Source organism: Dama dama, chromosome 5 (genome assembly GCF_033118175.1).
Source record: "Dama dama isolate Ldn47 chromosome 5, ASM3311817v1, whole genome shotgun sequence".
Classification (NCBI taxonomy): domain Eukaryota; kingdom Metazoa; phylum Chordata; class Mammalia; order Artiodactyla; family Cervidae; genus Dama; species Dama dama.
The window spans coordinates 123,788,327-123,860,415 of NC_083685.1; the positions used below are offsets into that span (position 1 = coordinate 123,788,327).

At 47.3% G+C, this 72,089-nt stretch overlaps 1 protein-coding gene across 1 annotated transcript; it reads right to left on the reverse strand.

Annotated features, from left to right (window-relative positions):
• Positions 1-422: 422 nt before the first annotated feature.
• Positions 423-47,369, reverse strand: SEC14L1 (SEC14 like lipid binding 1). Its single transcript, XM_061144722.1, has 16 exons — positions 47,238-47,369; positions 45,000-45,092; positions 17,051-17,200; positions 16,793-16,924; positions 15,428-15,556; positions 14,466-14,700; positions 13,461-13,570; positions 11,636-11,825; positions 10,726-10,814; positions 9,625-9,695; positions 8,530-8,701; positions 8,080-8,214; positions 6,083-6,217; positions 3,876-4,127; positions 2,607-2,785; positions 423-2,457 (listed from the first exon to the last, which is right to left on the reverse strand). The coding sequence occupies exons 2-16, from the start codon at positions 45,060-45,062 to the stop codon at positions 2,352-2,354; spliced, it is 2,148 nt and encodes a 715-aa protein (XP_061000705.1). The 5' UTR covers positions 45,063-45,092; positions 47,238-47,369; the 3' UTR covers positions 423-2,351.
• Positions 47,370-72,089: the final 24,720 nt, after the last annotated feature.

Consider the following 72,089-nt stretch of genomic DNA (forward strand, 5'->3'; position numbering starts at 1 on the left):
GGGGCGGGGGGCACAGGCCGCTGAGCTGTATGTACTGAGCCTCGATCCGCGCCAGCCTCTGGCTCCAGCATCTCCCCTTCCTCTAATCTCTAGTGTCCTAAGAACTTCATACTCTTCGAAGGAGGTTGCCATTCACAATAAAAAAAAGACTTTTTTTTTAAACAGTTCACATTTATTATTGATAATAATAAAAAAATCTTTTAAAGACTATCAGTATTGTATTACCAAGAGTGAGGTAATATGTTTACAAAACATTTACAGAATTGGATACGTAAATAATGAAATTAGCAAAGAAGGTGAATTAAGACACTAGTAACAGAGGGGAAACCAGAAGGACCGTCAGTGCTGGAAAAAGGTGGAATGACAGCAGCATCTGAAAGCAGGGAGCAGGGCCCTGAAGTCGGGATGGGATCAGCCCCGTGACCTCGGCTCCCGCTCCCGCCCCCGGCCCCTCCCAGGACCCTGGAAGGTGTGTGCAGGGATGTGCTTTGACTCTTAAAGATGCAGTCAACTCTGGGGGTAAAATAGTGCCACTTCTGAGTCAACTTAGAAAGAACTGGTCTTCACTCTGGGGGAGGGGGTGGCTGCAATTCAAACAGTCCTACAAACATCCCTGGGCTGAGGTGGACTGTTGAGTGAAGCGTTTTCTTGGCAGCTGTCAGCAAAATCGCCATCTGAGACACACAGAGAAAGAGAGAGAGAGAGAGAGAGAGGGGACCATCTTCAGGTCCTCAGAATCCGGAAACAGGAAGCACTGACAGGAAGCAGCGTGGATCCACTAACTAGCCCTCCTGTGCTTTCTGGAAAGAAGCCTCTAGGTGCCAAGGGGCGGCTGCACTCCACACAGGCCCGCGGCCTTGGGAGAGGCGGGAGAGTCTCAGCAGGAAGCACCCATAGAGCCCAGGACGGCGGAGCCCGGCTCCGCCCCTCCCAGCCCTCCTGACCCCGCCCCTCGGGCACACCCTGGTCCACACGCTCCACCTACAGGCACCCACCTAATGCCTCCAGGGCAGATTCACACAATGCAACTCGGGATTTCTGAGGCCATCTCATGCTGAAGATGGTGCCTGGCTCCTGGCCCAGATTCTTAAAGAGCACAGCCTCTGCCACACACACTATCACGTGACACGCCTTCATTCATCGTGGAGACTGACCCAAAGCAACAACTGGAGAGACTCACAGAAAACCTGCTTTTCCCATAAAAAGCTGAGAAAATGATGGGCCAATAAAAAGGTAGACCAGGCTTGGTGATCGGAATCAAAGAGAAAAAATTAAATGCAAACCAATTTCATACTCTGATCTGCTTCAAGGACATCGAATCCTTTGCTACTTGAACTAAGTTTCTACTCACCCCATTCCCCACTGCCACACACCCACCCCCAGACACACATGCTTGCGTGCACACACAACTTCCTTTCACAAAGAAGCTGGGCTCCCCAGGCGGTCCTGACAAAGCCACGTGGGGAGAACGCTGGTCAGCTACAGTGAACGTGGGACAGTTTCAAAGTGGTGAGTGGGCCTCACTGTCCCTGAAACACCAGGCTGTGAGCGGCCCAGGGAGGTGAGTGGAGAAGGAGCTCAGAAGTAACCCATGCAGGGAGGAGAACGGCACCCCAGGAGAAGAGGGAGGGGACGCCCTTGGCCCATGTTCACGGACAGAGGGTCTGCTCTCAAAGTACCAAAAGGTTTGAAGGGAGGAGAGAGAAAATAATGTTTAATGATGGCGGTGTTCTTCCTGGCGTCATGGGGGGTCCCCGAGAGCTCCCAGCACCCACTTTACAACAGCGGGTCTGTTTGGTCCCAGAGCTGGGTCGGGACACCCACAGGCTCCCTCTGAGTCCTTCCGGTCAGGCAGCGACTACTCAGAGGAACAGGAACCTGGGGGGCGGTCACCGTCCTCAGAGCTCGTCGACTACCGGCAGGAGGTGGCGGGGGCCAGCTGCGGGCGGGGGACCGGTTGGCAGCTTCTGCTCCATGGAGGAAGGTGGGTCACCGCAGACGGGTGGTGGAGGGACTTCATCCTCTGAGGGACAGTGAGAAGGTGGCGGGGATCGTTTTTTTGTGTCCGCATTTGAGACAGAGCCAGCCCCTTAACCGGCACATAAACCGCTTTCCTCTGGAGAGAGCCCTTGTGCTCTGCCGGGGCTCTGTGAGCACTGTGTACAGAATCTATGGCTATTCAGTGAGAGTTACAGCTACCTGTCCAGAGAGCTTCGGGGTCAGTGACTACGTTTACCACCTGCAGAGCTATCTGCTACCTAGAGGGCCAGAGCAGTTCACACAACGTGGCCGCTCGGCGGCGGGCGGGCGGCGGTCCGAGGTGGTGGGCCGTCCCCTCCGCGCAGTGGGCACTACCTGGAGATCATGGAGCTGGAGTGGGACTGGCTGGACGAGGTGGTGGCGGCGCTGAGCTGCGAGAACCCGCTGTGGCTGGACTCCAGGCTGGTCATGGAGCCTCTGCGGGCAGCACAGGGAGGGGAGGCGTGAGGACCCACGGTGGCCGCCCACTGCCTCCTGGCTGGACCCTGCCCCCTCGCTCCCCTAGGTCCCCCACCCCCTCGAGTGACGTCACGAGCTGCCCCGGCCCGGAACCCGGCCTCCCGTACCTGAAGTCCTCAGAGCCGATCACCTCGGTGTAGTACATCACTTTGCACTTGTGGGAGGAGACCTGCAGGGAGGCCAGCACATCGTCCACGCGGGGCAGGCTGGTGGCGGCGCAGGCCGGCGTGCTATGGAATTTCCACTGCAGGATGTAGAAGCCCGGCCACCGAGTCACGTGGGAGCCCTGGAGCGAGTCAGGGGGCACAGCTGAGGACCACCTGCTTCCCGGGAGCCCCACAACGGCGACAGATGCCGAGGGGACCACATCTCTGTCCACTCAGATCCAACATCGATTACCAGCCCTCTCGATGGGGTAGGGGCCTGCTACCCTGGTTCATGATCGGGGCCAGTCCAACGCTGCCTCCAGGGGTGGGCCCTGCAGCCAGGCCCCTGCCAGGATTTGGGGAGGCCCTGGGAGGGACCCCAAGAGGCTGTTGGTCCCCAGGTCTTCACCTGCGAAGGAAGCAGGCACCCCCAGGGTGGGAGCCCCCAGGGGGGTCCTCTGCTTACCCTTGAGGGGGTAGGGTCTAAAAAACTTTCCTAGACCAGCCAACACTCTGATGTGCTTCCAGTGACCTTACCAGCATATCCTGGGTTAAAAGGATGTCAGTCTAAAGTAGAATGACCATCTGTGAAAACTGCTTTCTCCCCTAATTCTGGAACTAAAGACTGTGTGATTCAGCTTCAAATGTTCATTATTTTTAAAACTGAATACTGTCTCTCAGTGCTTCTAAGACCACGAGAACACTGACAGGCTTATCCCTGAAAAGTGTGAAGGCAGCAAAATCATGCGTCTAATATGAAGGCCAGAAGCTCCTGAGAACTACCATTCTGAGCTCAGGCACTCGGAATAACTAGCCAACATTTTAAATGAACTGATGGAACACTGCAAAGAAATGAGAATGCTCGGTAATGACAGTTAACACTTCCCTCTGTCCTTGTTCATCTCACTTCTATTCGGAGAGATTTTCTTGAAGGAGACGAAGGCCGCTGGGTCAAAGGTCATCTTAGCAGCCACCTGAATCCCAGCTCTGCAAGTGCACTGCCTGCCCTGTCCTTCCTTCGTTTGCTTCCGTGAAAATACCTCCAGAAATAGTTCATGGCTTCAGACACAAGTCGTGGATTCTGCTGAGCTCTGCATTCTGAGAGTCACTCGGCTTCCTGAATCACCCTGACTGTAACTGAGAGGACGCACTGAGCCACCCGGCCACCGCCCTGAGACTTCCTTCTCCAGACAGAAAAGCCAGACTGTGGGCAGGCGCAGGGCACCCTACCTGCACGCTCTCCCCTTCTTTGCAGATCAGCGGCGACTCCACCATGCTGTAGTCCCGGCCCAGCTGCCAGACTCTGTCTATCAGCTGCACGTTGTTCCCTCCTGGGGAAGTGATGCTGTGCGCCCCCAGGGAATCCTTCTTGGGGGGCTGCGGCGACCGCTTGGAGTGATATATGTTAAAGACGATGTCCCCTTTGCACACGTCAAAATCCCACGTGATCACCGAAGAGGCGTCCACGATCTGAATGAGAATCTGGAAGGAGAGGTTGGCTGCATCAGCCCGCCATGGTGAACATGAGCCTCTGAGCTGACGTCATGGCAGCACGTCCCTGCTGCCCCCCAGCTCTCTTCTCAGCTGGGGGAGGGGGGTCACAGCCGCGGGCCATCTCAGCCAGACTCCGCACTCGACCAAGCTCCGTGCTCTCTCAGCTCCACCTGCAGCCTAAGCGTCCCCACATACGAGTTTTAGACGCCATTCTAAGCTACCGGGTCCTGGCTGTAAGAAAGGCCTTAATACAAAACAGAAATAACACTCGACACCACAGAAGTGGTTCCGAGGGTTGCTCTGGCTGAAGGGCACAGAGAACGTCCCAGAGTAAAGAGGTCGGGAGGGACGGAAAGGAAGCACCCTCTCGGGGAGGAGGGAGGCGAGCACAGGCTGAGGGGCCTTTGCCCGCGGCCGCAGAGCTTGGTGCGAAGAGGGAGCCACGTGGCCTGGGTGGGGAAGGCCCTGGGTGTCGAGTGCCAATCTAAAAGCTGAATTTCATGCAGCGTCCATACAGCTTCTCAGCAGGGAATGATCAAAGTTATAGTTTCCAAAGATTACTGTGAGAATTAAAACCAGCTGTAGAAAGTTATGTATTCACTAAAAAATCTCAGCAGAAGCCAGGCCCCGCACCCCACCCACCCTGGAAGCTGCTCGCTGAGCGCTGCGGGCGATGTGTCAGCTTCTCGGCCAGCAGTCCCTGGCCCTGCCGCCGCCACTTCTCACTGCCTTGGCCCTGTAGCTACACAGACTCTCCCTGAGGGGCAGACTCCACACGCACACGAGCCCTGTCCCACAGCGGGTTCCGTCCTTGGGACGCCAGCCCCTCTGCGGACCAGCCCCTCACGCCTGCATTCACTGCAGGGACGAGGCACTCGGTCCTCGTTTCACAAGACCCCCATCCTCGATGTGTGCCCTACTGAACCCCCAAAGCAGAGCCGAAGTTTTCAGTGTTCTGACGTAGAAACCCTCTCACAGATAACCCTGTGACCCACAGGAACACATTGCACACGGAGCTCCCTATCTGGGACGACGCGACCATGACCTAAGGGAAGACGAGAACTCGGCCTCCTTCAGCCTACTGGCTTCCAAGTAAGAAATTAATACAAGTAATCCTTGAGACGCAGCTGTCTCCCCCCAAAGAGGCTGTGAGTAAGGCACCTCAAGCCTATCTCTGCTCATTCAAACCACAGCATCATGTCCGCTCACCCCAGGAGGCGCGGGCAGCGGTGAGGGAGACACTCCCGCCAGGAGGATGGAGGAGCAGTGCAGGGTCAGCCTGGCCAGCATCAGCCCGGCTGGCAGCTCCATTCCAGGGCTCAATCCCATGACCCTGAGCCACAAACCTCGGCCCGGAGCCCAGGACGGGCTAAGCCCACTCAGGGCACTCAGCCCACTTAGTGCAGAGACGCTCATGACACCAGAGCGCACACGTGTGTGAAAACAGGCACACTCTTGCTCACGCAGCACCACGGGACAGCAGGGAGAGAAAACATATGCGCGCGTTTCTCCTCACTCCACCAGACTACAAAGACGGGCAAACTCCTTAAAAAATAATAAATAACCAAACCCAGCCAAGAAAAAACAGAAAATGCAATTGGTCCTGCTGACTGGAAACATTAAATTGAGGAGTTACAAACCTCCCCCCAGGGGGAGACCTGCGAGGCGCGCCCGTATCAAGGGTCTCGAGTGAAGCGGACGTGGAGACGCCTGCCTACTCTCTTCCTGGGGCCCTGATCAAGGGCAGCCAAGATCTGCTCTGCGAGAGCCTGCTCGCCAACATCGACAGCTACCTTAACTGCAGACCAAGTGTCAACATGAACCTAAAGACCAAGTCGGGAAAAAGCATCTGATTCTCCTAAACGACCCCCTACTAGGAGACCCACAGAAGAACCCTGTTGGGAGGGGAGACCCGGGCCCCGTGGCTTCGGCCTGGCGCCTACCTCGTGCGGGGCCCCTTTGAAAACGCTGGCGGACTGGTAGATGGTCTCGGTCCAGAGCTTGAGGTCTTCGTTCTCCAGCTCCTCCGCGGTCCTGTAGAGGGCCTTGGGCACCAGGCCCCCCTCCGGCACCTCACACTGGAAACGTAAACACGGCCATTGAGAGCAGTGCCCACGGAGGCCAATCCCGAGAGCCACAGGCCGACCCGACATGCATGACTCCGTGGAGCCGCTTAGGAAATGGTCAACACCGGCCGGTTCATAAAATACCCTGCACTACTTAGGCAAAATAATTGAGAAAAACCACTTAAACACATGTGTCTCGCTTTAAGTAAATGAGAACAAGCTGAAGCTGATTTGCCACAACATTCACAGTAGTACGTGTGTGGGACAGCATCCAGTTACTGAAGCTGGTTTGTTTAAGAATCGCCGGGCATTTATATTGTGCTGCAAAGGAAAAACGTTATGTGAAGAGTTTTATTCTCTACAGCTACAGGCATTATTTCTATCATATGCAAGTATGGGCAAGATATATAATTAAGGGAGAAAGTTTAGTGTCTACCCCAGGTCAAACAACACCCAGGTCAAACAACAGGTCCACAACACCAGCCAAAAAACCAATAAAGAGTGGCAACTTTTGAATTTGCTTCAAACAGGCTGAATTAAAATTTGCACATTCATGAATGTCCTAATTGACCCGGATATAATGAGTTAACCCTCGAGTTCTTAAAATCCAAGTGCTTCCTGTATTATCTGCCCTGGGGGTGACCACACAGGGAAGAAGCGTGGCCGGCTCCAGCGGGCAGGGCAGTAGGACGGGGAGGCCGCTGCAGCGACAGCAAGCCGGGCAGAGCAGACTGGGGCGAGCGCGGCCTCTCGACGCCACTGCGACGGTGGCACAGGAGAGCCGAGCCGAAGCCTTGGCCGAAACCTCTCAGCCTGAGCGGGGAGATCTCTGCTCTTATGGGGGGAGACCTCTGCTCTTAACGGGGGGGAGACCTCTGCTCTTAAATGGCACAGGGGAGTGGAGTCTCCGCCCACCCCAGCCCCGCTGCTTTCATCGCAAGTGGAAGGAGCAACCTCATGGAGTCGTGCTCTGATACACTGTGTCTGTGTGTCTCCATAGATTTGACCCCAAGCTTTAACGTCAGGGGTGCTGGGTGGGTGGGTGGGGGTCCCCTGGCTCACTAGCTCCCAGAACTGCACTGTGGGTCCATCTGCGATTCCTCGGAGAGGGACTGAAGGCCTGAGAACTGAGTTCAGCTCTAAACTCCTCTAAGAATCCCCCAAGATCGCCCCAAGTTCCCATTAGCAGCTGAACATGTGAGCCTGCCAGGGTGGCCGCACCTCCACTTCTCACAGGCTCATTTACTGTGAAGGGGAGTGGACTCCCTGCTGGCGTCACCTGCCACGTCAACAAGGCAATTGGACTGCTCCAGGCTTCTGTTTCTGGGGCCACATGGTCTTCAAGGAGCTAAACTTTTCTGACTCATCACATGCCCCACTCATCACAGTACAGGGGCAGAAGTGGAGCCATCTGCCTGCTAACCCAGCCATGCAGTGTACTTCAAATCCTGCATTACATAAAAGAGGACGAGCTCCCTTAATTACCTCTTTTAAGATGTGTTCCTAACATTGTCAACGGGGCAACCTCTTTGGAGAATCAATCTGATTTTTTAACGTTTTAAAGGCATGCACAGCTGCTCTGAAACAGTTACAGAATCTAATTCACGCAAAGCTGAGCGCATAAAGGAAGCTGCAATCACACTGACCCTAGAACAAGCTCTCATTAGTATTTAACAATGAAGAATGTGTATGTATCAAAGATTACCTAAATGGCTCTGTTTACTTTAACCCAGGATCAGACAGATGCCAGCCAAAACCAGCAAAGTGAAAGACAAATAATCCACACAAAAAGTTCTGAAAATCATTTGTGTCAACCACACCCAACTTCCCTGCCCTCATGAGTAGTCAGACATGTTACCTGCCTACGTACATACCATGCACTCTCCACTCAGGAAATCCGGAATGATCTCTTTGTCGATGTAATCCAGCAGGCCTCCAGGCCCCTGGTAGTCATTTCCTGCATAAATGAGGAACTTCCTTCTGGTGTTGTCGTCAATGAATGGACTAACCTATAAATAATTAGAAAAGACCACACAGTTATACTTGCTCTGCTGGCTGCACTTCAAGGGTGAAAATTACACGCCGATATTGGGGGAGTGGGGGGGGATTCAAGTTTGATACGCTCCTTCTGTAAAGTCTGAAGTATATGACATGAGGACACGCGAGAAAACTTTCTTCCCTTAAATAATCTGAGACACTGTGATCTCTCCACACTCGTCTTGTTTCTTGTTAACTAGTTACGAGACTTGGAGTCACAAACACACACAGGGACATGAACACGAGTGTGCATGCCTTCCGGGCAATGACCTGCCACGGAGACCCACCAGCGTCCAGAGCACAGGGAACACCCGGGGGGCGCGCAGGATCAGCAGGCGGCCCAGCGTCTCGGGGTAGTTGGCCTCCACCACCTCGATGATGCGAAGCAGCGCCTTCACGCCCGGCCTCCACAGGTGCCGCATGTTCAGCCCCTCCAGGTCCACCAGGCAGGTCCAGGAGCTGCAGGCGAGACGAGCTCCGTTCAGCGCGTGCACACTCGGCAGACCACGGCCCAGAGTGACTGGCTTTCCTTTTCTATGTTCTATACGGTTACTAGTGTCCATTTCCAAAAATACACTGGGTTTTAAAAATTACAGGGTAATGAACTCTACTACTATCTGCCTGTATTAACACATGGGCTGCGTGCAGTAGGGCCAATCCCCAAAATACCAAAGCCACCAAGGGCTAAGGGACCCAGATCAAAGGTGCGGCCGTCCATCAAGGGAGGCCACCTGCTGCCCTGGGCCTGCTGAGCCCCCTCTACTGACCCAGCGGGGCGTGTGTACGGCGTTTAAATACACGTGTGACTGGATGGCAGCACCGTGGTCTTTGACAAACGTTACCGAGTCAAGCACTGCGGCAGGGGCCAGGAACACAGGAGTGAACAAAAGCCCTCAGAGTCCCTGCCCTCCTGGGACTTCTGTGCTGGTCAACCATCCAGACCCTTCCCAGGGCCCACCTCTGAACCACTGCACATCTTCAAAACAGTCCACCATAACTGCAAGTTTGGTTTAAGAGCAGAGAATCATTTTTTTCTGTCCCACCTCCTCAGCATCCACCCCCCCCCAAAAAAGAGCAAAAATCAAGCACTTGCGACCCCAGACTCCCAAGGACGATGAAACCACCACAGGTCGACCCAGGCAGACGGGGAGGACAGCAAGGCCTGCGGTAGGAACACCAAAGCCCAGCAGCTGCCCTCACAGTTGACTACAGCACCCGTCCCATATGTTTATCTGTCCCACCTCCTAGGGCATCATGGAAAACAGTAACTACTTAGACTTGGTCCTAAAAACCAAAGCCGATTTTGGCTTTTTAAAAATCAACTAGAAATACGCGACTCCTATTCCCAACAAGCTGGAGGGAGAACGGGCTCACACAGCTACCTGATAGGCCGGCCAAAGACCTTTGTGTTCTCTTCACACCGTCGCAGCCCTTCTTCGTTGATGGAAAGAACCTGTGTACAAGAGCCAGAGACGTTCCCCATCAGTCTAAGGTGCTGACACGGCTGCATCCGGCTGCGTGGGTGATGGCAGCACCATGTGCCTCAGGGAGGCGTGTAAGCCAAACGTCAACTACAGCCTAACACAGTCGTATGCACAAAACGTATCACGGAAGCAGCAGCTTGCTCTAAGGCGTGAGTGCTGTCCTCTGTGGTCCAGGGGACAGCTCCCCGAGATGACAGGGGTGACCGGGCAGGCGGGGAGGGCGCAACCTGCTGACCCACATCCAGAGCGAGCACGTCTGGAAGAGTCAGAGGTGAGTGCTGGCTAAGTGGCTACACTGTGGGGCCTCACGCACCAGCTAAGAGAAAGGGCAGTGTGACAACCGACCTCAAGTCTAGCTCAAGGGACCCCTTTGAGCTGGAGTAACAACAGACGCAGTCCACCCAGAGACCTGTGTGCACACGTGTGGAAGCGCCCACGGAAGCACACGCACAGTTGGTGGGCACCACGGAAGAGGCAACAAGATGCCCACAGTGGGTAATTCAGGATGGTGCTTCTCCATGTGCCTTTTAAGGCTTCTGCTCGCTTGTTTCTACTTTAAGGTCAATGTTCTCTTCATGACTGCCCACGCTGTGCAGACTGCCTGGGAGGGGTGGGGAGGCAGGAAGGAGGCACTTACAGCCCTGACAAAGGACGCTCGGAGCCAGGACCACGCTGTGCCGGTGCAGAGAGCACCGCCGAGAGGTCTGACCTGAGGGGGCCCCAGAGCAGAGCGAGGGTAGGGTGGCGGGACCCGAATCGGCCTGGGGTGGGGGACGGCGCCCAGTCCACGCCCCCGCGGCACCTTGCGCGGCTGTGCCCATGCTTCCCCACCACGGAAAACATTTTCTTAACTTTGGGGCCCTCTTCTGAAGTTTGTAAAATTTATGAATAGATCCTCCTTGCTAATTATGAAAGCGATACATGCTGCAGCGACAGGAACGCAGTCCTCTCCCACCCCTGCCGACACAGAAGGAAGTGAAGCCAGCGGGCAGAACTCACATATCTCAGTAGTGCCTCCTCGCCGAGGGCTCTCACCAGACCTTTGGTGTCCATCTGCCCCAGCCGGAGCACGTAGAGGGGCCGGCCGTCTGCAGGGGAAGGACAGGCGCCGTCAGCCCTGCTCCTGACCCAAACTGGGGGACGGGCGCCCTGCATGCCAATGGGGCACCAGGCACTCTCCTGCTCTGTGAAGCAGCAGCTGGCTTTGGCGGTGCCTAGAGGAGGCCCACCTGGTCTTCTCCCACCAGAAATGTAAAAGGAGAAAACAAAAGCCAATGGATGGAGCAGGTCACTAGCAGGGCCCCGGAGACGCCCCACCCAGGGTGAGGGGAGCCCTGCAGAGCTCGGCCTCTGGCTCTGCCCCCGTGCACTGACCACCTCCACTGCAGGGCTCGGGGCAGTAACCACCCCGCCTGCCACCAAAGCTGAGCCAGGAAGCCTGTGCTGCCAGGTGTCGTGTGCAGAGCGGTCTGATCGATGGCCCCACACTGGATCATTCATTCAGGGATGCTGCTATTGGTTTATGTTTTGTTCACTCCCCAGGGAGAGCTGAAAATTCTGTTGTGATGCACAAAACCTGGCTACACGTTGTTACAGATACTGGGTTACGTCACTGCAAAGTACCTTTACCAACACTCTGCTCCTCAAAAAACTCTGCCTTCAAAGTTTTTTAAAATAAGTCAAACCAACTCCACCTGATTAAGGAATGAAGGGGAGCAAGCTGCCGGGCGGAGGGAGCAAGTGGCCAGGAAGCAGCGGCCTCGGGCCCTCCCTCTCTACTCGGCGGGGCACCCCCAAGGCAGCGGCGATAAAAGAGGCGCCCGCTCGTCCAGGCGGGGAGGGGGAGGGACGGCACACCCAAGGGCCCTGCCTGTCTCGGCGCAGGCCCCAACGCCAGGCCGCTGGCTACCTTTGTCGTGATGGTGCCAGCCGCCCGCGTAGTAGTCCCGCAGCACCTGCGGGGGCTGCCAGGAGTCGAGGATGTAGTCCACCTGGTGCTGCTTGCGCCAAGTCAGAGACTGACACATGGTCTCTCTGGCCTTGTCAATGTTGAAGTCCCGGGCGCGTAAGAACCGGAGAATGTGCTCATCTTTTGGGATCTATTGAAAGAAGGAGATGTTTCTAAGCAATGTGAAAAGTTGCTAAGGGGAAAAAGCAAGTTACCAAGGGAATAAGACTCCAGAAAGTCTCACTTCTTACTGACAGCGAGTTGCATTATTACACTATTTAAAATCAGTCACTACCAGAAATACCTTCCTTAATGCTTATCTGCATTATTAGTCTGAATAATCTTTACACTATTCCCGTTTTAGTTTCAGCAAAGGGGAGTGAAGGCCTAAGTAATTTCTTAAACACCAGCTGCTTTGATTCACTGAGCTAACCTACCAGCTTCTATGATCTGTGCACTTTCCGATACATGTATTACACGCAAACAGAAATGCAGAATACAGAGCAGAACTGTTGGTTCTCATAGTGGTGCTGGTGTCCTGACATACCGGAACCTTCTCCAGGTTCCACTCCTGGCAGCTGACAAGTCTGACAGGATTCCCTGAGTCAAACAGAAGGCCAAGGCCGTGTCTGGGTCTCCCGTGCACCGGCTGTCCTCGTCCCCAGCCACGTGCCCATGCTGCTGGTGCACAGATGAGGGGGGCGTGCAGTTGGCACCCCTGACTGCCCCCCTCCTGGGAAAATAAAGCACTGAGATGGCACAGTCTCCTCTCAGAAAGGACTACCATTACATGGGAGTGGCTGGGAAAGTCAAAGCCTGACCCCGGCAGTCACTAGACGTTAAGGTACCCAGCAAGTTACTGATCTTCTGTGTGTGCACAACAGGGGTGATAAAAGTAGCACCAGCTCATAGGGCTGTTGGGAAGATTTAATAAAGATCTCAAACCAGAGTCTAATGCATGGTCAGTGCTCAACAGTGGCAGCTCTGACCACAGGGGGCGTGTTCTTGTGAACAGATACAACGGTCCTTGGATATTGGACGCTGGTGACCAAGACCGACAGAATTAGAGAGCAGACCAGCGCAGGAAGCCAGGAACTACCCAGACACACGGATATGCCTCTGTCCCACAGTGGTCCCCCGTGAGATCACAAAAAATTTAATTCCTTATGAGGCTACTTACACCAAAAACTTCGAAATCAAAACCCAGGTAATTTTTTAAAGATTTGTTTTTTGATGTGGACCTTTTTTTTTAAGTATTGAATTTGTAACAATACTGTTTCTGTTTTATATTTTGGTTTTTTGGCCACAAGGCACCTGAGATCTTAGCTCCCTGACCAGTGATGAACCTGCACCAGAAGGTGAAGTCTTAACCTTAAACTGGACTACCAGGGAAGTCCCAAACCCCAAACAGTTCTAATCTCTGAATAACACTGTGAACTACTTCCAAACCTCCTGAAAAGTAAAATGAATGAATATTTGGAATATAACATTGCTTTGTAACTTGATACGTAATTGTTTTTCAGACCATTCTCTGTAACATCTACAAATACACAGCTAATTATACACAGCAGGGCATCCTAACTTGCTACAAAGGACTCAGATGCCGCACACGGAGTCACAGATCCAGTGACTTTTTGACTGGAGGGACATTCCCACCTACAGCCATCGGGCACATTGACTGTGAGTCACTCGGAACAGGACCAGGCATCCGAGGTTGAACAGCGGCGCCCCTGCACATGTGTGTGGATGCACGCATGCACGGATGCACACTCGGGCAGATGCTCACTTTGCCCTTGTGGGTCTCCTGAAGCCACTGGCGAAGCCGGATCAGGCAGCTCTCCTGCAGTGGGGTCAGGTCGCCCAGGTATCTCTTGATGTAGTCTGCGTCTAATTTGTCTGCAATATAAATCATGGGATATTCTTAACAGTAAGAACACTGGGGCTTGAAGGCTTCCACACTGCCCCACTCGGTGACGCTCCCATGTGCTCCTGGAGTCTGAGAGAGAAATGAGCCACGGGGGACAGTGGACTCTAACCAGCCACCCAAGGGACCCCCAACGACTGTCTTTAAACCCAGTCACTACAGAGTCACACGGAAACGTGCGCATTCCACGACACACCCAACTGCCACCAGGTCACCTCTATTTGCCAAGTATCAACTCTATTCATGGTATCACGGCTGTTATCTATATTTAATAATATTTAATTCAGAGGGCAAAGCTGAGCCACAGAGAAGGCAGGGAAAAATAAATGCCAATGATTCAACAGAACTTCTGAGGGAAGAATTTTCTTTTACTATCTTACTTTAAAATGGGCATGACACTGAGCAGTTAAAAAGGGTGTGTGTGTGTGTGCGTGTGTGTAAGACACACAAGAATGGCGTGGAGCCTGTCACCTACAGCTGTGTCTCTCTGTGAAAGTCACTTGGTTCCTCTGAGCCTTAGTTATTAACTCAGTTATAAAACAAAGACAAAAGCATTTCTTACCTAAAAGGGACTATTATTAAATGAGCAAACATTCACAAAATGCTCAGAACAGTGCCTGGCATCTACGAAGCCAAAAATGGGTATGCTGATGATATAACTGTGTTAACCCCTTCCTGCCCATTTTAAAAAAACTCTGTTTCTTCATTCTAAGAAAAAAATAAAATGAATGTGTTATGGAAGCCAGAGGCAAGGGGACAATAACAAGATCCATTTTCTGTTCGTGTCACAGCTACGTGTCCCAAGAGGCAAGGGTTCCAGGTCAGCCTGGAGTCTTGCCCTCAGAACGAGGCCCCTTGCAGACTCACCGTCTGGGGTCCCTGCAGTGGGCTCGGGTGCCCCGCTCGGGGTGCTGAGGGGCTCGCTGCTCAGCCCTTCCTTGAGCGCAGGGTCGGGCACGACGACGGTCAGTGACGCTGCTGGTTTCTTGCAGGACAAGGACGTCTCCAAAGAGGGGGCGGCAGCAGGTGGAGTCCAGCGGGGCACAAATGTGATGCCTTCTTCCTCTAACTGACGAAGGTAGTACTCAATGATTTCCTTGCCCTTGGGAGCAGAGCCAGTTTTAAGGTTAGTACTATTACACTGAGCTTTGAAGTCACTCACTCCTCATGGGTTTTGAAAACCATGATGAAAACTGAGTGACTACAGAACAAACAGGAAAAAGAAAAGCCAAATGCTCTTGTGGGTTTTTCCCCATAATTTTACTTCCTCTTCTCTAGAGATCTAGGAGATTGTGTCTCAGATGGCATTTTTTATGCGACCAGTTACACGCACTGCCTGACCCCCTTGTACACAGGAAGTGCCCTGTGTCTCAGTCCAGATGCCTCCAGCAGCACTGAGAACAAGTCTTGGGAAGCTCCCCCTAAGCCCATATGATACATCTGACACCAAAATGCCAAGCTGATGAGCAGCAGCAGGAAAACAAGAAGGAAGCTTCTTCCAGGGAAGACGCACCTCACCTCCCAAGGCCTGGGACCCAAGAGGCCTCCCCCAAAGTGCCTCTTCAGGACAGCAGGGCCTCCCTCAGCGGGCCCGGACCCTGGTCCCCACCCCTCCCCGAAGTTCCCAGCAGGGAGCGCCACAGCCGGCGGCTGCACACTCGCCCCTGACCTCCACCAGCAGCCAGCGTGGTCTGTGGCCCCGACCCTCCCCTTTCACTCGCCGGGACCCCTGACCAACCCACCCCCAGGCTCCTGAAGGGACCTCCAGCTTGGACCATCTCAAGAGACTCCTGCCCACCCCTCTCCATAAAACCCCAAGGAACACTCACTTTTTTAATGTTGCTGGTATATTGTTTCATTGCAATTTTTTCTACTGTACTTTCAAAACCAAAGAAAGATTTAATATCTAAACTTGCTGACTGTTCAAAACAGGTCCAGTCTTCATTTTCAGGGTGAACCTGTAGGTAAAAGAGAAAGTATTTCATTAATTATACTGACAACTGAGAATATTATTTGCTTCTCAGTTCACTAGTACCAAGGGAAAAAAAAAAAACACCTATTTTACTAACAATGTTATTATCACGAAAATAGCAGACGGAAAAATTAGAGAGGTTCAGAATTATGAAAAGACTCAAATAATATTTCTAAAATATTCTAAAAATGACTATTAAAAGGAAAGCTTTCTTTTCATGCTTGGTAGTGTCATTCATTTATTCATTCATTCACCATATTTATCGAGTAGTGTTCTCTATTACAAACAAAACCAATACCCCTGCCCTGCGAAGGTTACAGTCTAGCAGAAGACCGACATTTGACCATAAACATAATAGGTAAGAAGTTATGTCAATGCTGGAGGATAAGCGCCATGGAGAAAAGCAAAGTTGGTAGCAGGGTTAAAAGGACTGGAGGGCAGTTTACAGAATTAAATAGGATGCTCAGGGCTGGCTTCATCGAGAAGGAGAGATCTGAGCGAAGCCCATAGGTAAGGATGGGCGTCGAGCAGAGGTCTGGGGGCAGAGGAAGCAGAGACCAGAGGCCCTTAGCGAAGCACGCTGACGTGATCAGAGACCGTGAGGCGGCGGGCAGGCCCGTGCACGAGGCAGGCAGGACACAGAGGAGAAGAGTCAGAGAAAACGCAGGGCCTCATGAGCCACCGTGAGGCTCGTGGGCTTTTCCTCTGCATGAACTGCAGACACGGCAGAGCTCTGAGCCCTGAGAAGGCGTGACGTGATCTGACACACTTTAAACGGATCACTCTGGATTCCGTGTCAAGGATACATTATAGGAAGGTGAGGGGGAAGCGAGAGACCTACTGGGTTATTCCAACACTCTGCTCAGAGAAGTTCCTGCCCTGGGTGGTGAGCAGGGAAGACGGGAGGGAGATAAACGCACTCAGATCCAATCTCAGAGGGACACACATTTCAAAAGTGTTAGCGTGGGCCAGAAACGACATGGTGTACTCATATTAAAGAACAAACCAGGGCATCGCTTGGCCACCTTAACTGCCACAACAATGCAGTCCATTCCGTAGGACACACCAGCTGCCACCCTGCTGATCCCACGCATCAGAAACCAGTGGCTTTGTGTGACGGAGAACTGCCCTCACAGAGACACGCACTGCCTAAGGCGAGGGCCGATGGCTCTCAGAAGACCGCGCCCCCACCTCCCTCCTCCTCCCGGGCGCAGCTACTCACGCTGTAGCAGCAGTGCTCGTTAATGATGACCCGATTAGAAAATGTTTCGTTATGGGCCTCAATGTGCAAAGTACGTTCCCGAGAGTTCAGTGAGTTTTTCTGGATAAAATAAACGTAATCAACTCCTGCAATCTTCAAAACAGAAACAGAAAGAAAAAAGGGTTAATGAATAATAACACCCAAGTGCAACAGAAGCAATAAGCACAAATTCATTTTGGTTTTGGGGGGATTGCCTTTTAAGGTGTTCTTTCCAGGTACCTTTTTCAGCAGTCGAGGAGCGTCTATATCCAGTTTGCAGCGCCTTTCTATAACGTGAATAGCCCCATCTTCACTCCTGAATTCATTCACAGTGTCACTGTCCACAAACATTGGAATCAAAGGACAGGTAGGGAACCTCCTTTCATAGGCCTGTGAACACAAGTTTGAAAAAAAAGAAACTGAACAAAGATACAGCCTGGCAGTCTGGCATGATGGTCTCCCTGGAATAAAGGCACCTCTTCACACACACCAACAGTTATATCACAGCTACTTTCATCTTTACACCTTAAACTTTCATTATTTGAAAAAAGAAAAAGACATTCTGTGTGCACGGATTGGAAGACTCAACACAGTAAAGATGTCAGTTCTCCCCATATGGATATAGAGGTTCAACATAATTCCTTTAAAATCTCAGCAAGATTTTCTTTCACAGCTTATGGACAAGAGTACTTTAAAACTTACTCGGAATGGCGAAAAAACGAAAATAGCTAAAGCATTTTTGAAAAAGAAGACGATGTTGGGCAGCACCCCTTCCCATCTCCGTATGAACACTCACGTTGCGGCTACAGGAATCCAGACTGTACGCAGGGGTGGCAGGAAAGACACAGAGCTTGGTGGGCAGAGCGGGGAGCCACAAACCGACCCCCACAGAGGTGCCCCCACTGGTGTTCCCCCGACAGAGCTGCTAAAGCAATTCAACGGAAGAAGGATGGCCTTTTCACAAATACTACTGGAGAAATTACACATCCATAGGGGGAAAAAGGGAACTTGATGAACCCCATACTTTTAAAAACTATCTCAAAATTGATTATGAACTTAAATATGTTTGTAAGGTATTTTTAAAAATTTATTTTTTGACTGCACCATGCAGCTTGTAGGATCTGAGTTCCAGGACTGGGGATCAAACGTGAAACGTGGGCCCTCGGTAGGGAAAGCACAGAGTCCTAACCACTAGACCACCAAGGAAGTCCCTGTAACATTCTTGAAATGGCAAAATTATAGAAATGGAGAACAGATTAGTGGTTGCCAGCGGGCGAGAGGGGAGTGGGTGTGACTATAATAGGGTAACAGGAGGGGAACCCTTGGAAGATGCTCTGTCTCTTGACTGTGTTGTGTTGATATCCTGGATGTGATGCTGAGCCATCATATTTGTTGTGATGCTGACATATTTGATGTGACAGTCTCTTTGGATGTAACTACTGGCGGGGGGGGGGGGTGGAATGGGTAAAGAGCATGTGGAATTGCTCCATAATATTTCTTGAGAATAATATGCTATTAATATCCTGTAAGTCTATCATTATTTCAAAATACAAAAACTTAAAAGAAAGAAGATCTGCTATATAATTTGTCCAAACTTTTAGAAAATGCACATAGGCACCAGATTTAGTTTGCTCCATAGCCCTCTGTGAAGACTACTGATCTAAAGATACTGGTGAATTCACACTAGAACTGAAGCTGTCCAATGGCTCACAGGCGTGGATGGGCAGGAAACCACAGGACGGGGGATGACAAGTTTCTGTCAGTGAGAAGAAACCTGAAAAATGAAGCCCAGGGCTCGCCTCTCAGTTCTGCTCCCCATAAGTTAGGAAAGGCACTGTCAGGTGACTGACAGATGCCACTCCCCTCTCAGGCTGCAGGAGAAACAGGACAAGGGGAACTGAGACATCCCATCTTAAAACTAATGACAACCAGGCAAAGATCTGAGGAAGAAATTTATGGTGCTGAAAAGATTAATCTAAGTGTGGAAGTGGCACATGCTGCTCTGACTCTACCTCTAAAATGGTGGGAGCAGTTTCAGAGCATTATCATGCTAAAAAGTCAGTCTTCCTGGAGAAGTTCCACAAGCAGTCACAAGAGACCCCATGAAACACCAGAGCGACGGAGCAGCCCCTTCACTCAGGATGCGCATGACCATCTCATTCAAGTGACTCGGTTTTCTGCATATATCTCATCTTCTCTCCATCACATTATAAAGTTTCCCCAGTCTGAAACACGTATGCCGCACTCCTGCTGTCCGTGTTATTTACAAGGCACCAAGCCAGGCAACATGCGAGGGAGGGGAAGAGGAAGCAGACAGTTCAGGAAATGGAGTCAGGGAAACACACAAGTGTCCTATGAATAGGCAAGTGCTCTAAGGGCTCAAGGAGAAAAGAATAAACAGCTTGGAGGGATGGAGGCCTCGGAAGGCTCCAAGGGAGAAGAGGCATGAACGCTGGGCCTCAGCGTGGAAAGGTCTGTGCACAGTCAGCGATAAGCGGAGAGCATTTTCAGGAAAGAGAACCCCGGAGTGCAACTCTGAGGAAACATCGGGGTGAGCAGGGACCCACGGCCAGCAGGGGAGGGAACTGGTGACCTGCGACACTGTGACTGTCACGCTCCTGCTCGGCACCGACCACGTGGCCAGGACCCCAGGGTGGGTGCACGTGTGTGTGTGTGTGTGTGTGCGGTGGGGGACCAGGACCAACAGAAGGGCCTGCCTTCCTGGAGCTGCCCTCCTCGCGGGAAATGAGGGGATGCCACCATGTGACCGGATGGTCTGGAAGGGAGGCAGGACTCATGTGGTGACCAACTGTATTTGCTTTTTAAATGTTTTTACTTTGGGACTTGAAAATACATTCTTCATACTTAGCTACTCCTCTTCATTCAAATATATTCTGAAACCCGTAACTGCTAGCATGCAATATAAATCACAGGAAAATTCTCTTCATGCCTTTTATAATAAACAACATTTAAGAAGTTTATTCAACTGCTGAGATCATACCTCAGATGATTCAGGCCTCAATGAGGCCCTAAAATTTGTTAGTATTAGGTACTGCACACACAAACAATTCAAGAAAAAAAAATTTCTGAGTATCCTTTGTTCTACACACTGACACTGTCTAAATTTTCCTACATTCAAAACAAAATGGCTTTGTACATTCCAGCACTATGACATGTCAAGAAACTGAGACTACAAGGGCTTCAAAAAAACACAATTCTTAAGTTACATAAGGGGTAGAGTAAGTCCTTAGCAAGAAACAACCTATACTCGGCTCTCTACCACTTAAGTACCTATTATATCATTTGCAAAATACCCACAACATCCTTTAAATTCCTGAAATAGAGTGGTCAGCATAATGCATTACCCACACAGGCTAGCCCTGAATTTAAAACAGAAAAAACTTTCCATTCCCTGTAAATCTATCCTTCCACATAGACTTGTATTTGCGGAGACATTCATTTTCACCTCAGTATGCCCCAACCAGATGGTATCTGAGGTACCCAGGCTAAAGAGCCACTAACACAGGAGTCGACATGTTCCCCTCCAAAGCTCTGTCCGTGTGGAAAGTGCTTAGTAAGCATCTAGCCTCCTCCCTCCACACGGCTACAGGGCAGAGACCAAGTCCTACTTCTCTTTGATTATCAAGAAGAAGGACCTTACTCAACGTCTGACACAGAGTCACTGTTCAATAAACATTTTTTGAAATACGGAAGAAGAGCTTCCTAAATAAATCAATGAGCCCAGCTTTTTGTTTCTGTGCTTACTCACCCTGGCTTATCTTTAGGAGATATGTGAAGCTATTGAATTTTGTGTACTGTTAGCACAGAAAACTCTAACTTTCTAGAGGATTAAGGGAAAGGAAGACTGAAAGAAGTTGACAAAACTTTATAATCTCTGAGATTGCTTAGGATATCAGCAGTATTCTTGCCTGGGAAACCCCATGGTCAGAGCAGCCGAGGGGACCATGGTCCATGGGGTCGCAAAGAGTAGGACACGACTTAGTGACTAAACCACCGCCACCACCACCCTACTTTTCAGCACAAACTATAACCTATAAAGTTTCTGAAGCCTCTGAAAATTAGAAGCATTCTAATTCTATTAAAATATTTTATTAAAAGCATTTACATTCTAGCTCTATCTGGAAGGGCCTAGAAGATATGACACCTCAGCTGCAATAAGCAAACTTAGCATCCAGTTCCTATTTTCCAAATACTACTCCCCACTAAAAAGGAAGCTGTGCTCCTTGGAGAAAAGGCTGATTACCAGTCTGGAGCAAATAAAGGTCAAGGTGAGTCTGAAGCATTTCTTACCAGAAATCAAGAAAGTGCTCAATGACTGATGGGAAACCAGCCTGAATGGGTTCCCCTCGTCAATCCCTGGAAAACTGGAGCGCCAGAAAGAAAAAAGGTGATAAAGCATTATAAACCATATAGATACTCAAGAAAAATGGGCTGGGAAGGAAATTTAACAGAAAAAGATCATCTAATTATCACAGAAGGAATGACAGAATTAGAAAAACCACATTCTGCAACCATCAGTTTATAACAACTGATTCAAGCAAGGATCATCAAGGGATGCTACAGAAAGGGGGTTGCTGGAAGACACCACAGCCTCAAATTATGGTCCTGCTGGTTATCAGTGACAAAGGCACAATAGAACCGCTATCATGGAAAGATCCAGTAGACATCACCTTCACCAAATGACTGTCTGGGAACAACTTGACAATCTGATGGATGCAATGGAAGCACACACAAGCATGAGTCCTCATGATGCAAACGGCGAACTACAGCTAATCAAGAGGAACAACTAGACAAACCCAACTTACAGAATATTCTGCAAAACCACCAGCCCAGACCTTTAAAAAAGAAAATCTGTCAGATTTCCCTGGTGGGTCAGAGGTTAAGATTCCACCTTCCAATGCAGGGGGCGTGGATTCAATCTCTAGTCAGGGAACCAACATCCCATATGCCATGGGAGTGGCCAAAAATTAAAAAAAGAGAAACTGTCAATGTCTTGAACAAAGAAAGCAGGGAAGTGTCTAGAATTAAGACAACTGAAGAGATAGGGTTATCGAAAGCAATGCTGTCCTGGCTCCTGGACTGGAATAAACATAGCTCTAGAGAATAGTTAAGGAAATGTGACCATGTATTACACGTTAAGTAGTATTCTATCAGTGTCAGATTTCTCAGTTGTGATAATTACAGTTACATAGGAGAACATCTATTCTCCTATTAGGGTATTTAGGGCAAAAGTGTTAAGATATACACAGCTTACTTTCAAGTGGTTCTACGGAAAAGAAAATGGTGTATGTGTGGGAAAGAACAAAATAAAACCAACATGTTAGGTGAAATGTGTACAGATGCTCACTACACTTTATCAACTTTTTTAATAGAAATTTTTCAAAATAGAAAGTTGGGAAAAATATTAACAGGGAAAATTCACATGAAAACCAACAGTGCCTCTGCACATAACACTGTCACAGTTCCCACGTGAAACTGTATACGAGGTCAGGTGTGCCCGCAGCCCCAGCCCAAGGCAGAGGTCAGGTATGCAGTCCAGGGGGCCCTCCTCATGGGGCCTCCTCCCCCGGCGGCTTGCTATCGCTCAGAGGTGGGACACAGGCCCAGGGAACTCAAGCTTCTGGTTTCTAAATCCCGATTTTACGAAGTGACCCTATTTTTAAAACCCTGTTTGGGCCAAAGAGCCCACACTTGCAGGCCTTCAAATTTATTTCTGCAGGAGGAAATCTCCAGAAGTGAGGAAGAACCCCACGTTTCAACCATCACCAGGTTCCAATCACTGTATCAGAAAGAAAAGCCAAGGGAACGTTCAAATGCCTTTTTTTTGCCTACTATCTGCAGTATTATCAAGTCATTTCCTACTCACACTCAATATTTATCTAATACAAAAACCAAGAAAGGCTGAAGGAAAGTAACTCTTCCAGAAGTAATTGCTTCAGAGGGAGAGGCATGTTCTTTGATGTTTCCTCTTAAAAGGAAAAATTACTTTTGGAAGAAAAATAACCACTGTCGTCATTTGCTGGCTCTCTCTAACACAGCGGTCATTTCGACGGTAAAAGCAGCCTTACAGCCTTTTCCACTCGCCTCTGAGAGGAGGGCCGCTTCTCAGTGACAGCTCCCTCCTACCTTCCAACACTCACCCCTCCTCTTTCAAAAGGGATTTCTGAGCCTGCAATTTGGGAGCTTGGCAACAGTACTTTCAGTTTTTAACCAAACTTTGAATGCAATTATGACATACTAAAAGCTATTACTGTGCTAAAGAAAACCATATTTCAGTGAAGACATTTCAACCTGTGAATTAATAAGCTTAACATTGTGTTCTGCCAGGAAAACTCATCTGAAAGAAATTCCATTTAAAGAACCCACCTTTAAATTGAACTCTGTTCATACCCAATTTAGCCAAAAAAACTAAGCCAGCTGCTTTCCATGGAGAAACCTGGCTATCCTATGGCACCAGACATGACCTTCATAAAGAGGTCGGGTTTACACTGGAAGAATCAGTGAGTGAAAAAGCTAACTGTCGCTTTAGACTCTCTTAGAAATTGAAGTCATGAAGTGACCCATTAGTTGCTCAGCTGTGTCCGACTCGAGGCAGCCCTGTGGACTGCAGCACTCCAGGCTCCTCTGTCCGTGGGATTTTCTGAGCGAGAATACCAGAAGTGGGCTGCCATTTCCTTCTCCAGGGGACATTCTCTACCCAGGGATCGAACCCGGGTTGCTGGTGCTCAAAAAAATATACAACCCATCAAGAAAATGGACCCAAGTCCCTCCGAGTTGTATTTCTATTAATTCTGCCTCTCAAATTACACATATGTCAAGAGGGCCTGTATATGCAGCCCTACGCCAAGGTTCTAGAGAACACACAAGTGGAAGACATAGGAACATGCAACTGTCACAAGGCAGCAGGAGGTCCCCCAGGAGAGGTGAGCAACAGGGAGTGGGTTGAAAGACAACGCCCTGCCTGGCTGGCTCCAGAGGCTTCTCGGAGGCAGTATGTCTGCAGGGGGTCTTGAAGGGCGGGCAGCTTTAGAGAAGTAACCAGCAGAGAAAGGAACATTCCGGGTTGGGGGGAACAGGAGTAGAACCAAAAGTCAGCCAAGCTGGATGAGTCAGTGGCTGCAACTCAAACGCAAGATGACCATCTAAGCCAACTGCAGATATGAAAAGTGACGACGGCCCAGGGAACCCAGGGGCCCTGTGCTGTCACAGTTCAGCCCTGGTGGGCCCTCGCGCGGTCCACCTCGGAACGGAGGCTCCAAATCAGATGCTATTTGTGAATAACTGCTCATACATAACAAGATAGTAACAAAACCAAAATCTATGGATATCTGTGCCCTTTGAAGGAAAAGTTATAAATCAGTTAGTCATAACATATACTTCATTCATCCAATTACTTACTGACAGCCCAATCAGATTAGCTATCTTCAAAGCAGTACAAGATTAGCAAATGAACCATGGTAAAATGGCACACACAACTATATTAGGTAAGTTCTGTATTCATCCCAAAGTCACTTCCCTCAATTCCCAGTCTTCAGATGGCCCAATATATCAAGTCATAACAAGAGGATTGAAACCTGCTAGTAAGATCAAACGAGAAAATATAATGAATATACTAAAACTAAAAAGATACATATAAAAATTTAATGTGCCCCGAGCCATTTCCCTCTAAGGTAAAACATATCTGAAGCTTAAATTATGAATATTTCATCTTATACAACCTCAGATTCCACGATCCCAATAACACACTTTTTACAGAGGTAGTATTTAGTCTGAAAGACTTCAGGTCAACCTGTGGTGCCACAGATCTAAGGAAAGGGCATTTAAGAGACTTATGCAACCCAACAAAGGAGGCTGATTTCTTTGCTAGAGCCTTCTCACTGAAATGCAATTGTGTGACGACTGCGGAAGGCACAATTATGGCTGAAAGAACAGATGGTGAGAGCACAGCTCACACACAGAATGCACCAAAACGCTCGCAACTACAAATATTTTAGACAATTTTTTTTTAAACCAGGAACACATCCTTTTCTCCCAACACCTACCCTCACAGTTAGCACACAATGATTTAACCAGCTCTGTTTACTTTTGATAAAGTAGCCATTTCATCGTGTATTACTCTACACAACAGAGGGGGACGGGCAAGCCCTGGAAGAAATGCTGAGGGATTTTGCATCAACACATCACAGTTGCTTTTACTCACATCTACTCCTTTGCTCCAAGAGTTCTAAACATGAAATGTTTTTGTTAAAGGATAAGAACTTTCGTTAACAGACTGACAGAGCTACTGGATTTTCAAATAAAACTCAAAGGATAATCAGGATGCTTGACTAACTGCATCTTGTGCATGTTAATTCATATTAGAAAACTATGGCCCATTCTTGTCCAAACTGCTTCCTGTTTCTGAAAGATCTCAAGACTGACCTTTCAGACAAGAGCCTGGGGCCTCCATACTTCCAGTGGGTTTATTATCTCGAAGACAATCATGCGTGACGTTTCTGACTGGTCATCTGGAGTCATCTGTCCTTAAAGCACTGTTACTTGGTGCAGAATGCCAGAGGTTCCCAAATTTTGGTTCACGGCACCCTTGGAATCTCAACAACTTTTTGACCGTGCCCCAAGGCCAAAGGAAATACCACTTACTAGATTATGGGGTCCTAACAATTTAAAAAGCATTTGGGTCTTAATAACTTAGTAACCATTTGAAAAATAATCACTTATTAAGTAGGAGAAAATGTTTTTGCTTCAGTCCTAAATAGCGAGAATGATCTGAGGACGTGTGCGTGCTCCTCTTAGACTCACGCTGCCGCTGCTCTGAGTTCGGGCGGCACACTGACTTCGAGCACAGAAACCACCACGAAACCCCAGCCACATAAAGATGCAACACCATCGAGGAAATGCAGTGTGGTCCCGAAACTGCGAACTACCGTGAACTAAGAGTTTGCAGTGTTTATGAAATGTGGACTATCACAGTGCTTCCTCAAACACTGAAACTGTCCTATAGCCCACGGGTGCTCTGGGGTGCCTCTGAACACACTTTGGGAACTGTGGCTCCAAGGGCTCTAAACTTTATTCATTTATTCACAAATTCCTCTGCCTATAAATACATTATTCAAAATACAAACAGGGACTTCCCTGGTGGTCCAGTGGTTAAAAAATCACCTTGCAATGCAAGGGGACAAGGGTTCACTCCCTGATGAGGGAACTAAGATCCCATATGTGGCAGAGCAACTAAGCCCACGCGCCACGACTACCGCGCCTGTGCGTCACAATGAGCGCCTGTGCGCCACGACTACCGTGCCTGTGCGCCACTACCGCGCCTGTGTGCCATGACTACCGCGCCTGTGCGCCACAATGAGCGCCTGAACGCCAGGACTACTGCGCCTGTGCGTCACAATGAGCGCCTGTGCGCCACGACTACCGCGCCTGTGCGTCACAATGAGCGCCTGTGCGCCACGACTACCGTGCCTGTGCGCCACTACCGCGCCTGTGTGCCATGACTACCGCGCCTGTGCGCCACAATGAGCGCCTGAACGCCAGGACTACTGCGCCTGTGCGCCACGACTACCGCGCCTGTGCGTCACAATGAGCGCCTGTGCGCCACAACTACCAAGCCTGTGCGCCACTACTGCGCCTGTGTGCCATGACTACCGCGCCTGTGCGCCACAATGAGCGCCTGAACGCCACGACTACTGCGCCTGTGTGCCACAAGGAGCGCCCAGGTGCACAGCTAAGACCCAAGGTAGCAAATCAATCAGTAATTGTATTTTTTAAAATGAAAACAAATGAGCTTCAATCCAACTGATTATCCTCTACTATCAAACTTTCTATCAAATATAAAAGGTCCAGTGTTCAAGTTAAGTTTCCAACTTCTGCATAAAGGCCTTGAAAAATCTAAGAGGGGTGAGCAAACTTTTCACATAAGTGAAGGGCCAAACAGTAAATATTTTCAGCTTTCTGGGCCAGACAGGTCTCTGTGACAAATATTCAACTCTGCCTTTTGAGGACAGAAGCAGCCACAGACAACATGTGAACAAACTGAATAGAGCTAGGTTCCAATAAAACTGTATTTATAGAGACGGAAATTTCATACACTTTTCACATGCCATGAGATAATCTTGAATTTTTCCCAACTGCTAAAAAACATAAAGACCTATTTTAGCTGGTGTACAAAAAGAGACACTGGGAAAACTGATTCTGGGAAAGACTGAAGGTGGGAGAAGAAGGGGACGACAGAGGATGAGATGGTTGGATGGCATCACCGACTTGATGGACATGACTTTGAGTCAGCTCCGGGAGGTGGTGATGGACAGGGAAGCCTGGCGTGCTGCAGTCCATGGAGTCCCAAAGAATTGGACACGACTGAGTGACTGAACTGAACAAAAACAGACAGCAGGCTGTCGTGTGCCTACTCCTGATCTAAGTGATTAACTGTAACGGGTTCCATTTAATTATTTTCCCCCAAAACTCAGGAGTTATTTTAAATGCCAACCAGTCAAAACCATGAAGGATAAAAATTTGGAATAAAATGAAGGATCATAAGGCCAATGGACTATCACTTGTACTTAACTGCTCTCTGTTACACAATGGGGTCTCAACTTCTAAGTTATGCACTTCTAACTTATGCACACAAATCTGACTACATACATTTAACTCAAGAAAGAAGTGGGAAGGAGAGAAGAACATGAATGTGAATACGGAGGGTAATTCTCACCATTCCACTCAATGAACAGATGCGCTCTAGAGCCACCTCTTCACCTCTTCTATAATCTACAGCCACCAACTACATGTGGCTATTTAAATTTAATTAATTAAACAACATTAAAATTCAGCCCCTCAGTCTCACTAGCCACATTTGAAGTTCAAGAAATTGCTCTGATCTTGGCTGACTCACAATGCTAACTTAACTATGGTGATGGTCTCACAGGTTTCACACATGTCAAAACTCATCCAATTATATATCTTTAAAAGATAAAGTTTATTATTTGTCATTTACATCTCAATAAAGTGGGGAAAAACAATAAAAACATAAATACATATAGTTTTAATTGGCAGGCCAACTCTGGGAAGCATTTCTAATAGTGACCAGTATTTCCTGATAAAGAAGCTTGATTTACCGTCATCAGCACAGCAGGAAAACTCCAGGTTTAAGTGAAAAGGAAAGCAGCACCAAGGCATTATTAATAACTGCCAAAAACAGGAAGCAACCAAGATGTCCTACGAAAGGTGAATGGATAAACAGTCTGTGCGTGGTACATCCACACAATGGAGCCTTATTCAGCAATAAAGAGAAATGAACTATCGAGCCACAAAAAGAGGTGGGAGAAATTTAAATGATTATAGCTTTGAAAGAAGCTTATGTGAAAAGGCTGCAGACCGAATGATCCCAACTATCTGATAACTGGAAAAAGCAACACTACCGAGAGAATAAAAAGACCAGGGGCTGCCAAGTGTTGGGGAGAGAAGGTAGGGATGAAGGGTGGGGCACAGAGGAGTTTTAGGGCAGAGAAACCACTCGGAGGACACTGTCCTGATGGACACAGGACAATAGACATTTGTCAAAACCCAAAGGCCTGTACAACACACAGTGAATCCTAGCAGAGACGATGGATTTTAGTTAATAACAACATATAAACACTGGCTCACCAAGGAAAGAAACACACCACACAAGACGTGAGGACGGGGGAAGCCGCAGAGGAGTATATAGAAATTCCATACTACCTGCTCAATTTTCCGTAATGTAAACCTAAAACTGCTCTAAAAAGTATAACCTATTAAATATGAAAGAAAGGGAGTCATGTAACACCTTGGCCAAAGGTAAAAGCCTATTAACTACCTCAACTATTGGAAAATTTTTTAAAAGTTCTTCTAAGAAGAACCTAGAGAAGTTCATAACATCCTTTATTCGACATTCTCTCCAGTGACAGGCACTGCAGAGCAGGCAGCCGGGATGCAGGAGGGAAAGACCAGGGCTGTCCCAGCCGAGGGCTCTCATGAAGGGGGCAGCAAGGCAGGAGCAGGCCCCAGCACCACTACCTAGGGGGAGCCTTCACAGCCGCACGGCAAGTGGGTTCACAAAGGTTAATGCACGTACTAGGCAGACTCTTCCTACGAAATGAGCTTCTCCCCACTTTAAAATGAGGAAACAGAGGTTGAGAGAAGTCAAGTTCCAGAATCTGAACCCAGAGCAGAGTCACGTCTCAGGAGACAGGCCCTGGGAGAGAAGACCCAGCTCAAGACCCAGAGAGCGCCTTGGGAAGCTTACTCGGCACTGTTGAGTAATTCATCTTCTTCATCTTCAATTTCATCTTAGTTTCTTCATTTTTGATGTGCAGAATTGTAGAAGATTAAGAAAAAGAAAATGGAAGAGTGTTTGGCAGCCCTGACACAGAATAAGTACAATACTCAAAAAAAGAGGAAAAAGGTGTCTGATCACTAAGCAAAGACACTGCCACCCACAGTCCAGGAACTGATTTAACTTGGCACAGAAAGAGGAAGAGAATCTAATGTGAATGGCTTAAAAAAAAAAAAAATCACTCTCAAAATCCTTGCTCACCAGGCTAAAATGACAATTTTACCTTCCATGGCCCTAGAAACACAAGATGTAAATAACATGAGACTTGGCTGGAAACCATTTTAAGTTTATAATTAGCCCACTTAAAAAAAAAAAAAAAAGGAACCAGGTGTGAATAATATCATAGAGGTCTCTTTCCTTCTATAAGGAAAAAGAAAAAGTCAATAGAAATAAAGATAGAAATGACACCATTTCAACTTAGGGATTGAGAGTAAAATAGTCCCTCTGTAGTATGAAGAAAATACAAGAAATATATTGATTTAGTTATATAACTCATTAATTCTACACTTAACTCAATTGCTAGAAGCAGATATGGCCCTGACGATTTAACATGACCAAAGCTGGAAAGAGAACTTTCATAAGATAAGTGGGGGGAGAGGGACTGCTGAGGAAACAAGATGTTCCCTGAAAGGTTTTGGTTACAGGGAACCCTGAATCAGGCTTAATGGTAATGGTAGTAACATGTTCCACAGAATGAAGAAACACAATATACTTGGACAGGAAAGAACCTGCGTCAGGAAACCAATGGCTCAGCTCCCATCTCGGCCTGAATGAATGTAAACATTAGACTGTTCCCACAGCCCTGGAGAGTCACCTACTGTGTCAAGGACAAAGCCTTCTCCGGGTAACCTTGTACAACCGTCTACCCAAGTGCACCAGCATGCATGGCCTCAAACTGTTTTAAACTCACAGCTCCTAGCAACTTTCAAGCCACTCCCTCCCCCACCCCCGCCACCCAACTGTCAGGTACTGGACTCAGCTAGCCCGCAGCATCCTTTCCCTCCTCGCCTCCAGCACTGTCACTTCAGGACGCAGACACCAACCAGGGAGCCAGAAGGCAGTCGACGGAGAGCCTGGGCTCATGTATCAGCAGGCCCTGATTTGAATCTCAGTGGTACCACCTACAAGCACCAGCCTTCTGTTACAGAAAAGAGGGAGAATGGCTGCAAGTCACGGAAGATGGAGCAGGAGGGGGAAGCTTACTGCCTGGCTGGGAACCGGGTCAGCACAGATCAGGCAGGAGGGAGGAGGAGGCTGGGGGAGAAGGACTGGGGAGGGACCTCAAAGCGAAGAATGCAAACTGGCTTTGTCCAAAATCAGAAAAGCCCAGGGTCCGTGGCTGTCCTGCTGACAAGCGAGATCCGGGTTTGTGTGGAGGCGAGCCAAGCTGCAGGTAGTCTGGGCGTGTGTGCGGCCACGCAGAACCATGGCACCTGCACCACTGACAGTGCGCGAGGCAGTCAGGGCAAACTGCTTGCCAGCTCACTTGGCAAGCAGTTTAAATCTCAGTTTCCTCATTTGTACAGTGGGATAAGAGAAGCGCCTACCTCTAAAGTTGTAAGTCCCAGTTGTAAGTCCTGGGGATGTAATATCCAGCAGGGTGACTATACTTAACGACACTGTATTGCACATCTGAAAGTTGCTAAGAGATCTTAAAAGTTATCATCACAAGGGGAAAAAAGGTGTAACTGTGAGGTGATGGATGCCAACTTTTATGGTAATCATTTCACAACGTACATAAAGTATTACACTTCACGCCTTAAACAAACACTAAGGGTTTCCCATGTGGCGCTGGTGGTAAAGAACCCACCTGTCAATGCAAAAGACATAGAGACACGAGTTCGATCCTTGGGTCGGGAAGATATCCTGGAGAAGGAAATGGCAACCCACTCCAGTATTCATGCTTGGGAAATCCTACGGACAGAGAAGCCTGGCGGGCTACAGTCCATAGGATCGCAAAGAGTCGGACATGACCAAAGTGACTTAACACACACACAAACACACGCAATGTTATATGTCAATGACAGCTCAACAAAGGGGGCAGAGTGGGGAGAAGAGCCTACGGCACAAAGTAAGGGTGAGCCATGAGTGAGACAGTAGCACACTGCACCCCATACAAGCTCATCTTTAATCCTGGATCTCTTAGATGTTCTTTAAGTGTTTCTTAAATGGTGGTTCAGCTCTGGGACCCCCAGGGGGCCTAGAAACCAGATCTCCCCAAAGGGCTGTACCCTGGGTTCAGCTGCCCACAGGGTGCCAAAAGCTCCATGCAGAGGCCTGCTCTACCACTCCCCTCCAGAGATAAGAAGACCCCTGAAGGCAGAACTTGTTTGGAAATTGCTTACTGTCCCTCTGTGGCTCCAGCCCTACTTTGCCTCTGGTTATACAACTAACAATCTCCAATGAAACAGACTTAAAAGTTTTAAGCTTTAAGTTCAAAACATAATACAGTTGTATTTGAGGACTTCACAATAGAAAATTTCCATCATGAAAAAGAACCATGACCATGAGAATCACACACTTTACAGAAGGACATTCCCCCCCACCATTCTCCTGCAGGGTGACGAAGCAGTGTCAACTTCCACGGCTCTAAGTCAAACCCGGAAGTTGAAGACACTGCCATCCCAAGTTTCCACTCTTAGCCTCACCAGTCAATACTCAGTTAAAACAACTGTCAAAGAGCTATCACTCATGACCTACCGTGTGGAAGGGCTGCTCACTACCACTGATAATGGCTGAGCCAACAAGCCACTCAACTGAATGTTTATCCCCCTCTCCAACCTCTGGTTGGTTTCAACCTTGGTTGCGTGTCAAACAAAACCCAATTTAAGGAGCTGATGGATCTGGAATTCATGAAAATATAGCCAAACCTCTAACTCAAGAGAAATGGCTTGAGTAATCCCTTTTAAAAGATAGATGTTTCATTGGACCTTTACTGTTGACCAGTTATTTTTCATTATAATGTTACTTAAATATGTACGAACTAGGCAAAAACTCATACCATTATAAAACTCAAACTAACACAATATACATTTAACGAGAAGGATGACAATTTGTTGAAGACGGAGTCCTCCTCCAACATGAATATGGGACTGAGCAGAAGGGCACAGCTGCTTTCAAGCCCGGCAGGCCCTCACCCATCGGTGCTGTTTGGGGATTCACCACTCCTACCACTTCTCTCTATTTAAGTCTTTATTTGTACAGCCCCTGTCTGCAAAGGAACTTGGCTGATACTTGGCTCAAACACATCATTTACATATTAATTCCACCTCTATTCTTTTTGTATTTGCTTTCAACCATTAAAACAGTACTGTTAGGCAAACAACAGTTAAAAAAAAAAAAATGGGCACAAGACCTCAAGAGACCTAATTTTCTTCAAAGACATAGATAGCCGACAGGCACATAAAAAGATGTTCAACATAGCTAATTATTAGAGAAATGCAAATCAGAACCACAACATCACCTCACACCAGTCAGAATTGGCCTTCATTAAAAAGTCTACAAATAACAAATGCTGGACAGGGTATGGAGAAAAGGGAACCTTCCTGCACTGTTGGTAGGAATGTAAGCCGGTGCAAAAACAATGGAAAACAGGATGCAAGTTCCTTAAGAAACGAGAGTTGCCGTATGATCCAGCAAGCCCACTCCTGGGCATGTATCTGGAGAAAACTATAATTTGAAAAGATATGCGCACTTCTAATGTTCATGGCAGCACTATTTACAATAACCAAGACATGGAAGCAACCTAAATGTCCATTAACAGGTGAATCGATGAAGAAGATAATGGTATATCGAAATAAAAAGCACATTAACCAATCCCAGTTAGAAAATTAAAGGACACTAGTCAAAAAAACACAGAGATACACACATCTTTAAGTAGATCTTTATACTTAAGATATCTGTCACTGTCAATAAATCTTGAAGGACAAATGTTTCACAGGCCACAATTACTCGAGCCCTAGGCAAACAAGAATGTCTGGAGTGTTACAAAGGGCTTCTCTTAAGTTTTTTTAATTTAAAAGTCAAGTGACTGATCCATGATCCAACAGAATCCAAAACATGCCAGGACTTTCCAAAACTATTCCTAATCCATAAAACTTTCTAATAGACAGCAAACTGAGTGAGTATATGTGACAATAAAAATAGCAGTTTTGCATATTCTTCTTCAAATGAAGTTGGATTTGGCAGAGCGCTGTTTCACTTTTCCAGAGTGTAAAAAATGAGTCCGTGGACTTCAGAAGAGCATTTGGTGTTCCAGGGACTTGCAGCTGTCAGCTTTTATAGATGCCATGTGTTTGCCCACATAAAAGAATGTAATGAGCTATGGAAATATTATCCGGCCTCATGAACCAGAATAAAAGCTCCATCGTCAGTAGGCTGATAGCAAGAGTCGGTTTAATCCATCAGGAAAATATCTATCAAGCACCGTTTATTAAACGCCTGTTATACAAGTTGAGCCTCATGGACCTTGAAGTGCTCGTTTCTGTTTTCTCTACCACATCCCTTCCTTTATGGTGGGAGCCCCCCCACAGCGCATCCCCCCAGCGCATCATTCTACACCTGCTCTCAGATGCTGTTCTTTCTTTGTTATGAACTAACGGCAAAGGCAACCGTGAGATGTAAACTAAAGCTGTATTTTGAACAGGTGAAATAAAATACAATGGTTGAATTCAAAGACAAAAAAAAAATCTAGAGAGATGTGCACTTATTTTTGGCTGATATAATAGTCAACTAGACTTTAAAGAGTAAACACAACAGCCAAGAAGTAGAAACAGCTTAACTGTCCACCGATGAAAGAATGGATAAACAAACTGTAGTGTGTATACACACAAACATAAGACTATTCAACTTTAAAAAGGAAAAAAAACTGACATGTTACAACATGAACGAGCTGTGAGGACAATATGCTAAGTGAAATAAGCAAGTCACAGAAGGATAAATATTGTGTAATTTCTCTTATAAGAGGTACCTAGAATAGTCAAATCTATAGAGACAGAAAGTAGAAAGGGGTGGGGATGGGAAGTCAGTGTCTAATGGGGACAGAGTCTCCATTTGGGAAGATGAGAATGTTCTGCAGATGAATGGTGGAGATGGTCACACAACCTGTGAATGTCCGTGAAAGTCACTCAGTTGTGTCCGACTCTTTGTGACCCCATAAACTATACAGTCCATGGAATTCTCCAGGCCAGAATACTAGAGTGGGTTGCCTTTCCCTTCTCCAGGGGATGTTCCCAACCCAGGGATCAAAACCAGGTCTCCTGCACTGCAGGCGGATTCTTTACCAGCTGAGTCACAAAGGGAAGCCCAAGAATACTGGAGTGGGTAGCCTATCCCTTCTCCAGTGGATCTTCCTGACCCAGGAATCGAAGTGGGGTCTCCCACATTGCAAGCAGATTCTTTACCAACTGAGCTATCAGGGAAGTCAGATTGTACACTTTGAAATAATAGTTAAAATGGTAAATCTTATGTATATTTTACCATGTGAAAAAGAGAGTATAAATCTTTTTTTATACTCCACCTGAAAATTAGCAAATAAAGCCACACAAATAGTTCAGTTAAGACAAGCACATGCTTGTTAACATAGTTTTGGTATCACTAAATAAACGCACAAAGAACATTCTGGAGAAGCACATGAAGCAAACAGCGTCCTTTTAGTACACACTAAATCCTTCTAAAGAAAGTATAATTTACGAGAGCCTCTATTATACAACCTGTTAAAAGAATCTATCCTTTTGAAGATTTTCAAGTAAGAAAAAGTTATAACTGAAAGCAATTTTCTTTCTTCCTACTCCATTTGGTACAAATCAAATTAAGGACATCTGAACCAGTGGTCCTCCAACCTACGCAGGCACCAGAACCAGGGCTTGTGAAACCCGACTGCTGGGCCTGCCCCGGAAATTCTGACGCAGCCAAGAATGAGAATTTCGAACCGTCACAATTTGCATCCCAAACCAACTCTGTGTTAAATGAAATAAAGATAGGATGTGTTTGGGGACGAGCTTTCTAAATATTAATAGCATAAATACTGCAATACAACTGTCTCTTAAATTAATTTACTTCTTAAAATATATACCTTGCAGCTTTTAGTTCTGAACTTGGTTTTTAAGACATATATAGGAGCTAAGCTAGGAAAAGAAACACATTTTATGATTAGAATTACCTAATGTTACAGAGTAACTTATTCATTAAGAAAAAGGGTCATGTAATCATCAACTGCTCAGGTTTAAACCTGTAGAGATGGCAAAAAGAAAATTAGAATACCATTCTATCAGAGTCAAGAATTTTTTAATGAATTTTACGTTCTGTAGGAGAACCACAGAAAGGAAGTTTTTTGATCGTGAAGAGTCAGACATGACTTAGTGGCTGAACAAATTCATCACTATGGGAAAAAAGCCACTCAAACACTAAGTAATACATAAACCAGGACACGTTTTTCAGATAACTATAGTAATTATAAGCTTCAGTTCACTGAACATAAAGTCTCTTTTACTCAAAAACCAATTTGCATCAGATTCCTTCAAAACACAGTATAAGCAGTAAATTCAACCAAAAGAATATGTTCCAATGTGACCTTCTGTTAAAATTTTCACTGCCAGAGGCAGAAGTAATGGCAGAAGAGAGAGTGTGCATCTCAGGACTCGCTTATTCTTCAGACAAATCCATTTCTGAGGCTTCTCTGTAGGCTCGGGAGAAAAAGCACAATGTTCTGGTTCCCACCCTGAAGGTGCTTGTGTGAAAGGAGAGGTGACAAGCTGCAGGGACCAGCCAGGTGACAGGCGGACAACAGGGCACAGGGCGGGAACTCCTCCGAGAACTGATATGACCGGTGAGGGAAGGATGGAGAAAGGCCCTCAAGCACGAAGCCAGCAACAGACACACACTTGGGGAACGGCCAGTGACCCCAGAGACGCGACCGGGGAGCACGTGGGGGCCTCACCTGTGGAGACAAGGCTAAGAGGCGGCTTAGAAGCCAGGACGGAGCTAAGGATCTGAATTCATCTTGAAGGTGGGGTGCAGCCACTTAAGAATTTTAAACTAGCAAGCAATGCAGTCAGACATCCAACTGGGAGACTCCGTGGCGGCAACCCTGGAAAAAAGCGAGTGGGGCAGACAGGGCTGGGATGCAGGGCCCAGAGGACGTGAACGAAGCAGTGACAGAGGCAGGGCCCACACCGTCAGAGGCGCCGATACAGACCCAAGTCAACAGACATCCTCAACAGGCAAGGGTCCGGCCACCACGGGGGCTGGAGGGGTGGGCACTTTCAGGGGTGCCCGGGCTCTGGGTCTGAGGGTCGGCACATGCGGTGGTACTCCGCAGCAGCAGCAGTGCAGAGGAAAGGCAGAGCTTTTCAGAGGAATTTTCTTGTTTTTAACGTGTTTGCCTGTGTTCTGTTGGGTGTGCTCTTTGTGTGGGCATGAGGAAGGGTGGGTACTGTTCAGACCTACTAAGTCTGCCTTGGAATGGCCAGGTGGGGCTCTCCAAGCACGGAGCTGGCTAGACGCCTGGAAGCGCCTGTGTGTAGGCTGCAGGTGAGCCCAGAGAGCTTTGGTTTATAAACTGACAGTGGAAGCCACGGGTTTAGATGAGGCTGGCCAGGAAGGGATGTTGGGTGAGAGAATTGCATTTTCATAATACAGCATTAACCACAAGTTAAAACTGTGATGTTCAGAAAACACAAAACTAGCTGAACAACTAGGAGGCCTTGAAATAGCGAAACAAGTTATCATTAGAGGGAGAGCCCATCTGTACCCAAGGCGGCAAGGAGGTGAGCGGAGTAAGAAAAAAAGCAAGGGTGACCAGAGGGAGGGCCAGAGACCCAGGAGGAAGAGAACCACCGCCAGTCATCGAGTCAAACACGCAAGACATTTAGGAACCAGATGCTTATCAAGCCCTCAGACTCGCACTATGCGTGAACAGTGCACTAGGAATATTCTAGTGCAAATTGTGTAGGAGTGAGCTATGAAATACACATGGCAGACTTCTGAATGGCAAAAGGATTCAGTACACATCATGATATATACAGCAATTATCTTACAGGGTGATAATTACATAAATCTACATACAAAGACTTTTCTTTCAAACAACAAAACAAGGCCAGTACTCTCAAGATCAACTGTACCTTTCAAGGGAATTGTTAATGCAATACATGCCTTCTGTTGCAACATGTTAAATTATCCCACTAGAAGTATATAAAACTGTTTTCACTCATACAGATTAAAAGTCAAGAAAGATCAATGATCACACCTGCCCATCAAAAATTCTCTCTTCAGCAAATCTCTCTGGGTGCTTCCCAAACCAGACTGACACCCCCATCCAGGGCTGTAAAGCAAAAACCACGGACAAAGGACAGGCCAGGGTGCCTGGGACCCCTCCTTGCACCTCGGTGGTCCCCAAGTGCTTACCACAGACGCTACATAGGGAGCCTCTTGGTCAGATCTGCCAATAAATTAACTCCCTTCAACTGCTCTCTGTAGACAGTAGGATCAACGAAGTGGGTTTGGGAAGACCCAGTTTAAGTTGAGAAAAAATGCTTTGCATCCTATTTGCGACTCAAAATTACAAAGGATAATCGCTGGCTTCAATATCTATCAGCAGTATCAGCAAATGTTTAGACAAAGCTGCCAAAAAGTAGCTGAACTGACTGACTTGAGGTCTGTGACTCCTCCCGTGCCAACTGGCTGTAATGAACAATTAAATCAGCAAAATGTTAAGGTAATTGAAAAGGACAAATGACCCAGTTTCTGAAACAAAGCGATGACACAAAAGGAAACAAAGGGAGAGGAGGATGTGAGGGAACAGAGGCAGCTGAAGACACACAATAACTGAACACTAAGGTTCATCTGAAGGAGGATCCAAACAAGGTTAAAAAAAAAAAAGACATTGTGTTAGCAGAGAAAGTCTAAACATGGATTTGGCACTGGGTGATGTCAAGGAATTATCAGTACTCTTCTCAGGTGTGATAATGACACGGTGGTTACCTTTTAAAAAGAAAAAGGTCCTGGGACTTCCCTGGTGGTCCAGTGTAGGGGACGTGGGTTCAATCCCTGAATGGGGAACCAAGATCCCACAGCGCACCACAACTAGAGAGAAGCCCAAGTGCCACAATGAGAGACTTGATGCAGCTAAATAGTTTTTTTTAGTCTTTACAGTGCGAGCTATGTTTCAGGATGAATTAACAAGATGCCTGAAATCTGCTTTTTATATACACCAGCAGGAGGAAAGCGGAAAGAATAAATGAAACAAACTGGCAAAATGTTGATGCTTTCGGAGCTACGCCATGGGCAAGCAGGTATTTATCAAACCTTCCTTTCTACTTCTGCATACTTGAAGTTTCTATAAGACAAGGTTTACCCTTTTCTTTCTTTTTTTTTTCTTAACAAAAACAGGTAAATCAAGAAGGCAAGGAGCTGAATCAGATCCTGCTTTATTTCTTCTTGAAATATCCCCTACTGAACCACAGCTGTCTTCACCCTAGCACATTAAAAGAAAAGTCAGGAGGCATAATGTGTTGGGAGAGTGGGTTTAGGAGAAGAGAAAAAGCCTGGTTCTATACAAAATATTGTGTGATGGAAGCATACTATGGTTGCTCATTGTCAAAGCTAAGTAAATTTGACCACATTCCAGGTTTTAGTAAATGGAACAGAATTTACACTACGGCATTCAAAAACTTGATAAATGAAAGAGGACAATCTCCCTCACTATTAATAAACTGACCGGGACCCTTAATGCATCAACAGAGAAACTGGCCTGTTTCTCCCCACTCCGAGACTGAACAGAACTTTTTAAGCTGGTGACCCCCAAATGCAGACTGCTTATTCCTTCGAGTAAAAGTAAATTCTATTGCATACTAGGCTGACTGAAGATATAACAATACCTCCATTAATGAAAAAGATGTATTTCAACAACACACCTAATTGTCAGAAACTTGGAAAGCATAAAAAGGCTCAGGGATAAAATCTAGGATGAGAGGCAGAGAATGTGCTTCGAAAAGAAAAACAAAAGACGGAATGAAAGTATTTCATAACTAAAGTAAAGGTACAAACCAAATATGCATGGGACTCAGATCAGTAGAAGAAAACAAAATCAGGAAAGAGAGGATGGGGGCTCCAGGTATCTTTGGGCAAGGAGGAGGGGTGGATGGGCACATGGGGCTTCAGGGGGCAGCCACCTGCCTCGGAGCAAGAGGACAAAGCCAGATGGGCTCCCGCAGGACAGAGGAACAGCCTGGAAACAGCTGCACGGGGGTGGGTCTACCTCTCAGATTTCTGCACACCTTGCCCTCAACCCCAGAAAGAGCGGACTGGACTGCATTTGGTGTACAGCCCTCCTTAAACAGCGCTGCAATACACAAGCACTCCTCAGGGTCCCCCACGTCTCCCCAACTGTCCTGATGCATAAACTGAATGGATGAAGTAAAGTTTACATATAAATACAAAGGTCTATTTTAAAGAGACACACATTCATAGTTCACACGTCAACAAACGACTCTGCTGATTCATTTCACCTTGCATTTGGGCGTGGGACAGGGGCCGGCTTTCAGAAAGGGAAGGGGGAGGCCATGGATGTTTCCACGCCCTGCCTCTCCCACTGCCAGGTCTCCAGACCTCCCAACAGTCTACACAAGTGACCCGCCTAGTCACTAGTTACAGAGCGAGTCTGTGGCAGAGCCCAACCCTGCAGCCAGCATCACAGCAAATCTTCTCCTTTCATCCCCTAGTCTAGGGGGCAAGACATGAAATAGCTGAGGAAAGAGGAAAGGAAAGGAACAAACCAGAAAACAAACCAAACCAAAGGGAAGCAAGAGAATGAGAGGAACAGAAGCAAATGCTGTTGTGGAAGCCACTCCATCAGCAAGTGCACGCTTAAAAAGAGGGCTTTTTGGTTACTCAACCTGTAAAAGCATACTGCTTAAACTACTACAGAATTTGTCAAATGGGTTCTGCATAATTTATGACGGTGTTTAAAAAAAAAAAAAGCCAACTTCATCACAAAAGGGCTTTGCTCTTCCAGGAGGCATTGGTTAATTGAAGGCTCACAGCATGCTACTTCTCTTCCATGGGGAAAACATAGAGCCCTTGTCTGAAGACAGATCACAGATCTGAGCTTCAACCATCAGACCTACCTCCCAAGTCCTCACACGGAAAGCTCAAGTGAACAAACGGACACCAGCCAATCAAACATATCTGAGTGCCCACGTGCGCCTGGTACCAACACCGGAGGGAACAAGGGAAAAACCAAAGTCTCTGCCCTTGAGGAACATACACAGTAGTTAGAGAGCAATACTCGGGCACCTTGGAGAACAAAAGAAACTACCTACCTACCCCTGACTGCACCGTGAAGGAGGAGTGAGAAGAGGGAGAGAAACACGAAGGGCTTCTCAGCTGCCATCAGGGAAGGGGTGGGCCAGTTAAGGTCAAGACTAGACGGGGTGAACATCTAAGGCAAGGAAGGGAGTGTTGAAAGGAAGCGGGTGGGGGGCCGGAAAAGACATAGTGGCAAACAGGGACAGCACAGAATAGATGGAAACATTCAGGCTGGGAAGTCACGCTGGCATAATTATGAAATAAGCTTCAACAGGGAAAGTAGGATATGAAGGGCCTCGGAGAAAATGCAAAGCAGTTTAGAACAGATGTGACTGATAAGAGCGATCAATTCACCAGAGGGCTGACAGGTGGAAACCGTGTCTGGCAAGAGGACGCAGGACGGCCCAAAGAGATGAATGCGTGAGTGAAAAAAGGACAACTCTGGCACTCCCTCCGAAGGCTGGACCGAAGGCGGTGCTCAGGAGAGGAAGGCACAGAGCTGTGACTTGAGGGCACCATCTAGAAGATGCGTCGGCGAGGGATCCAGATGGCCAATGGGGTCTGCGAGCGCAAGACAGGATGGACAGAACAGGGAACTCGGGGAGTGGACGTGAGCAGATCTGTCAGGTGACAGGAAGCCCATGGAGAAACAGGGCTTGGGACTTCCCTGGTGGTCCAGTAGCTGAGATTCCGCGCTCCCAACAGAGGAGGCCTGGGGTTTGATCCCTGGTCAAGGAATGGGATTCCACATGCTGCAACTAAGAGTTCACAATGCCACAACTAAAGATCCTGCATGCTGCAAGGAAGACCCAGGGCAGCCAAAGAAAGAAAGAAATAAAACGGGGCTGCACAAGATTAGCAGCAGGGCCTCCACCACCACGTGCTCCAGCAGTCCAGGGGCAGCTGTCCCGGGCGAGAAAAGCATCAGAGACCGGGTCCGTGCCTCCCTGCCGCCGTGACCAGAGGCATGGCTCCTGGTTCCTCCTCTCCCTCAGTCTCGCCTGCACCCTGACCCCCCCTTTACACCCCACACTGAACGCTGCTCCAAGGACGCACTCTCCTCTGTATCACTTGTGAAACACCATGAATGCCAGGAGGAAGGAAGCTGGACCTGAAAATGTTTACGCTCTGAAATCAGTGTTTTATCTCAGAACTTTCCAAATGAAACACTCAAATCCAGGCATCTCAGAACCACACCTGCCACCCAAGTCCATTCTCGGCGGTCACCTCACTAGGCCGGGGAGACCACAAGCGACTGGAATGCCCTTCACGGATTAAGGTTGGGCAGAGCAGCACCGAGACACATTTCTGGTTGAGCCTGGAAAGGTCACTCTTCAAGGACAAGAACCCTCCACAAACATTCCAGGATACACATTCTAATAAAAAGAACACCAAACTCTACCCCAACTACCTGCGCAAGCTCTCTCCTCCCAGAGCCTCAGACTCCTCGCCCTCAAAGGGGGCTCAGCCGGGGGGCTTCTCAACTCACCAAAGCGTCAACCATTGTTTCTGGGCTCACATCTGACAATAGAACGCCCCTCGGATGCCACAAATGCCTGCTGAAACACCTTCACTTCAGTTTTGCTTGTTTACCATTAACACTCAAGACGATTTTTTAATTCTACCAAGTATACTGACCCCCAAACAAATGGTAGATTGTCATTAAATCAATCAAAATAATTAACTTACTTGATACCTACCGTGTACCTACTACTGACATAGGCACTTCCCACCTCATATTCTGGCAATTCTAAATTACAGCAAAACTCTTGGTTAAGAGAAATAGAGGCTTTAAGTGGATGGCACGGCATTTCCTTCCATGGTCGTCACAGGACCCTGTAAATCAGGACTTGGATCCACCTGTGAATACCACAAACTGACCACCTGACGAACACTCCTATCACTGTTCACTTCTGTGACTACTGAAGCACAGTCACTTTTGGAGGGTCTCAAAAATATTTCTGTTCAAATTATAGTTCTGTTCTTGCATTAACTGAATGCCTCTGCTCACTCTGAATAAACTGAAAAGAATATTTTAGAGTAACTCTTTTGTACTTCTGTTTTTCCTCAATAAGAGAAAAATAAAGCAAGGAAAATACTGAGGATTTTATGTCGTACAATTACAGTGAGAAAAGCGCAAGGGACACCACAAAAATCACTAGACTTTACATTCTAGTTTCTACCTAACTCTGGAAGGAAAAGGGTAATATATTTCATTTTCAGGTTAAAAAATAATTTCTTCCAAGTCAAAAATTTTACTACTGCTTAAAACAGAAGCGAGTGAAAAACCAGTTAATTTTAAAAGATTGAGGGGTGGCTGAGAATTTCAATTTCAAATTCTTCTGTAAATCCCTGCATAAATGTGACAAGGCAAACTATAGCATTTTGAAAACCGTAAAGGAAGGAAAATAAGGAAGCTGAACAGTAGGCAAGCAAAATACCTCTTTATTATCAAGTGTTTGCCTAAGAGACTAGCTTTTGCCTCAAATGATCAGGGTTGCAGCAACATTTAAAAATCGTCCTTAACATAATAGAAAACATAAGGCACCAGTCCCACGCCTGTCCCCTCCACCCTGGAGCATCTCCCAGGCTCACTATCCTCCACTGCCCCACACTAATCTCCTAGCACCACCAGCCCCTGCCACCCAGGAAGGGACAGGGAACCAAGCCCCACAAGGAATCCACAGGCCAGCCAGCATCCTGGGACCGGAGTGGGCGGCGGGGAGGATCAGATCAAGTATCTCTAGAATCTGAACTAGAAAATGCGAAAAGAACTGTTCACTTAGAAACTGAAAGAAGGCAACAAGAAATGCCACAAAGTCAAACAGGGGCCAGAGTTCTGACCAGCTGAAAAAGCATGTGAGCTGAAACCACAGGAGAGGGGAAGGTAGGAGAGCGTGAAGCAGCCAGCGGTGAAGGCAGAGTCCCGGGGTGAAGGGTGAAGTTCCGGGGACAACTGCTTCTGGGAACAACCCCCTCTCCCCAAGCCAGGTTCCTGGAGCTCAGCCCGTGCAAGCTCACATTCCTGGATTTCTGCACGATCCCATCACACACAGCGTGTGTTCCAACAACAATATCCCCTCCTCTCAGGCCAGAGTGGATCTCTGCTTTTTATGACCAAACGACCGACCCAGCAAACAGGAAGCAAACCTTCCCAGTAAGCCATTAACATAAAACAGTGAACAGTCCTAGAACTGAAGGAAAATACAGAAGTAAAAATTACCCCCCAACACACACACACACAAATCTCACACCTGACAGAGAAGGGGCACCAGGGAACCTTCTGCGGTAAAGGAGGGAATGGTTCTGCATCTTGACAGAGATCCATGTCACTCTCTGTCAACACTGATCAAACTGTAAACCTAACGTGATCATTTCACTGTCTGTAAATTACACCTCAATTTAAGAAACAGACGCCCTAAATCTAAATTGTTCCCTTGAGAGGACCTGAGTTTTGTTTTCCAAAACTAAATTGATCTGGATAAATCTCACAAACGATGTTGAGCAGCCAGCCAGATGCAAAAACACTTGAGTTTTTGTACACAGAACAGACACAGAAAATCATCTCCGGTCAGAGTCAAAACAGGGGCTGACTACACGGGACCGGGAGGAGCTGAGGGTCTCTCATTGGGCTGAAAGGTTCCAGTTCAGACTGGCACTTTCATCAGGGTGTATTTCATGACCAAGGCATCCTTCAGTCATATATCACACCTTAACAGTAACACAAAAGAGACAGGGAAGGGAAAGGATTTGTTGCTGTTCAGCTGCTAAGTCATGTCCGACTCTTAGCAAAAAGAATTGCTCACTTAGAAACTGAAAGAACGCAGTAAGAAATGCCATAAAGTCAAACTGGATCCAGAGTTCTGACCAGCTGAAAAAGTACATGAGCTGAAGCCAAGGGAAAGAATACCTTACAGTAATCTAAAAGAGATTGGAAAAAGTTTGTCTGGGGTTTTCTTTTTTTTTTTTGGCCTCTAATGAAATGATTATTTCGAGCCAATCTCTTTAGGTTAACAACAAAGAAAATTAAGACTTTTAATTACCCCATTTGTAGAAATCTAATATGACTCAAGAATTTAATATTAGCGGAGGAAGCTCATTTCAGCACAGTCCTTAGAATCCTGTAAATTAAGCTCCATCCTTCAGTGCTCAGCTTCATATAGTGAATTCACCCTCAATCTAAATGAGCAGCAGAAGAAAAATACCACTCTTCACATCCCTTTTCTACTTAAACAAAAAAAGAGCAAAATCCAGAGGAAGAATTATTTAGTCACAATCCCACTTCTGTATTTTCAAAAGGAGAATTGACTGAAATTCACACATAACCCTGAGATAAATTTAAAAAAAAAATGCAGATTTTGATTTTCAGAGACTTATAGTTTAAAAACAATTTCACAGACTTGTGAAAGTTCATAAGCATAAAAACAGAATATGTAAAAGCGGAGCAACAGATAGTCAAATTTGGACACCGAAGAAGATAAGAAGCCATAGAGTAAACTGAAAAGTACTTACAGCCATAATTAGTTCAAAGGGGTGTTTATACACCCTCACTGGTGACTGGTATTTTTGCACCATGATTGCAATAAAACAGCAATCCTTTCACACCTGCAAAACACAAACATTTGTGATAAATAACCATGATATGGAAAAAATTTGCATTTACACAACATACTACAGTCTAAAGAACCTCAATAGGTCACAATTCTATGCACACAAAAGTCAAAAGATGATGCTTAATTATACAAGGGCAAGGGAAGACAGGAAGGCAGGAAGAAAAGGTGAAGAAAGTCCAAGTGGAGACAGGGAAGGAGCGCTGGTCTGAGGGCTGGAGGATCAATTACCTTACCAGCCTCACCGCTTCTCCCGGGGCTGCCCTGGGTCCTTCCTTTCCAGCAAGTGAAATGCCATGATTCAATTATTCTAATAACCTATACAATTAGTTCTTGAATCATTTTCTCTTCAACTTCCAGGAGAAGCCAAAAAAAAATGGTAGCACTTCAAGATATTAAGCCCAGGACACACAAAAATACAAGTGGAAAAAAAAACTACTACTGTTTCTTAAATTATGGGATACTCCTCAAAAGCTATTTTCAAAGGAAACTTGTCAATCTCCATTTTCTAACTGCACAGGCTACAACAACTTCAGGGACCAGTCTTCAAATGGCAGACACTCTAAGCCCTCTGGCTAGAGGCTCCATTGACTTTTTCAGCCTCAAAGAGCTGTAATACCAGGACGCAATCAACTAAGTGTTCAAGCCCACTTCATCCGTCAAGAATCCTTCTGCCAGGGGCACATTCAGAGGCTGGCCCCAGCCTAAACTGGATTTTTCTGAAAAACACACTTTTATTTGGAGCCCTGTATACGGACTTCACTTCCCTATTTAAAAGGGAGGAAGAAAAATAAATCCAAAGAGCCTACCTGTCCTGCTGAGGATAATCATTAAGAAAGTTATTTTATGCTGAGTACAATGAGAGAATATTCAAAAGTACAAAACGGAATATCCTCAAGGAGCCCAAAGTCTAGCTGTAACAAAAGAAAAAATTACAAAGGTGTATTTTATTTCATAAGATTCCTACCCATATTAATTACATTTAAACAGATCTGGAACTTCCTCTGGTATGTTTCGCATACCTCTAAGAAAGACCAGGTTCTGGCAGCAAACAGCTATATCTGGCAGTGTGAAAAACTGCTAGAGTAACTCGGGGCGACCTCAAGCAAGTCATTTGACTTTGCCGGGACTCAGATCCAACACTGTAAGACTTCCAGCTCTAAAATCAGGAGACTCAGAGTCAAAACTCCTGAATCCACCACAGTCAACTGGAATGCCGTCATTAATCTTGATTCTGGGACTGGTAGGTCCTGGTGCGCTGGGATCGAGTTCTGTTTAGTTTTGCCAACCTGATAATGCTGGTGCACAGCAGGAATTCGATAACCTTTTAAATTTTTAACTAGAAAAATTTAATTTTAGGCTATCTCCCACAGAAGGAGAGGATACTTACTGGGTATGTAAGGGGATTGTAGGGATGGGGAGACAACGTTTAAAAAAATAAAAAAGAGGACTGCGCGGTTAAGACTCCGTAACACCTATTCGGGATTCCACTGCCTGGCAGAACCCGAAGCGACTACGCTCAAGAATCTGGTAATTCCCGAGCTTCTGAACTCCTGCCAATTCCCAGCTTCGGATGCTCTGGTCCAAACGAACGTCCTACGTGGGAATCCGGAGTTACTACGGCCAAGCGGCACCGTGGACCAAGGCAGCCCTCTATTGCATGACAATCGGTGCTTTAAAATTAGCCAATGGCCGGACTCAACGAGTACACCCCAAGCAGGCTGGAGGGGCGGCCCTGCCCTCGGCTCCATCTGGCGGGGGGGGGTCCCGGCGCGGCGGTTTCTCGGGCCCCTAGTCCCGGGGAGAGCCAGGGAGATGCACCAGGGGGGCCGGCTGGGAACCCAAACTCCCTTTCCCCCAGGAAAGGGGGGTCTCCGGGGTGGGAAGATCGGGGGTGATGGGGGCGGGGAGGGGGCGACCCAATACTGTAGGAGCCTCACGTGGCGGGGGGGGGTGGGGTAGACGGGGCAAGAGGAAGGCCCACTCCCGACCCGGGCCGCGGAGCTGAGGCGAGCCGAGCGGAGCCGAGGGGCCGGGGAAGGGTGGGCTAGGCGGAGAGGCGGCCGCGAGAGCCCTGCGCCGCCCGCAGGGGCCGGACCGGGGGGCGCGCTCGAAGCCCGCCGCGGAGATGCGCGCCTACCTCTCGTCAGAAAAGCCGGGCCGGGGACGCGGGGCGGCCGAGGGCGCTCATGACTGCGGCTCCGTGGCGCCGTCGCCGTTCCACTGCCGGCCGGCAGCAGCTCCGCCGCCGGTTCCGGGGAGTGGGCCGGGGGGGCGGCGGGGGCGGGAGCGGGAGGGGCCCGGCGAGGCTCGAGTGGTTGTTACGGGTGACGGGGAGGGCGGGGCCAGGAGGCCGGAAGGGGAGCGCGTGCGCGAAGGCGGCCGAGGAGGGAGGCGGGCGCGAGGACGGTTGCTAGGGAGGGGGGGAAGGGCTGACAACGGGACTCAGCCGAACTGCGCAGGCGCCGACTCCGGGCCAGGCGGACGTGGGCGGAGCTCGGAACCAGCGTCCGCCCAGAAGCGTTGAGGGCCACAGGCGCCTGGCCCCGCCCAGGGTTGCGTCAGGGGGCGTGTCTCGGGTAGGGGGCGGGGCCCGCGAGTAGCCCAGCGGAGGTGGCCGAGACAAAAAAAAAAAAAAAAAAAAAAGGCGGGCGATGAGCCGGCACCCGGGGGAGTTCCGCTGACTTGAAACTGGGAAGTCTGCGAGGCATCAGGACAGCTGGGGCCTTCCGGCTTTGCCGGCGCCCACGGCCCTGGCTAGGCCTCCTAACCAGAGGCCCTGCCCTTGGTCTGAGCGGCGCTGGAGGCTCTCCGAGCTTCCTCGTTTTTTGTTGACTTCTGCAGCGCCGGGACCACATTCTCGCCGAGTAATGCAGATGAGGCAAACACCAGGGCTGGGGAGGGGCTGGGTTGGATCAAGCAGCATCTTGTCAACATGTCCAGGCTCTGCAATGGAACTAAGCCAAGTGGATCTGGAGTTTCAGCGAGAGCTCCAACTTCGAAGCACAAGTGTGATACACACTGAGACCTCTGGGGGTTCTTAGGAAGAGTTAATGACTAGAGAGGGACAGCACGCACGTCCACCCACACAACAAGGCTGGTTTTATAGCCAACATACAGTTTCTCCATCAATGTCACTGTTGTTCCGTTCCCATTAGTCACTCTGGGTGGCTATGCATTTGACGCTGCCAGGGCAGAGCACATTTTTGGAACTGTTTTAGAATTCCCTTCAGGGCCAGTTTACCAGTCACACAAGAAAATCATTCATTACTTGATCACACCTTGTTTTTCAACTCAAACCATCATTTTCCAACATGATCACCTACCCTGCTTACTACACTCATCTAGGAACTGGCTTTTGCCTGTTTGTAAAAATCACATCCACCTTCAAAAGGTGCTGGGAGAAAGAGACAACCCAGTAAACAATAGCACTTATGAAATGGTCTCACCCCAGAATTGACGTCATCTGATAAGGCTCTAGATGAAACCACCAATTTACAGGAAATAGAGAACAGAGCAACATGTTAAATGATACCAAGGGGGAAATTATCAGCCAAGCATTCATCATGGGGAATGCTGCAGGACAAATACATTGTTTATCAAAGTACAATGGAAAAAAATAGGATAAAGGCCACACTATAGATCAAAAGAGACTGAGGAATTTACTAAGCCATACACTTATAATTTGTGTGCTTTGTATGTATGTTTATACTTCAATGAAAATTTTTTTCACACATAAAATTACTTTCTTGAAAAATCCAAATTGTAGAAATCCTCACATGAACTTCCCTGGTGGCCCAGTGGTTAACAATCCACCTGCTAAAGCAGGGGACACAGGTTCAATCCCTGGTCGGGCAAGATCCCACAAGCCTGACCTAGATCACATGCCAATTCCTGAAGCAGTCTTTTGATCCAGAGGGCTCAGTGTCCAGTTCTGGGTCACACAATCCCAACAGCAAAACCAGGGATAAGTCTCCAGTGAAACCTTGTGCACGTACAGTGACAGAAGGTAGTTTTAAAAATATATATATACATGAACAGTATCCTTAAGCAGTATTATCAAGATACATGAACAGATTCCCAAGATGAATAGACTTGGGAAGGGAGTAACACTCCTCTAGATGCATAAGGTATGGTGTGTTTGATTGTTTTAAAATCAGTTCCATTGGGCAGATGTCCAAAATCTATAAGAAACAGCACTGAACACCATGCTGCAGAGTTAAGCAGAAAGATCCAGTCCTTTTAACACACGTGCATGGAGTGTGTTCTTATTATGTGTCAGACGCTGGGTGAGGCGTAAAGGTGAGCAGTGGAAAAGTATATCGGGATCAGATTTGGCTGCCAGTGACCAAAAGCCCAAAGTAAAAGTGCCTTGACAAGATAGAAGTCTGTGTCCCTCGAACATGAATCAAGTCCAGGAAAGTCCAGGGTGGGAATGACACCTCCCTGATCACTGTCAACTGCCGACTCCCCCAAGACCACCTGAATGTGGATGCAGGTGGCCTCTGGTCTCATCATCAGGGACATAGGTTCCTTCTGTCTTGCTGCTTTCCCATTGTCATGATGTATCCTCTACCCGGGGTGAGCAGGAGGAGAGGATGAAGACCAAATATCCTTCCTTGAAAGATGCTTCCTTGGAAGTAGGCTGTGTGCATGCAGTAGTGTGTGTGTGCGTGCAGTAGTGTGTGTGTGTATATGTGTGTGTGTGTGTAAGCAGAGCAAAGGACAGGCCTGGCGCAGCAGCAGTGCCCCAGCAAAGACCATCCTGCTGCTCCTGTCTTCTGGTGCACACGGGCTCTCTTCCTCAGACAGACTCTCTAAGGTCATATTATGAGAGTCTCTGAAACACCTTGACTGAGTCCCTGGCTTGAGGAGCGTCTGTGTCCCTCTTACTTGGTGGATGGAAGCCCTGATGGGTGCTTTGTATAGGCAATTTATCAGGTGCCTTTGGAATGGAGACAGAGGATGGCCGAGCTCTGGCATCCACAGCAAGACACTCTGGTTCCTTTGGGTAGCTCAGCTGAGTCCCCACTAGGAGCCTGAGTCTGAAACTGCCATTCCTGGTGGTCACCCCTGGCTGACAACAGGCTGTGGCATCCACAACCTGGACACAGACCCTCTGGCCCGTTACATCTTCCCCAACAGGACTAACCTGAGCTGCGGGCACAGTTACTGGTCCCTCTGACCACATCTTCTCCATCCATCTTAGCACTATATCAAGAGTCATCTCAAGGAAAGATCAGGAAGTTGCTGACACCTAAGAGGATTGGGGGTATGGATTAAAGGAAGGGTCATTGCAGAAAGGACACTGGGAGGCAAGTGATTGTCTTGGCTAACATTTCAGGCCCAACCTCTTGCCTGCAACAGTGAAATAAACAGGAGGCAAGTCTGAACGACTCCTTTGAACGTTACTAAATCTCAAGGTCAGTGAAATATTTAGGCTGTGCTGAGAGCACTTAGGCTTTCCTGGTGGCTCAGTGGTAAAGAATCCTCCTGCCAAGGCAGGAGATGCAGGTTTGATCCCTGGGTCGGGAAGGTTCCCTGAAGGAGTACATGGCAACCCACTCCCAGTATTCTTGCCTGGGAAATCCGTGGACGAAGGAGTCTGGTGGGTTACAGTACATGGGGTCGCAAAAGAGCTGGACACGACTTAGTGACTAAACCACAATAGGGTTCTGATTCTCTGGTGGCCCTGCCCACCTTGGCATATGCCCTGCCCACCTTGGCCAGATCCTGGGACATGTCAAGTCTCCCCCACTTCTGGAAGAGATCACTTTCTCATTTGGCAGTAAAAGGGTAAAAAGCAACCTTGCAACGTCTGACAGTTTCTCCTGACGTGGACCATCTGGCAAAGTTTCCGGCCTGGAAAAGTACAAAAAATATAGGTTACCCTACAGGCACAGTTTCTTCATTGAGCACTGGCAGCCATCCCATGGTTTTGAGCTAATATCATTGCATCATTCCCAACCTGGGAAAACTTCAAGCCAAAAAGAGGGATCTGCAAAAGCTATCATCCGGCCTTACATATTTCTAAAATATTTCATTTCAATCTGGAGAGGCAAAGCTCTCCATATCTTAATTGGCTTCTCCCTCCTCCAAGTCTTCCCTCTTCCAAGACACTCTCCATGCTACTGGCAAATTTGTCTTTCAAACACACACACACACACACACACAGACTCTCATTTGCTCAAAATCTAACAGTGGCAACAGAGAAAGATTTCATCTTCAAAGCCTGCCATCCGAGATCTTCTGTAAATCTTTCTTTTGTTCAGAATGATTTTACTTTCATCTCCCCTTTATCTGCTTACTTATTCATTCCTTTGTTAACTCAGCAAACATTTATGCAGCCCCGTAATTTATTCAGACACCATATTTAGCACAAGAGTGTGGGAAGAGCCTTTCTATAAAAACAGATTTTCCTTCAAGGGGCTCAGCCTACTGCATGGGACTGACAAGTAAACAGTGACAAGACAGCCTGTTAAGTAAGCTCTGTTCAGCTCAGTTCAGTCGCTCATTTGTGTCCAACTCTTTTCGACCCCATGCACTGCAGTATGCCAGCCTTCCCTGTCCATCACCAACCCCTGGAGCTTATGCAAACTCGTGTCCATCTAGTAAGCCCTGTAACCCCTCCCTAAAGCCTTTCCTTTTGCCTCTTCTCCTCTGTGTCTGAGCACCTGGCACTTTCATTATAAGGCACTGATGGAACTTCCCTGGTGGTCCAGTGGTTAAGACTCTACACTTCCAATTCAGAGGTCTCGGGTTTCATCCTTGGTGGGGGAACTAAGATCCCATATGCTGTGCGTGGCAGCCAGTGGTGGTGGGGGGCGGGGCGTGGGGGGCGTGGGAATGGGGAAGGAAAAAGGCGCTTGTGAAAGAATTGGGTCTGCTTCTCCCCTCCACTTATAAGTTGCTTGGTTCTGGGGATCACATGCACTTATGTTCTTCTGCCTCTGCACTTTGCATTTTCCAGAACCTTATTAAATTCTGGTTGGGTTGAAGTGATGAGTCTTAAATTAAGCCTTTATTCTGAGAGTGTTAAACATGTCTCTCCAGCCGCTACGCTGAGCTGATGCATCCTTGGGAGCGATGCTCTCAACCCCTCCCCCTGTTGTGCTGTCCCCTGTGTCACCAAGTGAGGACGTGGAGCTTAGAGAAGCAGCCTAGCTTAAAAGAATTGCTTAGCTGTGTGCCCTGGAAAACCTAGTGCTCATCCGATGAGATTTAGGACAAGAAAGGATGACCTGAGGCCTTTTAGCTTCCGGCTCAGAGGAATAAAAATAGGCACCCCAATCAGACTTCTTTTGGGTTTGTTTCTTTTAAAAAATATTGTCCTTGCTTCTCCTACCCGGGTGCAGCTGTGTGATTCTTTCATAGACCAGATGGGGACTTAGATTAGCAAGTCAGCAACTTGCCCCCGGCTTCTCCACTTTGGGTCAGCTGGGGTGGAGTGGGGTTACCTCGCAGAAAGGTGCGCTAACAAGGGACAGACCAAAGGCCACAGAACAAAGTGGGACTCGGTGAGGATAAGATGCAGAGCACCCAAATCCGATTAGTAAATCATTTTCCCCAGGGCTAAATAGAGAAGAGAGTATTTCTACCTTCAGTTCTGTGGGTGGAGACTGGACCGCACAGGGAAGAGACAGGCGCTGTCAGGACCCACTGTCAGAACTCCCCACTTCCTCCTTGAGGTGGATGATACACAGGGCCACTTCAGACCCCCAAATCTCCTGTCCCCCGACAGCTTTTTGTCTGTGGTGTGTGCTTGCCTGCTAAGTCACTTCAGTCATGTCCAACTCTTTGCGACGCTATGGACTGTGGCCCGTCAGGCTCCTCTGTCCATGGGATTCTCCAGCAAGAATACTGGAGTGGATTACCATGCCTTGCTCCAGGGAATCTTCGAGACCCACTAGTGGCACCGGGGCCCCATATGTCTCCTGCATTGGCAGGCACCACCTATCTGTGGGGGGAGTGTTTATTCGGGGGTGTATCCCATAGCCAGGTATCTTACAGCTTTGCCTCCAGGTTATTCTGTGATGTCCTGCTGAGAATCACCCTTCTGCTCATTTCACACCCGCAGAAAATCCATCTCCCATCACTTCCCACCATGGCAGATTCTCTGTGCCATCTCAGTAGCCCAAAACAACTTTTCTTTTCTAAAGGGGAAAAAGAAACACTTTTTTTTTTTTTTTAATTGAAAGTTGATGCAATTTGGTGTCAGAAAACTATATCTCACAGGGTTGCTAAGCCTGGATAAGAAAATGTTTGTGAAAACATTTTGGAAATGGTTAGGCTGTTTGCAAATGCTGCCCACAGCCAGGCATCCTTCACAGCTCTGCCTCTGGAATATTCTCTAGGCACAGATTATTGTTTTCCTACCTACCACTGTGGTTGCTTACCAGCATCATCCTATATTATTTAGAGAAGTCCCTCCCCAGGCTTCCCTGGTGGCTCAGACAGTAAAGAATCTGCCTGCAATGCAAGAGACCTGGGTTTGATCCTTGGATCAGGAAGATCCCTTGGAGAAGGGAATGGCTACCCACTCCAGTATTCCTGCTTGGGAAATTCCATGGACAGAGGAGCCTGGTGAGCTACAGTCCTTGGCGTCACAAAGAATCAGATCCAACTAAGTGACTAACACTTTTTAACACACTTCTCCATCTTCAGTTTCCCCCAAATAGAAAAATAATATGAAGAGTATTGTTCAAAAGAACAGTCCTCTCTTGAATGGCCATAAACACAGACATGCTGAAAAATACGGGGGTCTTTCTTGGGAAACCACTTGCTAAAATTACCTCGGACTTGAAGAGATCGGGGGATGCATGCAGAGATGATCATCTTGCTTGGCTGGACGCAACAGTCCCTGCCACCCTCCAGACTCATAGAGCTCACTGGACCAAATGCCAAAGTGTGAACGCATCACTGATGCTAACAGGGACGTGCCTGCCAGCCCTGCTCCTGCTGTTACCTCTGACAGGCACTGTGCTCCTGCCAAGGCATGACCCTTGGCTGCCTCCGGGACACCAGCTGGCCTTCTGCTGCTCCCCAGAAAGGTGCAACCACTCCGATGCAAAACCGGGAGCCTGCTTGCCCTCATTCCGTACTCCCGAGGGACACAAGCGACACCTCTGAACTTCACACAGCAGGGTCACCACATGGACTCAGGAAGCACCTGGCACTGGTGTGTTGGTTTTCTGGGGCTGTCATAACAAACTGCCACAGGGTGGGGGGCTTAAAACAATAGAAAGTTGTTTTCTCCCAGATCTGGAGGCCAGAAGTTCTGGAGGAAAATCAAGGTCCAGCTAGAGTTGTGTCCCTCCTGAGGCTCCAGGGGCAGCTGAGTCCTACCTCTTCCAGCTTCTCAGGGACCCAGGCATTCCATAACTTAGGGCTGCATCTGTGTCTTCCCGTCTCTACATCTGCCTTTCCCCTGTATTTCTCCGAATGTCAAGCCTGTCTCTTCTTTTTCTCTGAGGACTCTAGTCATTGGATTTAAGTGTTGAAAGTGTTAGTTGCTCAGTCATGTCTGACTCTCTGTGACCCTATGGACTGTAGCCCTCCAGGCTCCTCTGTCCATAGAATTCTCCAGGTAAGAATTCTGGAGTGGGTTGCCACACCCTCCTCCAGTGGATCTTCTCAACTCAGGGATCAAGCCTGGGTCTCCCACAGGCAGACTCTTTATCGTCTGAGCTACTAGGGCCCCACAAAATCCACGACCATTGCCTCTCCCCTCCAGACCCTCTAGTGCATCTGCCAAGACCCTTTTTCCAAATCAGGGCATCTCCCAGCTACCCGGCATCGAGATTTGGATACATCTTTCGGGGGCACCCCCATTCCACCCTCTGCAGTTGGCTAGAACAGAAGTCTCATTGGAGGGATGGGGACACTTACTGCTCGCTCCCCTTCCACCATCATTTCGGCCCAAAGGTGAGAAGAAGGTGTTTGCAACCCACAGAGTGGGGGGGTGCACCAGGACCCCAAGGGTACGTGCTCTTGCCTGATCCCCAACAGCTGTGGCCTCTAAGGAAAGTGAGGCCAAAGGAAGGACAAGGTAGAACTACTGTCCAGTTTAGGGCCCAGGCTCTGATAGAGTCAGAGAACAAAGACCCTGCTGTCCTTGGGCCTCCAGGGCAGCCTCTATGTGGGCTGGGCCTTGCTCAGAGGCTCACCATGTTCATCTGCAAAGGAGCTTGCTTCCTGGGACCAGTTTGACAACACAAAGGGCTTTTCTGCAGACCAGCCTCTGGGCAGTTCAGGGGAGCCTCCTAGGAACCCCTGTGATGCTGGCGACCTAGGCTTATTCCACACCCAGGGGAATGGAAGTAATAGAAGGCTTGTTGGATTCATCTCTACAGAGAATTCGGATCTTTGGATCCAGGGGGCAGTACCTCTCACCTGCTATGGTAATTGAATATGGTGCTGTATTTAATTTAGTTATTGTTTAATAACAGCTTCCTTTGTTGTGCTAGGCACTTTACATGCAACATCACAGGTCCTCATAAGAGCCCATTTTGCAGGTAGGAACACCAAGGCACACACATGGTAAGTAACTTCCAGGGCAGACTGTGACCCTAACACTGACTCCAAAACTCACGGGAGTATTTGCCTTGCATTAACCTCTCTCTGCTTCAGCCCCAGTTCTTGTGTTTTTGCTCTTTCTTCCAGCTCACCAGGATCAAAACCTGAATGCCCAGGTGTCTTAGTGAAAAGCCCATCACCCCTAAGTATGTAGGCATGTGGATGCCCAGGTGTAGTCCGACTGGCCATGTGGGAGCACGTGATGGACAGAGGCACCTGTGTATCCCAGGACATTCTGCTGCGCCCATGAACCAGGAATGTATCTGGCCTTAAGGTATTTCCATATGGCCTCTGTAGCAGTCAAATAGGCTTGACTCATAAATTCTTTAAATAGCCAGTGGGAGTAACCTGTATGACTTTTTAATGTTCCATTTATTCTTCCATCCGCTCATTGTTCTGAGATTTATAATCATCGACCTCCTGAGTGCCTAGAACATGACATAATGGAAGCAAAAAAAAAAAAGAAAAAAAAAAAACCTTGGTAAAGTTCAATGCTGAAAGAAATTACAGGTACCCTTAACTTGGTGAAAAAAATGGAAAGTTTTTTTTTCCCTGGCTTTTTCTTTACAACTACTTATTTTCATGCATCAAGCAGCAAAGACTTTGAGGTCAATTTGGGTCTCGATACAAAGCAAAGCTTATTCTCTGATAGAAGACATTGAGCCCTCTGTCTTAATTTCTGTGTCGCTTGCATTAAGCAGTTTAGCTACTGTACAGCAGCCTGAAAGGAACCGATGACGTCTCTGCAGCTGGTTCAGACTTGCTGCAAGCAATGCTGAGAGAGTTATGGACACAGGAAAACCTGAGGTAACCACAAGTGGCTCCTCATATCCCCACCCTCAGATTTTCAATGCTGGAATCCAAGTCATCTTCAGGACCATTTCACTCATCTTGGCCAAGCCCTTAAATGTTTAAGAAGTCTGACATGAATGGATTAAGAAGATCACATCTTCTTAATCCATTCATTGTGTGTATGTATGTATATATATATATATATAAAATATTACTCAATAAAATGAAATATTACTCAACCATATAAAAGAATGAAATAATGCCATTTGCAGCCACATGGATGGACCTAGAGATTATCTTATTAAGTGAAGTAAGTCAGACAGAGAAAGACAAATATCATATGATATCACTCATATGTAAATTCTAAAATAATGGCACAAATGAACTTATCTACAAAATAGAAACAGACTCATAGACATAGAGAACAGGCTTGTGGTCACCAAGGGGGTGGGAAAGGGATAGATTGGAAGTTTGGGGTTAACAGATGAAAGCTATTATATATAGAATGGATAAACAATAAAGTCCTACTATACAGCACAGGGAACTACATTCAATACCCTGTGATTAAATCATAATGGAAAATAATATGAAAAAGAACATATATACATACACACACACACACACATATATATAACTGAATCACTTTGCTACTTCGCAGAGATTACACAACATTGTAAATCACCTGTACTTCAATAAAATAAATTTTAAAAATTTTAGATGTTTAAGAACTCTACATCAAATAACTTCTGATAAAAGCTTAGGACTCTTCATGGTTATAGACAAAACTTAATTTTGAGTCATGACACTTTAAGAAAAGAACTTTATTAGCAAAGTAAGGAGCCCCAGTCAGTGGTCTGGCTGGTGTGACCCAAGTGATAGACACACCTAAGGACATCCAGGCCCCATGATGACTGGCTGGGACCTGTTCAGTTCTTGATGTCCCTAGAAAAAAAACAATACCCTGAAGCAGAACGAGAAGAAAGCTTTTGTTCCTGCTTAGGCCATGATTGCACAGAAAGCTTTTGTAAATAGAGGAGACCCATCAAGATAGCTCCTGCCAAATTCCTCAGCCGTGGTTCTAACCACAACAAGGGTAATTTATTTCGTTTATTTGTTTATTTAGTACTTGGCTGTGCTGGGTCTTCTCTGCTGCTCGAGGGCTTTCTCAAGTGGCAGAGAGTGGGGGTTGTGGTCTGCGGGCTCCCATTGCATGGCTCCTTTTGCTGTGGGCACAGGCTCTAGGGCTCAGACTCTGTAGTCATGGTGTACGGATTTAGTTGCCTGCAACATGTGGGATTCTTCCGGGCTAGGAATCGAATCTGTGTCCCCTGCATTGGCAGGCGGATTCTTAACCCCTGGACCACTAGGGAAGTCCAAGTGTAATTTAAAAATTTTAAATATCAATGTGATTTTTAAAAAATAAATAAAATAGTATATGCTACAGCAGACTGTCTCCCCAGCATCCGCTGACCACGTCTTCCTTTCCAAAGCCAGGTTCTGTTCAGGCACGCACTGTCCTCCATGTGCAGGGGACTTCAGGGGAAGCTGGCTTTTGCCCCAGCTCCAGCAGGTAGACCCGGCGAGTCTAAGGCAGTCCTTCTCCCAGGGACTGGGTTAGGGGTGGGCTTGTAACCCAGTTCTGACCAATGAGCCCCCAAGGAAGTCTGTCAGGGGTTTTGGGAAGGGCTTCTGCATTCTGAAAAGGAGACACTGAAACAAAATGGGCCCATTTCTGTGTCTGGACACTGCTGTGTCCACGCTGATTCCTGGGACTGTGACAGTTGCGCTGTGCCCTGGAGGGTAAGCAGCCTTTGATGAGGCAGAGAGGGTGGGGGAGACGGGCAGGCCGCAGAGAGGAGAGATGGAGGAAACAGAGCCGGTCGTTGGTGAACGTACCTCTTGCCTGGGGCTCCCTTTCTGTTAGACTTCACTTGTACTTGTCAATGTCTGCACTGTGCAGTCCAGCTTGAGGAAGGGTTTTCTGTTCCTTGCAGCTAAAAGTAACTTGAGTCCATGCTCATTTTAGGAATATGTTTAAATGCAGAAACGCATGAAGAAGAAAATAAAAATCCCCAATCATCCCATCATCCGATAAGAACCGCAATTTATGTTTTGTTGCTTTCCCATCATTTGTTGGGGGTGCTAATTGTGATGTATAGCTACAAAAGGCACACACTTGCTTTTTGTAAAAAATTCAAACTGCACAGTTGTTGAATACAGCAATAGCTGCTGTAACCCCAGCCCCTCAGTGATGGACTCTTGGCAGTTTTTTGTCTATTATGGAAATTTCCCCCATTATGTCAGTGTTTTCTAATGTAAGTGCTGTTCCAGAAGAATGAATTGCCCACCTAACCTTTTGAGCACATATGCAGGTAAACTGCAGAGTGACTCAGACTTGCAGAACATCTGGGCTCTGAGAGTGGGAAGCAAAGCAGAGTAAAAGGAACAGGAAAGGACCTCCCTTCTCCTCCTTTCTGCAAGCAGAGCTGGTCTGGGCAAAGGGAAAAAATGGAGAGATCTGGAGCCTTGAGCACAAAGGATCTGGATTCAAATTCCTGATTCACTGTTGAAGGCTTTGTGACCTTACGCAAGTTGCTTAACCATTCTGAGCCTATTTCCTCAGCTGTAAAATGGGAATAATAATGCCTATCAGATGGGCTTCTCTGGTGGCTCAGTGGTAAAGAATCCACCTGCAATGTATTAGATGCAGGTTTGATCCCTGGGTCAGGAAGATCCCTTGAGAAGGAAATGGCAACCTGCTCCAGTATTCTTGCCTGGGAAATCCCATGGACAGAGAAGCCTGGTGGGCTATAGTCCATGGAGTCACAAAATAGTTGGACAGGACTAAGCAACTAAACAACAATGCCTAACACAGTTGTAAGGGTTGACAATAACGTACATGATACAGACACAGTAAATGGTAGCCATTATTCGAAATATTTGCCAACTTTCCATATCTCTTTCTAGACTCTTCTACTACATCAGAACATTTCTTCCCACCCCCTACCACTCTCCCCACTCCCATCTCACCATCCCCTGACCCCCCTACCCTCCCATCCCATCTTAGCTCCATCTGTATTAGCCAGGGGGTTAACTGGGGACAACAGTATCCACTCTAGTTAGTTCAAGCCAAAGGGGGTTTCTGAAGGGCTGGAGAGTGCACGGAATTGTTGGGTGGACCAGAGCTGCAGGCACCAGGCAGGCTTCCAGGAACAACAGACTCCCCAAGTCACCCTGGCTCATAGAGAGAGCTGCCACCTCTCCAGGATCAGGAAGCTGCCAACTTGGCTCGGTCTCCAGAACCAGGCTCTCTCTGCCACAATCCATGCCAGCAAAATGAGGCACTGCTTCCTGTCTCCGTCTCCACCCATCAGTTCTGAGTCAACCTCTCCTGCAGGAGCATGTGATTAGTTGAATCTAAATCGTCCATTTGAACCCCAGAAGGTTTCACATTTCTGCGTTGGAAAGGAAATACCTGCAGTCTGGCGATCTGATTACGATCAGAGTGGGGAGAGAAGGCTCAAAACCTAGGGGGGCAGCTGAGATTCTGGGCAGGGAGCAGGCCAAGGACGCATGCTCGGAAGTTCTATGCTTCTGTCCTTGTCCGTCAGAGATAGCATTGGGAGATGCTCCGGTTATTAATACATCCCCCTGCCTGAACTCAAATGTGAGAGGCAAAGCCGCATGATTCAACAGTCCCTAGGGGCACAAGTTTAATGGATGCTTCACATTGCCCTTTTACGAAGATGCTTAGGATGTGGGGTTCAGAACATGTTCCCCCATAATACAGCCCCTTAGTATAGTAAATATTTTAATTTGAAGGCATTTGAGAAAATGGCAGAAGCAGGAGGTTCACACTGATCTTCCCCTACTTCTCCCCAAGACAGGTCATAACACCCTTATGGAAGTGGTACCCTCTCTATATACCCAGAGGAAAGGAGCATCCTTCTCTACAAAGATAAAGGGATGTCAGAAAAATCCAAACAGGACTTGCCGTTTCCACCACTCACTTTATACTCTTTGACCTGTCATATTGCTTCATAGGAGCTTCCCACATGGCTCAGATAGTAAAGAACCCTCCTGCCAATGCAGCAGACATGGGTTTGATCCCTGGGTCAGGAAGATCCCCTAGAAAAGGAAAAGGCAACTCACCCCAGTATTTTTCCCTGGGAAATCCCATGGACAGAGGAGCCTGGTGGGATACACATGGGGTCGCAAAGAGTTGGACTCGACTTAGTGACTAAACAATAATGACAAATTCCTACACAGATGTCACCCCATCAAACCTAGCAAAAAAAAATACTCAGGTTTAACTGTTTTTCTGGGTCTTCATTTCCATATGAAGTCTCTCATGTTACATAAAATTTGCATTACATATATCTGTGTGCTTTTCTATATGTTAATCCATCTTTGTCAGTTTAATTTTCAGGCCCAGCAAGGAACTCGAAGAGAGTCAAAGAAAACATTTTCTTTTCCTACGTTTGTCACCTCTAATCTCCGATTCATAAAATCTCAGACAGTATAACAAATGAGCTGAAATTGTATCCAGTGCGATAAAGGAAAACATTATGAGTAAGGGCAAATGCAGCCTGAGGGTCAGAGCAGTATGTAAAAGTCCCCACAATCATAGTCCTGAAATTTTTCCTGCTTTTTTTTTTTTTTGGCTGCATGTCTATGTCATGTCCAACTCTTTTCGACCCCCCATGAGTGAACTGTAGCCCACCAGGCTCCTCCGTCCATGGGATTTCCCAGGCAAGAATACTAGAGTGGGTTGCCATTTTCTACTCCAGGGGATCTTCTTGACCCAGGAATTAAACCTGAGTCTCTCTTGCATCTCCTACATTGAAGGCGGCTTCTTTACCGCTGAGCCACCAGGGAAACTGTGGCATGTGGGCTCTAACCCTGACCCACGTGACCAGGAATCAGACCCTCGGCACCTGCACTGGAAGTGCAGAGTCTTAACCACTGGACCACCACTGAAGTCCTGTTCCTGCTGTTTTAAGCTACTGCCTTTTCTGTGGAAAACCAGATCAGAACATATCTGTACTGGCTCTGATTTTTCCAATAATCCCAGCCTTTGCTTCTGGAGCAAGGGGAGCTGGTGGGTGTGAGCACAGGCTGGCTTATGTAATTCAGGGATTACACACATGATCGGAGTATGAACTGCTGGAGAGTAAGAACCCTTCGAGGCAAGCCAGACCATAGCCCTCGTCTTATAAACGAAGACGTCATTCATTGTCTGCGACTGTAGATGCTATTTTGCATTCACTCATCATAACCAATTTCATCGACTATTGACTCTTTATCTGACAGGCAGATAAAAGACATCCTGCCTTTTGTCCAGCAGAGAGCTGTTATCCTCGACAACAACACAGTCTGCTTTTCCAGGGGATTGTTGTTATTTAGTCGCTAAGTTATGTTCAATTCTTTTGTGACCCCATGGACTGTGGCCCATGAGGATCCTCTCTCCATGGGATTTCCCAGCCAAGAATACTGGAGTGGGTTGTCATTTCCTCCTCCAGGGGATCTTCCGGACCTAGGGATGGAAACTGTGTCTCCTGCATTGGCTGTCAGATTCGCTGAGCCACCAAGGAAGCCCCTCCAAGGGAATACCAGCTCCTTCATGAGGTTTTCCTCCAGTTAATGACATGATTTGAAACTCTTACTTTTAGCTCCTGAAAGAAGCAGGTATTTGTTCCAGGGTAGGACAGAAGACTTGAAATCACTCATAACCTCTAAGGAAAGGCCACTTACTGATCTTCTGGACTATTTGTCTTCCCCATCACTACATTCAGAGGTAGCTCTTGGGACCCTGCCTATAAAGCCAGCAAAGCCAGAGCTGCTGTCCTCTTGTTGAAGATGGTGGGATGGTTACTGGAAGGAACTAGTTATTTCTTTCTTGTTCTAACCCCCCTGGGATTACACTGCCAGTCAAAGCCTGTGCTCCCTGCATAATAAGATAGGAATGCTGTGCAGAGGCGATGCTAATGGCAGCTAAATATAGACGGCAGCTTCTAGGTGCTTGAATGCCTGCACGCACATTAGAACAATTACGGGAAGGAGGCTTCGGGGCTGCCTAATTATAACCTTGACTTTAGGAAAGCATGAATTTCTTCTCTGGCTTAGGCCAGGGCTCTACTGCTGTTTGGTGGCATTCATTCCTGGATCTTGGCTGAGAATGCGCTGTCCTTTGTTATCTTTGGACTTGGTGGTGCCCGGGGTGGTATTACATAACAGGAAAGTGTCCATTGTCACTCGGAATGTGTGAGGCTCAAAGGACAGTCCTATATGGGTGGAGATTAATAGGCCTCATTAATGAGTCACATTCCTTGTCTTCTCCATCCCTTGTAATTAGGGCGTCAGACATCCCTGCTGGCCTGAGACAGTCTCAGTTGATGCCTACTGACTCAAGGGAATTATCAGTAACATCCCTTTTCACTCTCAGAAGTGACCTGGTTGGATGATACATTTTTAATCTAATTTAATTTTTAATTGAAGTATAGTTGATGTACAATGCTGTGTTAGTTCAAGTGTAGAGCAAAGTGATTCAGTTGCACACATACATATATATTCTTTCTCAGGTTCTTTTCCATTATAGGTTATTATAAGGTATAACCTGTGCTATACAGGTCCTTGTTCATCTATGGGTGATAGGTTTTAAGATCACTGATTTGTAAAATCTCAAGGAGAAGAGGGAGACAATACCTCTTTGTAGGTGTGGATTCCCCCTCACCACTCCCCTCTGCCCCCTGCCACCCAAAAGCCAGCCTGGGTAAGGGGGCTTTATTTTATTTTATTTTTTTAGTGTTTGTTTATTTGGTTGCACCAGGTCCTAGCTGAGGCATGCGGGATCTTCAGTTGTGATGAGCAAGTTCTTAGGTATAGCATGTAAGATCTAGTTCCCTGATCAGGGATCGAACCCAGCCCCCCTGCACTGGGAGCGTGTAGTCTTAGCCACTGTACCACCAGGGAAGTCCCTAAGAAGACTGTAGATTGAAGAATAAACAGGGAGAAGCAGCACTTCCAAACCCTTCTAAAGAACTGTCTACTGTTCCCATCCTCAATGGCCCTAAGCAACCACACCCCCGTAGCTTCTGGGGTGATCAAAATAAGCCAGGGGGAACTGTTGACCTAGGCAATATGGTCACACTGGGAAAAATCAAATGGTGCCTGCCATCCAGCTGACCTTGGAACTGATCAAGATGAAACAGTTGCCTTGCGGTTGGCCTCTGAGCCTTAGGCCTTTAGGTTCAAGAGAACGTCAGAACCAGGCTTATGCAGGGGGTGTTGGCCATATCTGGGGATGGTCTTGTTTGTAGAGTCTTCTTCCCATGCTGGGTCATTTTAAGGCCCATTGTAAAAAGCCAGACCATTCTCTTAAAAAAATTAATCAATTAATTTGCCCATGCGAGGTCTTAGTTGCAGCACTTGGGATCTTTGATCTTCGTCATGGTGTGTGGGATCCAGTTCCCTAGCAAAGGATTGAACCCAGGCCCTCCGCGTTGGGACCATGGAGTCATGGCCACTGGACCAGGAAAATCCCTCATTCCCTTTTCTATATAGATTCTCACCAAGAGTGATGAGAATGAAGGGGGAAGGACTGAATGATAGCCTTAAGGGATTTTCAAAGATCTGACACCCCAAATTAAACCATTTCCCCCCCCAACTCCACTGGTATGAAGGACTTTCTTGTCCTCAGCCCTTCTGCATGTTTCTTCCAGCGGGAGATGGCCAGGGCCGATAGGGGACTGCGTTTTCTTGGGCAATCTATTGGTGACAGGCCAACTCCATGGGGAAAATTCTCATCCAGGGCTTGATCTTGAAGTTGCTCTCTAATTTATCATCTCTGTCTAAAAGCTGTAGAGTACATCGATCACCATTAGGCTGTCAAAACATTCATTCAGCCAATGAAAATAGCTTATTAGGGCTTTTAAAGTTACCAATCTTTTGCAAACATGTTGGTTGGGTTGCTGTATGCACCCAAAAAGTGCCTTCGCATACAGATTATTTCAGTAACATTTACTGTAGAGAATGAAGACTGGAGACTATCCAGTAGGTGGTACTCAACAGACCCAGAGATAAACAATTATGGCAGATGGGAAAGGATGCTCAAGATTTAATTTTTTAAAGATGGGGTGTTGGGGGCTTCTCTGGTAGCTCAGCTGGTAAAGAATCCGCCTGCAATGCAGGAGACTCTGGTTTGATTCCTGGGTCAGGAATATGCCCTGGAGAAGGAAGAGGCTACCCACTCCAGCATTCTTGGGCTTCCCTGGTGGCTCAGACAGTAAAGAATCCACCTGCAGTGAGGGAGACCTGAGTTCGATCCCTGGGTTGGGAAGATCCCCTGGAGGAGGGCCTGGCAACCCACTCCAGTATTCTTGCCTGGAGAATCCCCATGGACAAAGGAGCTTGGCAGGCTACAGTCCATGGGATTGCAAAGAGTCGGACATGACTGAGGGAGACTTGAATCACAGTCCAAAAACTCCTCCTACCTGCCAATCACGATGGTGTGATCACTCATCTAGAGCCAGACATCCTGGAACATGAAGTCAAGTGGGCCTTAGAAAGCATCACTATGAACAAAGCTAGTGGAGGTGAAGGAATTCCAGTTGAGCTATTTCAAATCCTAAAAAAATGATGCTGTGAAAGTGTTGCACTCAATATGCCAGCAAATTTGGAAAACTCAGCAGTGGCCACAGGATTGGAAAAGGTCAGTTTTCATTCCAATCCCCAAGAAAGTGAAATACCAAAGAATGCTCAAACTACTGCACAATTGCACTCATCTCATACACTAGTAAAGTAATGCTCAAAATGCTCCAACCCAGGCTTCAACAGTACGTGAACTGTGAACTTCCAGATGTTCAAGCTGGTTTTGGAAAAGGCAGAGGAACCAGAGATCAAATTGCCAACATTTGCTGGATCATCGAAAAAGCAAGAGAGTTCCAGAAAAACATCTATTTCTGCTTTATTGACTACGACAAAGCCTTTTACTGTGGAATAAACTGTGGAAAATTCTTCAAGAGATGGGAATACCAGACCATCTGACCTGCCTCTTGAGAAAACTGTATGCTGGTCAGGAAGCCACAGTTAGAACTCGACATGGAACAGCAGACTAGTTCCAAGTAGGAAAAGGAGTACATCAAGGCTGTATATTGTCACCGTGCTTATTTAACTTATATGCAGAGTGTATCATGAGAAACGCTGGGCTGTATGAAGCACAAGCTGGAATCAAGATTGCCAGGAGAAATATCAATAACCTCAGATGTGCAGATGACACCACCCTTATGGCAGAAAGTGAAGAAGAACTAAAGAGCCTCTTGATGAAAGTGAAAGAGGAGAGTGAAAAAGTTGGCTTAAAGCTCAACATTCAGAAAACAAAGATCGTGGCATTTGGTCCCATCACTTCTTGGCAAATAGATGGAGAAACAGTGGAAATGGTGGCAGACTTTTTTGGGGGGGGCTCCAAAATCACTGCAGGTGGTGATTGCAGCCATGAAATTAAAAGACGCTTACATCTTGGAAGGAAAGTTATGACCAACCTAGACAGTATATTAAAAATCAGAGACATTACTTTGCCAACAAAAGTCTGTCTAGTCAAGGCTATGGTTTTTCCAGTAGTCATGTATGGATGTGAGAGTTGGACTATTAAAGAAAGCTGAGTGCCGAAGAATTGATGGTTTTGAACTGTGGTATTAGAGAAGATTCTTGAGAGTCCCTTGGACTGCAAGGAGATCCAACCAGTCCATCCTAAAGGAGATCAGTCCTGGGTGTACATTGGAAGGACTGATGTTGAAGCTGAAACTCCAATACTTTGGCCACCTGATTCAAAGAGCTGACTCATTTGAAAAGATCCTGATGCTGGGAAAGATTGAAGGCAGGAAGAGAAGGGGATGACAGAGGATGAGATGGCTGGATGGCATCACCGACTCAATGGACATGAGTTTGAGTATACTATGGAAGTTGATGATGGACAGGGAGGCCTGGCGTGCTGCAGTCCATGGGATCGCAAAGAGTCAGACATGACTGAGCGACTGAACTGAACTGAACCTGCCAACCAGCCCTGATCACACCCACAGCGTTCAATGAAATGGGATGAGGAATTCTTTAGTCGGCTACTGGGTGTTCTGCCGGGCAGCTCCTCAGAGGAATGGAAGGAATTTGCAGAAAAGTCTGTGAAATTATTGAAACATGTTGTTACTGATAAAAATGTCCTTTCATTAAAAAAAAAAAAATGTCCTTTCAAATTCCAAGTCAAACTCCTTGACTTTTAAGCAAATTTATGCCTGTGCTGGGCTTCCCAGGTAGCACTAGTTTTAAAGAACTCACTTGCCAATACAGGAGACATAAGAAACTTGGATTTGATCCCTGGGTCAGGAAGATCCCCAGGAGGAGGGCATGGCAACCCACTCCAGTGTTCTTACCCGGAGAATCCCAAGGACAAAGGATACTGGGGGGCTGCAGTCCAAAGCGTCACAAAGAGTCGAACGCAACTGAAGTGACTTGGCACGCACAGCATACCTGCCTGTGCTAGTTCTCAGATTCTTAAAGCACAATATGGAAACGATGATAAAAATATGATATTTTAGTTTTGTTGTGTCCCAAGAGCCCAGGGCTGAAAACATGGCCCATGGTGCTGCCTGAGAGCTCGTTGTCCCAGGAGCACATGCCTCTCTAGAATTTTGATTCTCTCCCATCAGAAAGGTTTTTCTCCATCTCTGCTCTCTGAAATCCCAGCTCATCCCTCAGATGCAAAGGTCAGAATTCATTCCTCCTTCCTCTGGGTTCTGATCTGGCTTTGCTCACACTATTATTGAAACTCTCATAAGATTTCACTGGCACACGGATCTCTCACACAAACTTCCCCAAGCAGCCAGAGCCCAAAACAGCCATGTGAATTTCTGTAGTATTTCAAAATGTGTAAGAGTCCAAGCTTTTCAGTACTTTCTTTTCATTTTCTCTGCCACACAATGAACTGACTTCAAAACCAGCCTTGATAAAGAGGATTTTCAATATAAGTGTTCTTGCTTGATTTGGCCAAGTACTCTTAAGAGTCTTGGAAAACATCTCCTACAATCACTCCTGGTACTGATTTTGTTCCTTTTCATTTAGCAGACAGTGGGTTGTAAAAGCAAGGGAACATGCAGCTTTGGCTGCAGTAACTCAGCAGGGTAAGACTTCCCTGATGGTCCAGTGGTTCAGAATCAGCCTGCCAATTCAGGGGACACAGGTTCGATCCCTGGTCCAGGAAGACCCCACATGCTGCAGAGCAACTAAGCCTGTGTGCCCCAACTACTGAGCCTGTGCTCTAGAGCCTGGGAGCCACAACTACTGAAGCCCAAGCACCTATAGCCCGTGCTCTGCAATAAGAGAAGCCGCTAATGAGAAGCCCATGCACCATAACTAGAAAGTAACCCTTGCCCTCTGTAGCTAGAGAAAGCCTGAGCAGCAATGAAGATCCAGCCCAGCCAAATACAAATAAAGAAATAAAATTTAAAAATTACAACTCACAAGGTAGTCAGAGCAAAATGTCCCTTTTCTTGGAGGTGGGTAACATCAGGAAAGGGCTTTAGCCACCCGAAGTAAAGGCCCCAAGACCCTCTTCTACCCTACTACCCACCCCCCAGCCAAGAGCAAGGATCTGTCTGATCCCAAAAGGGCCTGAAACAAATGGAGTAGCTGGTGAAAACACCTGAACCCAACTAAGCCGCCACCAGCATACCCAAAGGACAAGCAGAAGCTGCAGATGTGCTCAGACTGACTGCTCCCGGTGTAAAAACCCCACATCTGGGTTTACCAGTTCATTTGAAACTGGTAGAGGGTCAGACCCAGACAGGAACTGCCAGGGGGCAGTTTTCTGGAGTGAATGATTAAAGTAAGTGGCTGAAAGTCTTCTCAATATTCTGTAATAAATGGGAAAAGATTTTTAAAAGAATAGATACATGTATACATATAATCGAATCTCCTTGCTCTACACCTGAAACTAACACAACCTTGTACATCAACTATACCCCAATATAAAAAAAAAAATTATTTTTAATTTGAAATAGCAAAATAAAATAAGCAGCTAAAGATAAAACAAGAGCACAGCTCTGCACCTGGGGACCGAGAGGACCCACGTTCCCGTGGTTCACAGCCAGAAGATGTTCTGGGTTCATCGTCTCTTGTTTCAAGTTTGTGCCTGACCCCTGAATCATGGAGGGGTTGGTAGGAGGGACTCCCAGGATCCCTAGAATATTGTCTTTTATCACAGATATCCAGGTGGTCACACAAATTGTTGTTGCCGTTCACTTGCTAAGCCATGTCCGACTCTTTGCAACCCCATGGACTGCAGCACGCCAGGCTACCCTGTCTTTCACTATCTTCCAGAGTTTGCTCAAACTCATATCCATTAAGTCGGTGATGCCATCCAACTACCTCATCCTCTGTCGCCCCCTTCTCCTCTTGCCCTCAATCTTTCCCAGCATTGGGGTCTTTTCCAATGAATCAGCTCTTCGCATTAGGTGTCCAAAGTATTGGAGTTTCAGCTTCAGCATCAGTACTTCCAATGAATATGAATATTCATATTCATAGTGTTGATTTCCTCTAGGATTGACTGGTTTGATCTCCTTGCAGTCCAAGGGACTCTCAAGCGTCTTCTCCAGCACCACAATTCAAAAGCATCAATTCTTCAGCACTCAGCCTGCTTTATGGTCCAATTCTCACATCCATACAGGACTACTGGAAAGACCATAGTACAAATAGCATTGTAAAAACAGATGTCACTTGGGTGGAGGTGGCATGCTGGCCCTTGCATCTCCTTTCCACCCGGGGTGACCTTTGCCAATCTTGTTTGCACCTACATTTAGCATCTGGAGTCTCTCTCCTGAGACCAGAAGGCATGTGCTTGGGAGAATGTTAGGCCACTGAGTAGGGTAAGAGGTTGTGTGTATTATAGCAGAGTTGGGAGCAACTATGGCAGAAGTTGGGAACACTTAAGATCTTGTGTCTCCTGTGTTAACTCCATGGGAAGCACTAGACCTTAAGGATCCTTATTTGTGAATTGTTGTTTGCCCCAAAGGCAGTGATAACCTCAAACTGGCAGTATTTCAGGGGTGGGTGAGTAGAGAGACAAACTTATCTGGGTTGACATTTCTTAACTTGTTCTTTATCGAGTTTGTGACTGCAGATGTGTTTTGGGGTTCATTCACCCTGTGACCTAGAAAGTACACAAGAGAGGAAAGCTGGCAAAGGGGTGACTTGGAAGAAACCTGAGTTGACTTCACATGCTCTGTCATCCTGTGGGCAGAGGTAGCGCTGCCCCTCACAGACCCCTGAAAGTGACCAGGCAAGCCCCAGGGAAAAGAATGTTAAAGTGGTATGGGTAAGTTATCAATACTCCATCCCCAAAACATAATTTGCTTGTTTCACATATTTTCAAAATTCCATAATAAAGCATCCTTTTACTTCAAATTTTCAACCTTAAAGTTAATCAAAACTTTAAGCAGAAAAGCTGTTTTTCTGGATAAGAGGATTGCTAAGCACGCCTGGAAGGAACAGAGAAATCTCCAAGGGCAGTGATCTGCTCAAGGCTTAACTGCTTTTTGTTTTTTCCTTCTAAGTTTATAATCTTTTCTTCTTTTTTCAAATTGAAGTAGGCTTCCCTGGTGGCTCAGATGGTAAAGAGTCTGCTTGCTATATGGGAGACTAGAGTTCGATCCCTGGGTTGGGAAGTTCCCCTGGAGAAGGGAATGGCAACCCACTTTAGTATTCTTGCCCGGAGATCTCCATGCCCCCAGGACGACAGAGGAGCTTGACGGAGTTACAGTCCATGGGGTCACAAAGAGTCGGACACACGATTGAGCAACTAACACTTTAGCTTTATAGGTGATTTACAATGTTTCAGGTATACAGCAAGGTGATCCAGTTACACACACACACACGGACACACACTTTTGCGTTTTTTGATTCATCCTTTCAAACGTTGAAGGCTCAGGTACACTATTACCAGCCAAGACTGTCCTGGCAGGTAGACTGACCACACCTTGGAAAGACACCATCCATATGGACAACTGAGATTTAATTCTTCCCATCTCAGAATCAGTATCTGTATTCCCAGGAAAATTTATGAAGATAATAGATAAGGAAACTAACATTCTTAACTTTGTATTGTATGCCTGTGGATGGGAGAAGGAGGGCCCCCAAAGACATCTACCTCTAAAACCAGAACCTGTGAATTTGTTAGGTCATATGGCAAAGGGGAATAAAAGTTGCAGATGAAATTAAGGGTGCTAATCAGATGACCTTTAAAAAAGGAGATTAGCCTGGATTATCCAGATGCTGCTGATGCTGCTGCTAAGTCGCTTCAGTTGTGTCCGACTCTGTGCGACCCCATAGACAGCAGCCCACCAGGCTGCCCCGTCCCTGGGATTCTCCAGGCAAGAACACTAGAGTGGGTTGCCAGATGACCCAGTGTAATCACAAGGGGTCTGCCTTCAGCTTGATTTCAGCTCAGTGACACCCCAGTCACACTTCTGACTTCTAGGACTGTAAAACAATACATTTGTGTTACTTTAGGCAGCTATAAGTTTGTGATAACTTGTCATAGCAGCCACAGGAAATGAACACAGTGCCCCTCCTCTTAGGTTTTTTCTTTGCATATGTATTTTCAACCCCCCCCCCAACAGACCCTACTGTACATAATATTTTGAATTAATATTTTCCGATAATCTTTTATTGAACGACAGCATCCAAATGGAGAATCACAGATACGCAGCGTGCAGCTGACAATCACAAAGAGAAGACACCTATGTGATCACAGCTCCAGTCAAGAACTCTTAACACGATAGCCCCCCAGAAGCCCCCTTGTCCTGTTCCCTCCCCAAACGTGGCACTTCTGGGCTTCTACACATGGCCTAGTTTTCCTGTTCATGAACTTTCTAAGTGAAACCACATAGTATGTACACAATGCTCTCTTTTTTATTGTGGTCTAACTTACACATGGGGTGTCCCAGGTGACTCAGTGATAAAGAATCCACCTGCCAAATAGCAGACGCAGGTCTGATCTCTGGGCCAGAAAGATCTCCTGGAGAAGGAAATGGCAACCCTCTCCAGTTTTCCTGCCTGGGAAATCCCATGGGCGGAAGAGCCTGGCGGGCTACAGTCCATGGGGTCACAGTAGACTTGGACACGACTTAGTGACTAAGTGAACAACAAACTTACACATAGCGAAAAGCACAAATTTTAGGTCTGTTTTCACATGTGTAGACACTCAACAGCCCTGCGGATCAAGATAAAGAACGCTTGGCATTCCCCGAACTCCCTTTCCTCTGCCCAGTGTGTATGCTTGTTTGTGTGGCCAGTTGCTCAGCTGTGTCCAACTGTTTCTGACTCCGTAGACTGGCGCCCTCCAGGCTCCTCTGTCCATGGCATTTCCTAGACAAGAATACTGGAGTGAGGTGACACTTCCTACTCCAGGGGCCCAGTGCATGTACCCCTCCCCCAAATAACCACTTTTCTGACCTCTATCACCGTAGAATTATTAATATTTTTGCCTGGTTTAGGGCTCTGTGGCTGTAAATGGGGGCTTCCTTGATAGTTCAGTTGGTACAGAATCCGCCTGCAGTGCAGGAGACCTCAGCTCGATTCC

What these genes read in the sequence shown, in the direction of transcription:
- SEC14L1 (XM_061144722.1), bottom strand. Translation starts at nt 45,062, where the DNA reads ATGGTGCAAAAATACCAGTCACCAGTGAGGGTGTATAAACACCCCTTT. An exon ending in TCCTGAGTGGAGAGTGCATG is followed by an intron (nt 6,218 to 8,079) that starts GTATGTACGTAG and finishes TTACGTTTCCAG; the next exon opens with TGTGAGGTGCCGGAGGGGGG. An exon ending in ATCGGCTCTGAGGACTTCAG is followed by an intron (nt 2,458 to 2,606) that starts GTACGGGAGGCC and finishes TGCTGCCCGCAG; the next exon opens with AGGCTCCATGACCAGCCTGG.